Source organism: Arvicola amphibius, chromosome 7, assembly GCF_903992535.2.
Source record: "Arvicola amphibius chromosome 7, mArvAmp1.2, whole genome shotgun sequence".
Lineage (NCBI taxonomy): Eukaryota > Metazoa > Chordata > Mammalia > Rodentia > Cricetidae > Arvicola > Arvicola amphibius.
Window position 1 is genome coordinate 66,837,333 of NC_052053.1, and position 72,089 is coordinate 66,909,421.

The 72,089-nt window shown below is 40.4% G+C and overlaps 2 gene segments (V, D, J or C); both read left to right on the forward strand.

Annotated features, from left to right (window-relative positions):
* The first annotated feature begins 1,168 nt into the window (after positions 1-1,168).
* LOC119818400 lies at positions 1,169-20,248 on the forward strand. The segment is given in 4 exon segments: positions 1,169-1,214; positions 1,315-1,629; positions 7,385-7,395; positions 20,012-20,248. Coding segments are annotated over 4 exon segments (609 nt in total).
* A 3,072-nt stretch (positions 20,249-23,320) lies between these two features.
* LOC121677258 lies at positions 23,321-32,542 on the forward strand (the record flags this gene model as incomplete). The annotated part of the segment is given in 4 exon segments: positions 23,321-23,409; positions 24,237-24,419; positions 26,885-27,198; positions 32,499-32,542. Coding segments are annotated over 4 exon segments (630 nt in total), but the record flags the coding sequence as incomplete, so codon positions are not given.
* Positions 32,543-72,089: the final 39,547 nt, after the last annotated feature.

Consider the following 72,089-nt stretch of genomic DNA (forward strand, 5'->3'; position numbering starts at 1 on the left):
TTTTCTCTGACCCTTGGAACAATTTGAATGATTCTGGAAATCTTATATCACACAACATATTGAAGATAAGGAAGGACAGTTTCTGCCTTATAGAACATCTAGATTGTGTGTTTGAGACTCTATGTATGTGGTGTTCTGACTTCTGTTTGTAGGCTCAGAACTAGAATAGAAGTCAAGAAAGGAAAAAACATCTTAAGTGAGGGGCAAGAGGGAAGGAAATGACACAGGGCAAGACAGAGGTTTTAAATAAAATGTTGGGTGTAGTGAGAGAAAGGGGATGAGAGGGTAGAAAGCATGAGAATTCAGGAAAATAAAAACAGACTCTTCTGACAATACCAAACTGATGCCAAAGTTCTGTGTTTTGTTATAAAAATTTATTAAGTGCCCCCATTATGCTGACTATATAAATATGCAGAAATAAAAACTGACCTAAGATACATTGAAGACAGCCATGTGTTGCCTGGTATCAAGTTGGGGGAAAAAGGCACAGTGGTGAGTAGAAAGAGAGCTTAGGGAAAATTTCAGGATGCAAAGAGTTAAGTGCTGCAAATATAAATATATCTCCATAGCAATTACTGGTAGGAAGACAGACAACCAAAAGGAATGTCTTATTTGAAATTTTTCTGGGGTCCTATTTCTCAGAATAGAGGAAAAATCAGAAAAGTCCCATGTGTTCCTGTCAAAGAGAAGGAGTTCTACTTAGAGCCAGGTGTGATCCTACCCAAGATCCACCTCAGGAAGAAGCCATGTCTAGCAGAGACAAAGGCACCAACAGAGATAATATCTAGAAACACAGCATTGTGGAGCTTTTCAAATTCTCATTAATCCTAGAGAGACATGACAGTGTGGAAACACAACATTCTTTATGCATATGGTGAAAAGGGAACTAAGTACAGAGTAGTGAATCCTTAACAAGGAAAATGTGTACAAAGAGCTATGTTAATGCTTCAATTTCTATAATTGTCATCAGTGTGTATGATGACTTATATCTGTGCTGACTACTGCCTTCTGCCCAGGTCCAACTACAGAGCCTGCAAGAGCAGGAAGATATGCAAATAAGTCTTTTTTCTGCCCATAAAAACTAGGCCTGCCGCTCTGCAGAGGAGACCAGCCCTGAATTCTCAAATCCTCCCAGTCAGGGTTCAGCGCTGAACACAGGCCACTCAGCATGGACTTAGGGCTCATACTGTTTTTCTCTGTCCTTATTTTAAAAGGTAATTCAAAAATATGAGATGCTGTGTGTTGTATGGACATGAGAAAGAGAAAAAATGTCTTCTGTGTCAGTTTTCTAACCAGAATTCACTGTGTTTACAGGTGTTCATTGTGAGGTGCAATTGCTGGAGTCTGGGGGAGGCTTAGTGCAGCCTGGAAAGTCCCTGAAACTCTCCTGTGCAGCGTCTGGATTCACCTTTAGTAGTTATGACATGAGTTGGGTCCGGCAGGCTCCAGGGAAGGGACTGGAGGGGGTTGCATACATTAGTTTCAATGGTGATATCACCCACTATACCGACACTATGAAGGGCCGGTTCACAGTCTCCAGAGACAATGCCAAGAACACTCTGTACCTGGAAATGAGCAGTCTGAAGTCAAAGGACACAGCCATTTATTATTGTGCAAGAGACACAGTGAGTGAATGCTACTGTGAGCTCAGACAAAAACACCGCTGTGGGGAACACAGAACCAGCAGGAGGCGCTGAGCACACTTAGAGATCTTAGTCACAGAAGAGCCTGTTTCAGAGTAGCATGGAAGATTGGACTTCTCTGTGTTTGCACTGCCCCTACATATCACAGTTAGCGATTTTCTTTACATGTATAGTGTGTAGTAATCCTTGAATGTCCAAATGTTTATTTCAATTACTTTTTCCTGTTGGGTTGTTTTGTTTATTTATTACAGAGTTTCCCCTTGTTTTCCTTTAACTCTTTCTGTCTACCTGTCTCTCTCAATGTCTCATTCTCTCACTCTCCCTCTTTTTCTCTCTCTTTATTTCTCTCACACTTTCTAACTACTCTCCGTGTGTGTGTGTGTGTGTGTGTGTGTGTGTGTGTGTGCGCTCGCGCTCGCGCGCACGCGAGCAAAAATATCTGTCTGACATATGATGCTGAACAGCCTCTGTCTTTCTCTTTTCAATGTGTGACACACACTGTTACTCATATGTGTAGTCTGCTCATTTTTACCTTTCAATTCAGGTGTGTAAGTTGAACAGGAGTAGTGAGAGATTCCAGCACATGCCGTGGTTCAACTACACAGTAGTCTTGAAAAGGTCATGGAGTCCAGACTCAGAATAGGCATCTGTACCCAGATGAGGGTACAGTCTCCCTCTACTTTTCCTTTTCCTCTCCCTTCTATTTTCTTGTTTGGCTTGATTTTTCCTCCCTACCCCAACATTCTCAAGATCCATGGTCAGTAGACTGATAATTTACAGAATCAGTTATAATTGGTGGGCATCAAGGAAGAAGAATTTGTGGTTCCTGGTGTTTATATTAGTAGTGTGTAAATGCAGTCTTCAAAAAGTATTTTCTGCATATAATGTGATGTTTTAAAAGACTGATCTAGACTTGAAGCTCTGTGGTAGATGCTTATTATTTATTTTATTTTTATTATTAAAAATTTCCACCTCCTCCCCACCTCCCATTTCCCTCCCCTTCCCTGAGCTCCCCTCCCCCTCCCTTGCCAGTCCAAGGAGCAGTCAGGGTTCCCTGCCCTTCGGGAAGTCCAAGGTCCAACCCACTCTATCTGGGTCCAGGAATGTGCACATCTAACAGACTAGGCTCTCCAAAAGCCAGTACATGTGGTAGAATCAAAACCCAGTGCCATTGTTCTTGGGTTCTCAGTCAGCCGTCATTGTCTGACACATTCAGAGAATCCGGTTTGATCCCATGTTTTTCAGTCCAGGTCGCATTGGCCTTGGTGAGCTCCCATTAGACCAGCCCTGCAGTCTCAGTGGTTGGGCACACTCCTCCCGGTCCTGACTTCCTTGCTCATGTTCTCCCTCCTTCAGCTCCTCATTTGGGCCTTGGGAGCTCAGTTCTGCACTCCAGTGTGGGTCTCTGTCTCTATCTCCCTCCATCGCCAGATGAAGCTTCTATGGTGATATGCAAGATATTCATCAGTATGGCTATAGGAAATGGCCATTTCAGGCTCCCTCTCCTCAGCTGCCCAAGGAACTAGCTGTGGACATCTCCATGGATACCTGGGACCCCCTCTAGAGTGAAGTCTCTTGCTAACCCTAAAATGGCTTCCTTAATTAAGGTATCTTCTTCCCTGCACCCCTATCCACCCTTCCTCCATCCAACCATCCCATTCCCCTAGGGTCTCCCTATCCTCCCCTCCTCACTTTTCTATCCACATCTCCCATCACCTCTTACCGCCACTCCACCCCCACCCCCAAGATCCCAATTTTTGCCTGGCAATCTAGTCTACTTCCAATATCCAGAAGGATAACTATATGTTTTCCTTTGGGTTCCAGCAATACCACTCCTGGGAATATACCCAAGAGATGCCCTATCATACTACAAAAGCATTTGTTCAACTATGTTCATAGCAGCATTATTTGTAATAGCCAGAACCTGGAAACAACCTAGATGTCCTTCAATGGATGAATGGATACAGAAAGTGTGGAATATATACACATTAGAGTACTACTCAGCGGTAAAAAAAACAATGACATCTTGAATTTTGCATGCAAATGGATGGAAATAGAAAACACTATTCTGAGTGAGGTAACCCAGACCCAAAAGGATGAATTTGGTATGTACTCACTCATCAGTGGATTCTAGACAGAAATAAAGGTCAGTGAGCCTATAATTCCAGATTCTAGAAGTGCTTTTTGATCATTTGAAAGGTCTTAGTTTAAGAAACCAAACTCTCTTAAAAATAGGAATTACCACTTAGACAAATATCATATCTCACTTTCAGAGACTTAAATGAGCCACTCTCATGGCTGGAAAAGGAATGGAAGTCCCCAGAAATAGGAAGTGCAGCTGTAAAAGTTGTGAAGAAAGAACAAGTCTACAGGAGTTCATCTCTTTACTTCCGTAGCAAGTAGTTCATCCAAGGTTTGCAATATCCATGACACAATTCTAAATAACTATAAACCACGAATCCAATACAGGGTAAGGACAATGTTTGAAAATGGCTTAGAAAACCTAACTGTCTAGACTATGTGCATTGTGTATGGTTTGCAACACGTTCCTGAAGGCAAGAGTTGAGAATTGAGTGTGTTTTATTGGTTCATTCTATCTTATTTTTGAGAAAGGATCTCACAGTGAACCTGGAGCACAAATGTGAAGATAGATTCTTGGGATGGCAAGGGTTTAGAGAACCTTCCAGTCACAACCTCCAGTGAAGGGGAACCTTAGCCAATCACCTTGTTGTGTGGGGTGGCCATTCCCTGAGGCTAAGATTTACTTATAAAACTTGCTGGTGTGGCTTACTGCGCTAGCTCTCTTTGTTTTCCTGCTCTTAGCTGGAACTCTGGCTTGTAAGTTTTTCCCCTTTTCCTCCTTTTATTAAGCTGAATATTTTGTTTTAAGCTAGCCTGGGTTAATTCTGTTTGTCTTTCATTTAAGTGGCTTCATCTGGTGCCTGAACGTGTGGCTTTTTGGCTACCCTGTAGCTTCCCAGCTCCCCCAGGGCCTACCTCTCCCCCAGCCCGTGGCAGGCCCAACCGCCTGCAGGATGATAGTGGTGCAGCTCGCAGCTTGCGACTCATGTGCACAGTGCCCTTTCTGCAGCACCGCCCTTTCGCTGGACACTCACCAGGCCCAATTGACAGGCGCCCCGGGGCTGTTCAGTACACAGTCAGGACTCGGAGGCTCCAGCCCCGCCCAACCAGACTGCACACAATACTTGCCCCCCCCCCCCCCCCCCCCCCCCCCGCTTAGACCACACAACCCTGTCTGGCCCTGCCCGGCCCTGCTAGTCCACTTCAGTTTTCCCCGCCAACTGAGAAGGCACGCTTGGGCACACTAGCTTGTGCAGCCACTGCTGCCCAAGAAGTGGTTCTAGCCAGCTGCAGCGTGCCCATTCTCCCCCCCTCGATTTTACCAAGCAGGGAAGCAAGCCAACAAAAGGACTGCAGGGCGCTTGACTGGACCCCAGTGTGCTCCTGACCACTCTATCCCCTCAGGCGGAGTTCGACCTTGGCCCAGTTTCCTGGCTGGCCTGGATCCACCTTTTACCCAGCGCCTGCTTGCAACAGCCATACTCTAATTCACACAGCACACAGTTTGTGGTTTAACCTCCGGTTTTGAGTATTTATTTCAGGATTATTTTCCCAGTTCTGACTTTCTCAGCCACATGGATCCAGTTGCACCCCGCCACCTACTGGCAGGCAACAGTCATTACAGGTAAAATTTCTTTCAAATAAAACATAAATAAATAAATAAATAAATAAATAAATAAATATAAATACAAATTTGATTGAAAATGTCTGACAATATAACCGTGCAAGGCTTCTACAGCCTCTTCAACTGCACAATGGCTGAGATGTTGCAAGACTCATGTGAGGCTTCCCTCGCTTGAATATTTGTAGGATTCACCATGGTTCTTGCTTTTGGTTTTTTCTTGATAATTTGGCTTGACAAAAGAAAAATGATACAGTCTTTGCAGACTGAATCCAGGATTCTTAAGAAAGAAGTTAAAAAATTAAGAAAGGGCACAATTGTTTTGACTGACAACTTTCAGACAACCATTTCCAGTTACTGCAGAGAACATGCCTCGTCAGGAAAATTAGAAAGCCCCATGCCTACTGTTACAAGCAATAATGGCCTGAAGGATGAGTTATGTGTATTTTGGCAAACTTCTATAAGTGATCAAAGACCAAAGCTAAGAGTGTGTGTAAATGGCGTTTTTATTACTGGCCTACTGGATACAGGTGTGGATGTAAGTATCATTACTCCAGAAACTTGGCATCTGTTTTGTCCTCTTCAGGACGTAACTGTTCAGTTCCTGGGAATTGGAACCCTATCTCGAGTAAGGCTGAGCATGAGATGGGTTGAATGCATAGGGACAGAAGGACAAATAGGAAAATTAAGGCCATATGTAGCCAATATTGCAGTGAATTTATGGGTCCATGACCTATTACAGCAATGGAATACCCAAATTAACATTCCTGCTGCTTCTAGAGCCTATATTTCTGAGGAAAATATTAAAAGATATTACAGACGGTGAAAACTGGCCATTCAGGCTGTACAAGAACACAAAGAAATTGATGCCCCTTCAGAGATAACAACAGCCCTGTCTCTAAAATGGTTGACTGAGAAACCAATATGAACAAAGCAATGGCCTTTAGCTGAGGAAAAGTTGCAGGTTTTAGAAGAGCTGGTACAAGAGCAATTAGATGCTCAACATATAGAAGAATCTACCAGCCCTTAGAATTCTCCTGTATTTGTGGTTAAGAAAAAAATCTGGTAAATGGAGAATGGTGACAGATCTTAGGGCTATCAACAAAGTTATTCAACCTATGGACTCTCTGCAATCTGGAATTCCTCTGCCCTCTTTATTACCAAAAGGATGGCTAGAGACTTCGTCAACTAGCAAATCTCATTGATTTGAAGGATTGTTTCTTCACTATACCTTTATATAAAGATAGAGAAAAGTTTGCCTTCACAGTGCCTACTTATAATAACTCTCAACCTACCAGGAGATGCCAGTGGACCATCCTCCCACAGGGCATGTTGAACTCTCCCACCCTGTGCCAATACTTTGTAAATCAACCATTGCAAATAATATGCAAGCAATTTCCCAAGTCTATAGTTTATCATTACATGGATGATATTCTATTGTCTGATTCAAACATGGATACCTTACAAAGACTGTTTGAAGAAGTAAAAATACTTTTACCTAAATGGGGATTGCAGATTGCTCCTGAAACAAATACAGAGAGGAGATTCTGTTAATTATCTAGGTTATAAAATAGGTTTGCAAAAAATTAAGACACAAAAGGCACAAACTAGGAGAGATCGGGTAGGGACTCTTAATGACTTTCAAAGGATGTAAGGAGACATTTCCAGCCTACGACCAGCTTTTGGGATAACACCTGATATGATAATTCATGTAAATAAAACCTTGGATGGTGAAAAAGACTTAAACAGTCCCAGAGAATTAACAGCTGAAGCAGAAAAACAACTGACAATGGTTGAAGAAAAATTACAGGAGGCACATGTTGATAGGGTGAATCCAGAGCTCTGTTGTATTCCCTCGTCATATTGCCTTCCAAAAATTTCTCCTACAGGAATTTTAATGCAAAGATGATATATCTTAGAATGGATCTTTTTACCACATAAACCAAGTAAGAAAAATAAAAACTTATGAATAAAAAGTTTTCTGAATTAATTATAAAAGGCAAATTGAGACTTCGTCAACTAGCAGGCATAGACACAGCAGAAATTATAGTGCCTTTCACTGCTGATGAGATAAAAAAAATATGGGAAGACAATGAACCATGACAAAGAGCTTGTGCTAACTTTTTTGGAGAAATTAATGACAACTATCCAAAAAGCAAGACACTTAACTTTATAAAGAGAACTTCTTGAATTCTTCCTCCAATAACTGGAGCCCGTACATTTTATACTGATGTTAAATCAGGGAAGGCAGGCTACAAATCAGAAGACTTGAGTAAGGTGGAACAAAGTCCTTATGATTCTGTCTAGAAGGCAGAATTATATGCCATTCTTATGGTGCTAAGGGGATTTTAAAGACCTCTTAATATAGTTACTGACTCACAATATGCAGAGTTATCTTACATATTGAAAACTACTGAATTTATACCTGTATGATACAGAACTAACCTCATTGTTTATCTAGGTACAAGACATGATCAGGAACAGGCTTTGCCCTATGTATATAACACACATCTGATCCCTTATGGGTCTGCCAGGTCCTATAGCACAAGGTAATGTAGATATTGATCAATTATTGATTGGTAGTGTGCTGCAGGCCTCTGAATTTCATTAAAAAATCATATCAATAGCAAAGGCTTGAAGAAAGAGTTTTCTATTACATGGCAACAAGCTAAGGACATTGTAAAGAAATGCCCTACTTGCTCTTTCTATAACCAGACACCACTGCCTGCAGGGGCTAATCCAAAGGGCACTCAAAGGAATGAAATCTGGCAGATGGATGTGTTCTACTTTGCAGAATTTGGCAAATTAAAATATGTACACCACACCATTGGACACTGATTCAGTTTTCCAATGGGGCAACTGCTTTAAGCTCAGAAAAAAAACTGATTCAGTAATCACTCATTTATTAGAAGTTATGGCCATCATGGGTATACCTAAACAAATAAAGATAGATAATGGTCCAGCTTATGTCTCTAGGAAAATGAAATGGTTTTTGATTATTACGATATTAAGCATGTTACAGGTATACCCTACAATCCTACAGTTCAAGCCGTCATAGAAAGATCAAATTGAACTTTAAAGGATATGTTATACAAACAGAAAGGGGTGGAAAATACCCCTAGACATAGGTTACATAGTGCTTTATTAACCTTGAATTTTCTCAACACTAATGAGAAGGGAACAACGGCTGCAGAAAGACATTGTATATTGGAAAAGTCTGCTGAATTAAATCAACTAGTTTATTTCAAGGATGTGCTGACCTCGCAATGGAAGCCAGGAGATGTGCTGCATTGGGGAAGGGGTTTTTCTCTTGTCTCCACAGGAGAAAAAAAATTGTGGATACTGTCAAAATTAATAAAGGTTCAGTTTGAAGAGGAGAAGCCCCTTGGAAAAGATAAATAACAATTCATTCACAAAGATGAAGATCATACTGATGGTACGTAAAACATATAGGTTGGAAGCAGGGTTCTTTTCTTATCTCCACAGGAAAACACTCATCTTCAAAGAATTTAAGGGATCCTGGATATTTAAATACTGATGGATGGAAACTAGTTATGACCCACTGAGGATCAGCAATACAACTAAATAAGTTACATAAGTATAAAAACTTTCTTTTTAAAATGTCTTAATGAATATTTCTTTATAAATATGTAGTACTGGTTTTGGAGTTGGACTATGGCTCAGTCCCTCCTCAATTCCAAGCCTGTTGATAAGAGATATCTCAGAGTTTCTGTCTCAGGTCAGGAAGCATGATGCAGGACACAATAATAATAATAATAATAGTAAAGATACTTGATGAAATTTCTTTGCCTTTCCTCATATCTGCGTCTGTCTTTATTACACCATTCATTGGATATATATATATATATACATATATATGTATATATACATACATATATGTGTGTGTGTGTGTGTGTGTGTGTGTGTGTGTCTGCATTTGTCTTTGTAGGTAATGTTTAACTTTTCCGTAACAAACAACGAATTTTCCTTCAGTGATCTTTGAAGTTTCCAGGATGAAGATGAGGCCCCACAACATCAACTCCACCTGGTTACTATGATGTCATGTTTTTAATAGCGCTAAAATTAGACCTGTTTTTTGGTGCACATTTTTGACAACATTCTGGCCGGACCTCCTCAAAACCCTCAGAGGCTAGTTACAATTTTCTCAGACCAAATGTTAATCTGGGAATTTTCCCATCATTTGCTTTTACAGGACCCCCTAAGAAGAATGTCGCCCCCATGTCAGCCAAAAGCAATCTTAGAGGATGATGCCCCCTCTCCCAACAATGTTTGCCCACAGGTTTAGGAACACCAATTGGTGGATGATATAGGGTTGAGGGGATGGGGGAGGTATTATATGGACTCAGGGTTGTTTATTGAAAAAAACAAGGGGGATTAACTGGTTTGATGGGATGATTGGTATTTGTGAATTATTGTTTTTAGAAAATTGTATTGGTGCTGATTCTTGTATATTGATTTATTGAATATTGTATGTGAGTATGCTTTTACCTCTATTTTTGTATGAGAGTATGCTTATATCTCATATATATATATATATATATATATATATATATATATAGTATTGATATATTCACCATATTGCAATGTACGTTTCTACCTCTCATATTATTTATGTAAAGACATTGTTTACATTTGGAGATCATTGTCCTCATATATTGCACAGTTGTTTATTCTCTTAGTCTTCAAGTTAGATATGTATCGAGAATTATAAATCAATAGTCATATATGTTTGTCATATTTATATTTAGGATATTCAGGTTTTTTAGATACATAGAAATTATATTTAGTATAGATAGTATAATCTTCGACCTCTTCAAAGAGCTGTAGAAAATGGCCTTTAATCTAACCCAGAGTTTTGTACTTTTGAGACACAATCACTCCTGGCAACACAGCTCTACTCCCGAGAGAACTTTGAGCACCAAAGACACCCCACTGGGCACTTGTCTTCTTCTTGGCAGAACTGGCCTTTAGGCAAAGAAAAGCCTATACCTCAACTACTGACAAAGATACAGAATATCCATAAGTGGATAAAACAGGATTGTCTTATCTTGCCAAGACAGGGTAGGATAGTTCTACAAAAGGTTCCTTGCCTTTGAAAAATGGTATGTCAGTTGTGGTGGGTCTTATCCAAAGTTGGTTGCCTCAACATTGCAAAACAAGACTTTGGGTGATTGCCCAGGTAGTCAGTTGTCTCTGTCATTTGTTTACCTTTTTGTAGTTTCTCTTTTGTAGTTCCTGGTTGCTTAAGTAATATTTCTTCCCTTCTCAGATCTTTGATGGGTTGAAGATTAGATAATTGTAGTTACCCTCTACATTATTTAGACTCCTTGAAAAAGAATGCTTAGTAAAACTTTTGTTATATGTTCTTGCTTAATATTGTTTGTTGTTTGTAATTTATATTTATAGTTGTATTTGGTTTTGAATCTGTCTTATTTAGACAAAGGGGGAGATGAAGGGGAACCTTAGCCAATCACCTTGTTTGTGGGGTATGTTCCCCTGATGCTAAGATTTACTTATAAAACTTGCTGGTGTGCTTACTGCACTCTCTTTGTTTTCCTGCTCTTCGCTGGAACTCTGGCTTTGTAAGTTTTCCCCCTTTTCCTCCTTTTATTAAAGCTGAATATTTTGTTTTAAGCTAGCCTGGTTAGTTCTGTTTGTCATTCGTCTATGCTGCTTCACCTCCAGTGCTGGGAATATAGAATAACAATCACACCCAGCTTCTAAGCTAAGTGTTTTGAATCATGCTAAGATACTAATACTGGAAGGTAGGCATCTTAACACTGAGACCAACAGTTGATCTTTGATACTATCACTATCCCTTAATAAAAGAATTGTGGCTATGTAAAAGCAAATGCATGTATTACAAATTAATTTTATAAAAGAAAATGTATTGCCAATTATGGATTTTTAAACCATTAACTGTCTATATGAAAATGAATGACTTGAGTCCAAACTGTTATATGTGCTCATAAATATCCCTTAAAAACTGACCATTATAGAAATCTGGAAATGGTGAAATGGGTAGGATCTGTAAAAGAAGAGAGAATGAAAATAATTATCAGAAAAATACAGAATATATTGTATTGAAAATTTTTCAAAGAAATATTTTTAATATCAACAACAGTGCATTTAATAATAGGGAACATTGAAATATAGTCTTAATACAGTCAATAGAGAGACAGAAGCAAGAAAATCTCTCATAGCTTGGTCTATATGGAAATTCCCTGCCACCTAGATGACTCTGTCAAAAAATGAAAATAGTCATCCCTTCTACCAGAGAATGTGAGAGTGTTTCTTACTGTGGGTGTGTATGATGGGTATGGGACTGTATCTGGAAGTCAGAACCTCACTCTCTTTGTGTGTCTCTGTCTGTGTCTGTTGGAATGTGTGGCTGAGGTTGCAGAGAGTTGAAAATGACTGATGAAACATTTAAGAGTAAGGATCCACCTCTCAAATAGAAGATAATTGTAAATAATGTGTGACTTTAACATCAAACCATTCCCTTTGGTAAATGACTTTGGGTTTTTACTTCCTATTCCCTTTGCAAATGACTTTTACTTAGTTACTTCCTTCTAGACAGGGTCACAGAAAACCAAGAAATCAAGAAGTACAAAATCCAGATGCAAACTCTCTCTGCAGTAAACAATGTTAAAAATATGTGAATAATATAAGTTGACATATACTATGTTCTCAAATGTAGTATCAGAAATGTGTCTTTATTTCTCTGATATTCTTTCCCTGATTTTATAACCACAATGAGAATATCAGACAAACCCAAGATGAGACATACACATGTCTGAAAAATATTTGTCTAACTTACTGAACAACATGAATAAGGAGAACAGAGCACTCATAGTGTGTGTTCCCCATCAGTATTTGCAAGGATGACTGTCTCACCTGTATTAAGTTCTAGCTCCACCACTGCCACTCACAGTAAATATATTGTGCACAACAAATTGTTGGACAAATGTGGGATTCCAATAAAGAAAGTGATGAATGTTCTTTGGGATTTGAGAGGGCAGGTTGGTTAGAACTCATTTTCCTTCCCTGGTGATTTACATTATTGAGGCAGGGGACAAAGCATTCAGTCCCCTGTCCTCTATAGTTTATCCTTACCACAAGGCAAGCAGTTCTGTTGTTCCCAGTATACCCTGCTTCCATGTCTTGTCATCACATAGGTTTCTCTGTCTTGTTATTACTTCAGATCACATACTCTCAACCTGGCTGGATGCTACTTTCTTTTCTTGAGATGTTATGAATTGATGGCTTTCCATCATCCATCAGCAATGCAATAATAATAAAACCTGGGTTCTTACATGCTGCAACCTGAGGACAGAGATAGAGAAATATAAAAATACAGAGAAAAAAAAAGACTGACTTAAATGAGATGTTTAAGGATAAGTGCCCATATATGGTGTCCCTAATTAAAAAGATAAATAGTCTGAGCCCATTAAAAATCAGATCCATGTCAGTCACTTGTGTTTTATTTCCCAATGAACACATGAGATCACACATATTAAATGTTAGTAATCACAAGTTATCTTCTAGATGAGGATAAGAATAAGATGACTTTACAAATACCAAAAGAATAAATTCTAAGTTTTCATAAGTATGATTTCTGATAACTATGAGCCCCAATTCCATTCTAAATCCAATTTATTAATTTTCAGAGACATTCAAATACATCAAGTAAGGGATACCCTGTTCTACCATCATTGATTGAATGGTGGATTCATCCTAAACATTTCCATCTTTTGCCTGGCAGATCTGGCACAATGTAATCTTGTTTGTCAGGTATTGGAAACCCAGACCAGCCAGAACCAGGAATTGTTCCTGAGTAAGAAGCAGAAAACAAATGTCAGTCACCTGAAAAGGAAATGGAAACCTCCTGTGTTTCCTTTTACACTCAGGAACCTCTCCCAATTCAAAGAAGCTTCAGGCTCAGGATGAAAGCCAAGGCCTAGCTGAGAAGCCTAGAGCCTCCAGCAGAGCATTGGCTGTCCTGGTGCCTGCTCCTCTGCCTCATGACCTTTCCTACATCTAAGTGTTTCAGTGTTTAAGGAGAGAGAACCAGGTTCAATCATCTATGGATTTTATGACTAATGATGCTGTTGCATTGTCCTTAGGTGACCTATCGCAGGTCCAGGTGAAGGAGTCAGGACCTAACCTGGTGCAGCCATTACGGACCCATATCCTGTCTCTCAATTGCAACTGTCTCTGTGCTCACTTTAAACGCAGCTTTTGTGTACACCTAGGTCCACCAGCCTCCAGGATAGGGTCTGAAGTTAATGTGAATAATATGGTATAATGAAAACACTGATTATAATTCAGTTCTCACACCTAGGACACCATCAGCAGGGACACCTCCAAGAGCCAAATCTCCTTAAACACTGAACAGTCCTGAAACTGGAGACACAGCCATATATTACTCCAACAGAGACACAGTGATGGAACTCAAATGTGAATCTGTACAAACATTCCTACAGAGATCTCAGGGCCAGCAGTTGGTACAGAAGGCCCAACTGAGGATGGCCAGCACTAACACAAGACATTTCAGTGTGCTGAATCACAGCAGGTGCACAAGCCAATGAAGAGTTGGATTCTCTGTTCCTTGGCTTGCTATTTGCATCAAAGTCATGTTTCATCATTGCACTCTACTAGAATTTAGTCTATACTGATCTATAATGCATCTGAATATTTTTTAAGTCCTGTTTGTCCACTGTAATATTTATTTTTCTATGTAATTTGTTAATCTTTCTGAACAAGATTAGATACCATCACACAGGGCAGACCTGGCTGGGCTGCAGGCACAAGGATGAATCTTGAAGAGACTCTAGGATCATTGGGAGTTGGGGGCAGGGTCCTTCGATTCACACAGAGCTTCATTTAAATTCTCCAGTTAGATTAGAATTTACATTTCTGTTGGAGACAATGGGATCATGCTGAAATAACCTGGCAGGGGACCTATACACACTGACCTTGATTTCTTCCACTCTCTACATCATCCTTACATAAAACAGGAACATGAATTTCATCATTGACCTTGGCTTTGTTCTGGTATTCAGACCATAGAGGCAATGCAGCTAGAGACAGCTGGTGCGGGAGATTTTTCTGCTCTTTCAGCCAATAGCGTTTAAGATACCAGTCCCACTTGGGCATGGTCTCATTTGCTTTAAAAAACAGTCATAGCTGTGTACTCACTCTCTTGCTTCTGACTCTGTTTCTGACTACTAGACTCCTTTCCTGGTCATGCAGAGGGCTATTGTTTGGGACAGTGATATGTATGTTTTTTCCTTTTTCAATAAATAACTATTTTATTAATCATAATTCCAAACTTGTATGGGATTGTTTGTGACTTACGCGTTCATCTGGTGGCCAGGTGGGGGCTCGAACCCATGACCCTGAGATTAAGAGCCTCATGCTCTACCGACTGAAATTTTTGGGGGGGGAACTAAAACAGCTGGGGTACCATGCAGGCCAGAAACCCCAACAAGCTGGCTGCAGCCTGCTCCTCTTACTACAGGATGGCACCCATGTGGACAACTGTATCCATATTTTAAAGCCTGACAGAGCTTGGAAGTAATTCTAGACAGAAAAGAATAGAGTAAAGAGCATGGCTTCTTAGTAGCAGCAATTTCTCGAGTCTGCTCTGCTTGCTAGAAGCAAGAAAACACTCGCACTTAAGAGAGGCTTCCTCACTCAATTTAAGCTGCAAAACCGTGCAGCTCTTTTAAGAGGTTCTGCCAAGAAACATTTAAATAGTGTTTGATAAATAAGCTAACTCTATGCTTTTCAGTTTTCAACCTAGGAGAAAATGTTTTAAAATGTCATTTTAAAATGCCAGTTGTCTGGGCCATCCTGCCAGAGCAAACTCTGACGTCTTTCAGGCAGGCAATCCAAAGACAAAGCAGTTGAGTGTGGTTTCTGAGCATACTACTGCAGTTTGCTTTCTGGCAGGGACATTGAAACTTCATAGAGTTGTGACAGTGAACAGGGATATGGTTGGTACCTCAGCCTTGAGGCTGGAATCACAGAAAGCTAAGGAAGGGGCTGGATCCAGCTGTCCAAAGCCACAGCTTAATTCTACCATATTGCTGGGTAAATTAAATACTCATGCAGTCAAAAAAAGAGATATACAATAAAGAGAATATCAAAGAAAATAAAAAACCTCTAAGATGGTTTAATGTATGTTAAAAATATTTACTGGCTTGGGAGAAGAAAGCAAAAGGGTTAAAGTCCTTACAATATAAAAAAGGGGAGTATTGGGTGTGATGGTAAACACTTTTAATCCCAACACTTGGAGGAAAGGTAGATGGACCTCTGTGAGTTCAAAGTGTGGTAGCATACGCCTTTAATCCAAAGCTTGGGAGGCAGAGGCAGACAGATCTCTATCAATTCAAGGTGGTGGTAGCAGACATCTTTAATCCCAGCACCTGGGAGCAGAGGCAAGTGGATCTCTGTGAGTTCAAGGACAGCTTGGTCTACAGAGTGAGTTCCAGCACAAAGATATACAGAAACCCTAATCTCAAAAAAGCAAAAAAGTAAAGATATAATATTAAACATTAAAATAAAGCCACATAAAGATGGAAAACACAGAGAAATCTTGATACTGTATGTTATTATGCTCTCTTTGAATTGTTTGAATGCTGAAGGAGCAACAGCTACTAAAGATATTTGCTTATAAATGCTGCTGAATTAATCCCAGATAAGTATTTTGAAAATACCTTTTGACTTCAAAACTGATGTTACTTTGGAGAAGAGATTTTGGTTTTGTTTCAACAGGAAATGAGAGGCTGTGGATTCATTCTGAGTTAAGAAAATCAGGTTAGATCAAGGAAGACCACCTGAGAAATCTCCGACAGGAACAGATGGCCCAGACGTCTGAGTTCTTCATCCAGAACAGGTCCCATAAGATTATCAGTGCCTCCCAACCAGTTTGAAGTAGACTGGAATACTATGCCCACATTACCAAAAAATGGACGATGGATATTTTCTTTTGTTTAAAAAAATGAGGGGAAATGGTGGCAGGAGAATTGTCTGTATTCTGTCAATCATGGCTTTAAGTAATGTTGATTGGCCAGGCAGGAAGTATAGGTGGGTCAACAAGACACAGGAAGTAGAGGTGGGAACCATGAGAACAGGTAATTCTGGGAGGAGGAAGCCCATTCCTCTGACTCCTGCCCAGATCACTGAAGAAGCAGGATGTGACTTACCCTGAATTTAAGAATGTACTGAGGCATGTGAATAACACAGATAAGAATAATGGGTTAAGCCGGGCGATGGTGGCGCCTCATTTATCCCAGCACTCGGAAGGCAGAGGCAGGCGGATCTCTGTGACTTCAAGACCAGCCTGGTCTACAGAGCTAGTTCCAGGACAGGCTCCAAAGCCACAGAGAAACCCTGTCTTGAAAAACACAAAAGAAGAATAATGGGTTAAGCCTGAGCTAATGGGCCAATCAGTTTATAATCTTATGGAGACCTCTGTGTAATTTCTTTGGGACATGCCTGCTGTGGGAACTGGGCAGGATGGAAACTGCAACAAGGAGACCCCCATGTTACACACAGCATTTGAGATTCAGGAGGCCTTCAGGAGGTTCCTGGCTAACACACTGCTTAAGATGTTCCTGAGCCTCAAGTCCCTTTCTGAAAATGCTGTCAAATTACAATGTAGTTTCTATGTCTTAGGGTCTATTCTGGTCTTGTCAGATTCCTGGTGTGTAAACAATTTTGGTTTTTGGCTAAAATAAAATACCCTACCCACACTGAGGTATTTAAACACATTTTAAAAGCTTACGGGATTTTACTTTCATCATGTAGATGCATTTCTAGATCCATCCATGGCTTCCCCCACAGAGTACTTACTTAAACTGATTTACTTGCAAATAACTTTTGGTGGTCTCTGCAAAGATATCTGAGTCACAGATCCTTGATCTGAATATCAGAAGTCCCAGCCTGTGGCACCTGTAGGATTGGGGAAATTGGTTGTGTGTTTGTGGTCTATCCTCCATCACATTCTTGGAACCTTCTGATGGTTCTCAATGGAGACGACCAGTGGGGTATTCAAAGCAAAGAGATACATTTGTCAACTCAAATGTGATTGAAATAAGGATCTGTTGTTGATCTGCTCACATTGTAATGGAGATCTACAGGCATAGCAGTCTTCCTCATTCTCTGGGTCTTACATGTTCTCCACTCTCTCTACTGAGGTATTCTTTTGGCCATGGAGGAGTTGATATAGATGCCCAATAGACCAGAGCACATTCACTGAATGTGAAAAGTTATATGTCTCAGAATTAAGCATTACTCCACTGCAAAATAAGCTTATCTAAGAAAGGCTGAGATCAGCACTATGTATTTAAACATAAATATTTAAAATATATTTTCTAATATGTCCAGTTAGCAAAATGACTATAGTAGGTTCTTCTCTAAGAACTGTGACCTCACCAAGCCTGAGGGTTTAGAGTATCAGCCATGAGTACATTCCTGTATATTAGGCCATCTTCAGCTTGTTTCCTCAAACTTCCTGTAATGATGTCTCAGCAATATTATCTTTTATCTATTTCTGGTAGGAAACTAGAGTCAATGTTAATAACTTGTTTTGTTTGAGAAGCCTTGTGCCTTTCCTTATGAATAAATTCCCATCCCTTACACAGAGCACAAAATAATGCACAGGTCTTGAAGTTCATTTAAAGGTAAGGAATATAAGTAGACAAGTTTCATCTCTATTAGTGACTGTTAGCCAAACTTGAGGAAATTGGATTGGAGACTTGATATATGGAAAAAAGTGATACTTGAATCTTGAACTAGATCCCACCTCTCCTGAGACACATCTTCATTTCCACACACACAAGAAGAAACTGAAGAAACAGTTTATTCCATAATTTAATTTGTGAAGATGGAGTACATGACCATATAGTAGTTTGGTTAAGAGAGAGAGAGAGAGAGAGAGAGAGAGAGAGAGAGAGAGAGAGAAGCCATCAAAGTGAGCCCTAATACAATATGCCATGACTGGTTCCCAGTACCAGTAATGGGTGATTGGTTGAAACAAAAAGGTAGTAAATTCCATATACTATTCCCCATAACCTGATGTGAGGAGTGAATTCCTTTCCTGACCTCCAATGCTTTTCCTGACGCTAGTGCCTTCCATTTTTTTATACTACCAATCACAATCTGAAGCTTGGTTTTTATGCTGAACCCTGAGAAGCAGAATCAAAACCAGAAATTCACTGGAGAAGGCATTCTTTAGACTTGACTCCAAGTCAAGCTGTCAAATAGGGAAGTAGAGATGTATGATGTTAAGGATATCACTTCTGCCAAATACACATGGCTGTATAGGTGATCTTAGGCTCCTCACCCTGAGTCGTTGCAGTTGGCCCATCACAAACCTCTTCCCATCATGTAGTCACACACATGCCCAGTGTAGGCTGTCAGCTAGGTCACTGTATAAAGAATGAATTGGCTCCATTAGAGAAGTGGTATGGGATGTTTGGAGTCTATCTAGTTTCACCAGCATCACTCAGTGAAATTGGAGCAGTGTGGGTGTGGACTTCCTACAAAAAGAAGCACTAAGGGAAATGTGAACACAAGATAGGATTTTTTTCTCATTTTTTATTAAAAATTTCCATCTCCTCCCCTCCTCCTCTCCCTTCCCTCCCCTCCCTTCCACCCATATCCCCACTCCCTCCCTCTCCAAGCCAAAGAGCCATCAGGGTTCCCTTCACTATGATAAGACCAAAGTCCTCCCAACTCCCCCTAAGTCCAGGAAGGTGAGCAACCAAACTGACAAGGCTCACAGTGAGTTCAAGCTCATTGCCATTGTCCTTGGTTTCTCAGTATAGGAAGGGTGGATATGGGAACAGGAATTATATATCTTAATTAAGGGAGCCATTCTAGGGGTTGACAGAGACTTAACTCTAGAGGGTTCCCAGGTGTCCAGGAAGACGCCCCAGCTAGTTCCTTAGGCAGCTGAGGAGATGGTGCCAGAAATGTCCAGATCCTATTGCCATACTCATGAATATCTTGCATATCACCATAGACCCTTCACCTGGCGTTGGATGGAGAAAATGACAAGATAGGATTTTTAACGTACAAAAAAATCAGGAATTCTGTAGGGGTCAGTCAAATTAGTAATATCAAAACTACAAGAGAAACCAGGGCACTGCCCTAGAGCATATTCAGACTAACTACCAGATTGTGGGTCTTTAAATAGGAAAATAAGTACAGTCATAGATGTATAGTAACACTAAAGTGTTACTTTATAATAACACAAAAGAGCACATGATCTTTTCTAGACTCATACATCAATAATGTTGGGACAATTATTTCATCTTGAAAGGAATGTGGGGAGTCAATTTTCACCCCCTGACTTTTAAGAAAAAGGCTGGCATTCTGCATGGACATTTATCTTCCAGTTCTGTTATATCTTTTCCTGGGCTGTGGGATCTCATAGCTGTCTCACACACATTCCTGACCTCGGTGTAAAAAGGAGTGTTGTCTATCAATGAGGCTTTTGCATCTTCCCCTGTGACTGGTGATAACACCCTAAGGTGAGTGTTACCATTATACACATATGCCATTATAGAGGTTTTATCACGAGGTAATTGATAGTGGCTATATTTTTTTATACTCAGGTGTGTTGTCCCAGGTGAAGCTTCAGGAGACAAGACCTAGGCTGATTAAGCTCTCACACTCATCTTCCCTCAGCTGCATTGTCGATGATTACTCCATCACCAGCCTGGGCCTGGATTTGACAGCTCCAAGGAAAGGTCCTAGAGTGTGTGAGTTATGTAAGTCGTGGTTGGTAGTTGTGGCACCATTTATAGTCCTTCCTACAAGAGCCACATTTCATACTAGTGAAACATCTGAGAACCAGTTCTTCTGATCCTATACTTTGTGACCATTGAGGACACTGCTATGTATTTCTGTGAAAGATAAGCAATGAGGGAACTTCTGTGTGAGCCCAGGCACAAACCTTCTTGCAGAGGAACTTATGAACAGAAGGGCACAATCAACAGACAACAAACCCAAGGATTCAAATTCAGAACAGACAACAAGAAAACACTGGGTATTTTCTCTAGTCTTTATTTTCATATCGTTTGGGACCTGTTCACACAGAATATATTTGCAGGTAATGGCTCTGTGTAATCTCTATGAGATAGGATGAACTTAGCAGAATGTGTGCACATAAAGATACACCAGAGTGTGCAGTCATATTTGCCACTGATGCTTGAGATGTGATTACTTACTGACATTATGAAGTCAGTTTAATTTCAAGCAAATATTTAGTAAAATAATTACTACGTGCACCCAATCTTAAGGGAAATGTGGAAAGTTGAGCATGATTCCACATCATGATCAGAAAGAAAAGATTCCCAAGTCTATGCCTGTGTACTGATTTATACAAATATCATCTATTCACACATTCCTCATATATAATTGACATCTATGATTCAACTATGTATATATCATTCACAAATATTTAGTAATATAGTCATCCACAAATCAATAGCTACACCTGCAAATAAAATGAATCTCCATCCACCAGCAGCTGTCATTGAATGCAGAGAGTCCATGACTGTTCACTGCTAAGAATAGGCAACTGTGTGAGTGGTTGTCCCCAAATAGAATGTCTATATCAAAACTCCCACATCCCCCATTTCCCTGTTTCTCCATATTACCCCCAAAAGGCACAAGGAAGATCACTGAAAAGTGGGTTGAAAGAATGACAGTACCATAAAATTGGGAAAAGTTCTGTGATATGGTTAATTCTGGACATCACATGGTTATTACACACATAAACTGTTATGTGTTCCTGTACAAAATATGTACAAAGCCAAGACAGTTAAATGGTCCAGCATGTAGAGGATAAGGACTGTAAATGCCACACAAAACTGAGATTCTCAATATTTTTACTGAGATAATCATATTTCAAAATTAAATCATTTTAAATAACTAAAACACAAAAATGTTCAAAAATCAAAGTACAAAGGTCACAATACTATGAGGAAATATACTATTGGTGTTTGTTCAGGGAGCATATACTAAAATTGTCTTCTATACGTGAACCAATATATTAATGCTTCTCTCAGCCTTGGTCAGTGAAGCCTCTTTCTGGAGTGTGTGACATGTAAAGCATGGACCCATGTCTGCCCTAATACTGAAAAAGAGTGACTGCTGAATACTCACCCCAAACAAACATATTATGTATGTTCTGAAGCCCAAGAAAGGTAGCAAGAGACTGTTGGAGGAATGTGATAGAGTTGGGTGCTGCCTTTTAGATCCACTGTAGCCATAACAATTATGCAGATATAGAAGAAACAACATGCTGCAGAAAAATAAAATAAAAGGAAGTGATTAAAGAAAGGATGTGGGAGAGAGCAAGAAGGTATAGGAGAGAGGAAATGAGGAAGCAGAAGTTTAGCAGGAAAGCAGGGAGGGAGGGGAGGAAGGAAAGGAAACGAAAGTTTTGAGAGTAGGAGGGGCCAGAAAGGGTCATCAGAAGTGAGTAGCAGAGGAAAGAGGGTAGTAGGAATGACTGATTCATAGATTAGCTTAAATAAGTTTTTTTTCTGTCTAAATTATCATAAAATTTCTGCTTATGCAGTAAATTCTTGAGTAAGAAGTCACATAACAGCTCTCTAGAATAATATGAAATATATGCAATTATTCCTGTGATCTTTCTCAAGATCCAAATGCACAATGAAAAGTCAGACAAACCAAGATGAGACACGCTGAACATAAATGTCTGAAAATGTTCTTCGAACAAAGAGTGCATCTGAACAAGGGACAAACCACTTACAGGGATTGATGCCCTTCATAGCTGAAACAGGATGGCGAGCTCCCCACTGTTAAGACCTGTCCTCCACCACTGCTACTCACATACAGAGTATGCTCAGAGGAAAAGGAACACAACATGGTGGGGTGCTCTATGTGAAAGAATTGATAGATATTATCTGGGATTTACTAAACAGATTGTTTTGAGCTATTCTCTGCCATTTTCTGATGATTTATGTTACCAAGTCATGGAGAAATGCCCTAAATCCCTTTTCTCTATGGTGATCTCCACAGCAAACAAACAGTTACCATTGTTTAAGCACATCCTCCTCTCCATTACTTGTCATCACTTAGGGTTCTCTGTCTTTTTATTGCTTGAGGTAACATAACTCTGAAGACTGGTTCCATGCTACTGCTTTTTATGAGCTGTCATCAAGAGTTGACCCTCCATCCCTCACCAACACAACAATCATATTTTTGAATCTGCTTTTGCAATGTGCTTCAAGTGGTAAAGAGACAATGAAGGAAATATAAAATACATAGTGACAGAGACATAGACAAATAAAAAATGGTACTAGGAAATATCCAAGTGTGGTATCCCTGAGTGGGCAGGTGAATACTCTGAGACAAACCACTTATGTGTATGAAAACCAATCCCATGAATCTCCTCTCAGATAAAAAATTAAAATCACATGAACTAAATGTTTGTGAGTTGCCCGCTAACAAGTTGGATTTTCAAGGTGAGTGATAAAAAAAATTAACTTCAATGATAACGGAAAGGATTTGAAGTAGTTCCTTAATCCTGATTTCACATAGGAAGAGCCTGAAGTACCTCTTATGACTAAATTCCATCTAAACACTCTGCTGGGATTTACAGGGATATGTACTGAGAATGTGGTATCTTTTGTTGTCTTTACAGCATGAATGTGGAGTCACTTAATGCTTTCCATCCAAGATCTTCACAGTGTGAATCATACAATTTCCTATTTATATGCAAGTGGGAATCCGGTGTCAGAAAAATGTTATTCATTTTCCATCACCAGGTCCTCTAAGAAACACAAGGGCGACTCTCAGAAACCTGAGGGACTAGTGTTAACCTTGCCCTGTGCTTTTTTCATCCTCTCGGAAACTCCCTCAGTGAAAAAGAAGCCCTCCTGCTCAGGCTAAAATTCAGGCCTAAATGAGTGGCCCCATCTTTTGCTCACTGCAGCATCCAGTAGAGCATGTTTGTTCTGGTACTGCTCTGCTGCATGGTGCCCTTTCCAAGCTGTGAGTGTTTCAGTGTTTCAGGAAAGAGACCCAGGCATGTCATCTGTGGGATGACTATACCATAATTATTGTACCTGTTCCCAGGCTCCCTGTCTCAGTAGCAGTGGAAGGAGTAAGCACCTTGTCTAGTACAGCCCTCACAGACCCAGTCCCTCACCTAAACTGTCAGTGGATTGTCATTAACCAGTTATGGTGTAAGCTGGGTCTGTCATCCTCCAGGAAAGTGTCTGAAGTGGATGTGAAGAATCTGGAGTGGTGGAAGCACACATTATAGTTCTGATCTCAAATCCTAAGTTAACATCAGTAGAGAAAACTCCTGTTTCATGAATTCTAATTGTTCTTAATGCTAAAAAGCCCAAGTCAGCTACCAGGGGCAAAAACTGAAGGATCAGAAAAGCAGAGTATTCAGCCACTAGAGAGTTCTTGCCTCTCCCAATGCTCAGAACAAATGGGGAAGATCCTGTCTCTACAAAGTCTCTGATTTTGTCTCTCTAAAACCTCAGACTGCCTCCCAGAGTGAATCCTCGGACTGCATCTGAGTTCTTGTTTTCTCCTCTCTAATATTCCTCTCTCTGCCCATCCATGTCACTCCTGTGTCTGTTTCTCTGGTGCTGAAATTAAAGGTATATGATCTTAGGTGCTGGTATCAACTTTGTGTGAGCTGTGCTTCTAATTTGCACAGATTAATCTCTTATAGTACAGGATAGGTTTGCACTCACAGTGATCCGTCAACCTCTGTCTTCCTAGTGCTCAGATTAAAGGTTTGTGCCACAATTGCCAAGCTTCTGTGCCTAACACATGTCTTAGCTCTGCACTCTGAAATTCAGGATGCTTGTTAGATCACAAACAAAATATCACTACACGTCCAAGATCTATGTTTTCATTAAACCGAACAATCTTCAAACTTTGGACATGTATTACTGTGCCAGGGACAAAGTGAGAGAACTCCAGTGTGAGCTTGGACAGAAACCTCTCTACTCAGACCAGCATGGGATGTGGAGGATGAACAGGTACTACCAGATACAGTGGTCATCTGTAATATGCAGCATTTGCAACTGTTTGATGTCCAACCTACGTTTTTTGCCTTTTAAACAATTTAATCCTTTAGAGTACACTTTACTTTTAATCTTACTTTTAATAATATGCTAATCATCTGTGTTCCCACACAATCTTCTGAGATGTCTAATTTCTCCTTGTCAAACAATTCAGCACATTTTTATATCTATATCTATATTTATATCTGTAACTCTATAGATAGAGCTATATAGACAGACAGATAGATGATAGATAGATAGATAGATAGATAGATAGATAGATAGAGAGATAGAAAGATGATAGATAGATAGATAGATAGATAGATAGATAGATAGATAGATAGATAGATAAATAGATGATAGATAGATAGGAGTCTAAAACTTTGAAACTTTGTAAGACAGCTTTGTAAGAATTTTGAATAATCTTTAATTCATCCTTTTTATTTTTAAACTTGTGATAAACCACAACTTCCTTGAATTGATCTTACTTTTCAAAGTTAGCTTTAAAAATGAACCATCCACAGTTTCCTACCTCTAAACTAATAACTTGTAAAAGGGTACAGTTGTTATAATTGTTGCATGATTGTATTTTTGAACATTTGCATTTTGTTAAAAATTGGCTTTCATGTCAAAGTCCAAGCTAATGATTCCTCTATAGGCATATTGTGCAATCAGACCACCAAATTCTCATCAACAAATATGCACATACCAGCAAAAATCAGCTCTGGTCCCTCTTCAGCCCTTCCCATAAACAACTAAATTCTATGATTTTCACAGATTGTGCTTTTGTGGGTACTTTTGTAGCATACAAAGTCTCCCAGAATTATTCTTCTGCATGCTTTGTTGTTGCTAACTGAAAGAGACTGGTGTCTTATGTGTGAGCTAGAAAAGTGTCCTCAGAGAAGCCATGTTGGCTAGCGACTCCATGTTAATAGGCCATAGGCTTGGGGCAGGTTTATAAAGGAAAAGAGAATCTATTCATCTGAGGCTGAGGATTCTCTGGAATATCAGGCTCTGACACTAAGAGTATATAATGAAACTTTGGAGACCACATTCTTAGAATACTGACAGAAGAACATGTAACAGTGAATTAAATAACTGCACACAATTTTGAACACAAAGGTTCCAATGTCATATTTTACAGGGTCAGTGTGAGGACCAGCTTACATAGTTGCTCCTAAAATGGATGGACAGGTTGAAATTTTAATGAGTTTTTAGACCAAGTCTATATCAGAACCAATAACTCTATTCTCATCCTAAGGATTTTACTTTTGACCAAGAATACCTAGAACTTTCTGGGGGAGCTTACCAATATAAATGAAAATGCTTCACATATTCACATCATGGAAAATAAATTATTGAACAAATAACACAGGTAAAGTTTTCCCTCTGTCGTAAAAGAAGCAGCAAGTGTTTATACTGGAAACCTTATATCACACAACATATTGAAGATTGGGAAAGACGGTTTCTGCCATATGGAGAGAATCCAGATTGTATGTTCGAGACTCTTTGAGTTTGGTGCTCTGGCTTCTGTTTTGTAGGCTTAGAACTAGAATGGAAGTCAAGACAGGAAAAGACATCTTAAGTGAAGGGTAAGAGGCACAGGGTAATACAGAGGTTTTAAAGGAAAAGTTGGGTGTAATGAGAGAAAGGGACTGTGTGGGTAGAAAGCATAAAAATTTGGGAAAATATAAACAATGTCTTCTGAAAATACAAAATTGATTCAAAAGTTTTGTGTTTTCTTACAAAAATGCATTAAATTCTCCATTGTACTGAATATATAAATATGCAGGAATAAACACTGACCTAAGACAGCATGAACACAGCCATGTGTTGCCTGGTATCGAGGTGGGAAAGGGAAAGGCAGGGTGGGTAGTAAAAAGTGATCATAGGAAGAATTTCAGGATGCAAACAATTAACTGCTGCAAATATAAATATGTCCCCACAGCAATCACTGAGAGGAAGACAAACAGCAACAAGAACATTTTCCATGAAAAAAAAAAAAACTAAAGTGTGTTGAATCCCTAACAAGGAAAATGTGTACACAAGCTACATTAATGATTCATTTCTAAAACTGTTATCAGTGTGTATGATGTTGTATATCTGCTCTGAGTACTGCCTTCTGCCCAGGTCCAACTATAGAGCCTGTTATGGCAGGAAGATATACAAATAAGGCTTCTTTGTGCCCATAAAATCCAGCCCTGACCTGACCCTGCACCTCTGGCAGAGGAGACTTGCTCTGGATTTCCAAGTCCTCCCAGGCAGGGTTCAGCACTGAACACAGGACACTCACCATGGACTTATGGCTCATATTGGTTTCCTTTGTTCTTATTTTAAAAGGTAATTCATAAAGATGAGACACTGTGTGTTGTGTGGACATGAGAAAGAGAAAAAATATCTTCTCTGTCAGTTTTCTAACCAGCATTCTCTGTGTTTACAAGTGGACAGTGTGAGGTGCAATTGCTGGAGTCTGGCGGAGGCTTAGTGCAGCCTGGAAAGTCCCTGAAACTCTCCTGTGAAGCCTCTGGATTCACCTTCAGTAGCTACTGGATGGACTGGGTCCACCAGGCTCCAGGGAAGGGGCTGGAGTGGGTTGCACGTATTAATGGAAATGGCGGTAGCACCTGGTATACTGAAGCTGCGAAGGACCGGTTCACAATCTCCAGAGACAATGCCAAGAACACTCTGCACCTGGAAATGAACAGTCTGAAGTCTGAGGACACAGCCATGTATTACTGTGCAAGAGACACAGTGAGTGAATGTTACTGTGAGCTCAGACAAAAACACCGCTGTGGGGAACACAGAACCAGCAGGGGGCACTGAGAGCACTTAGAGATCTTAGTCCCAGAAGAGCCTGCTCAGAGAAGCATGGACTTCTCTGTCTGCACTGCCTCTCCATATCACACTTAGGGATTTTCTCTACAGGTATAGTGTGTAGTAGTCCTTGACTGTCCAAATTATTATTTGAATTTCTGGTTCCAGTTGTGTTGTGTGTGTTTATTTATTATAGTGTTTCTCCTTGTTTCCCTTTATCTCTCCCTGTTTCCCTATCTCTATGTTTCAGTCTCTCTCCCTCTCCTTCTTTACTCTCTCCCTCTATCTCTCTCAGTCCTCTCAGTCTCTGTGAGTGTGTGTGTGTGTGTTTGTGTATAATGACATATAATGCATTTCTTTAAAAATCTGCACCACTTGCCTTAAGACAGATTCTATCACAGTGTAGAATGAATTGCAAGCTGCGTTCCTGCTGCCTGCCTGGCTCCCCAACGCTAGCTTTACCCAAAATAATTACATGGAAACTGTATTCATTTAAACACTGCCTGACCTATTAGCTCTAGCCTCTTTCTGGCTAATTCTCACATCTTGCTTAACCCATTTCTAATACTCTGTGTCGCCCCACAAGGTGGTGGCTTAACGGGAAAGATTCAGCATATCTGACCTGGTGGCTGGCTTCATGGCATCTGTCTCAGCGAGGAGAGGCATGGTGTCTGCTTCATGGCGGTTGCCTCACTTCCCTTCTTCCCAGCATTCTGTTCTGTCTACTCCACCCACCTATGTTCTGACCTATCAGGCCAAGCAGTTGCTTTATTAAATAACCAATGAAACAGCAGATAGATAGAAACATTCCTACATCATCACAGAACCTGGATCTCAATGACTGGGTAGTCTGTTTGTTTACTGAAACCCAGTGATGGTTCTGACTCCACATTCTGTAAATGGTATATTGCTTGGCTGCTACACCCATTTATTTTTTTCGTAGAGGATTCTGAATTCTGTGTTCAGAACCCACTGAAGGGTTCTTGTGTGGCAAAATCTTGTTTTTCAACAGCCCCATTATAGTTGCTTTTAAAATTTAGGATGTGCTTTTACCTAAACAAAATGCAGATCATCACACAGAGAAAAATAATCCTGTTCAGTGACCAGCATAATTTCCCAAAAAAGACAAATAAGATTGTTAACCCTAGAAGATGAAGGAAGCTCAGAGCCACATGTGAGTCTAGTAGACCCTGTGGTATTTATTTATCTTCATGAGCACTACACTACCCACACAGAAACAACTACCCCTAATTAAAATAGTGTATTTTTTAACTTTTTAATTTTATTTATTTTTTTTATTAAAAATTTCCACCTCATCCCCGCCTCCCATTTACCTCACTGTCCCCCCTCCACTCCCCCTCCCTATCCTGTCCAGAGAGCAGTAAGTGTTCCCTACCCTGTGAGAAGTCCAAGTTCCTCCCCCGTCCATCGAGGTCTAGGAAGGTGAGTATCCAAACAGGCTAGCCCCCACCCCAAAGCCAGTATGTGTAGTAGGATCCAAATCCAGTGCCATTGTCCTTGAATTCTCAGCAGCCCTCATTGTCTGCCATGTACAGAAAGTCTGGTTTTATCCCGTGATTTTTCAGTCACAGTCCAGCTGGCCTTGGTGAGCTCCTATCAGATCAGCCCCACCATCTCTGTGGGTGGGAGCACCTCTCGCAGTCCTAACTTCCTTGCTCATGAGCTCCCTCCTTCTGCTCCTCCTTTGGACCTTGGGTGCTCAGTCCAGTGCACCAATGTGTGGCTCTGTCTCTATTTCCATCCATCGCCGGATGAAGGTTCTATAGTGATACGCAAGATATTCATCAGTATGTCTATAGGATCTGGCCTTTTCCGGCCTCCTCTACTCAGCTGCCCAAGGAACTAGCTGGGGGCATCTCCCTGGATACATGGGAACCCCTCTATAATCAAGTCTCTTACCAACCCTAAAATGGCTCCCTTAAGTAAGATATATACTTTCCTGCCCCATATCTACACTTCCTATATCCCAACCATCCCATTCACCCAAGCTCTCCCCATCTTTCCCTTCATAATTTTTCACCCCATCTCTCCTTAACCCCATCCCACCCCACCCCCAAGTTCCCAATATTTGCCCCGGAATCTTGACTACTTACAATATGCAGGAGGATAACTATCGGTTTTGTTTGGGTTCACCTTCTTATTTATCTTCTCTAGGATCACAAATTATAGGCTGGATGTCCTTTATATATGGCTAGAAAACAATTATGTGTGAGTACATCCCATGTTCATCTTTTTGGGTCTGGGTTACCTCACTCAGAATAGTATTTTCTATTTCCATCCATTTGCATGGAAAATTCAAGATGTCACTGTTTTTTACCGCTGAGTAGTACTCTAATATGTATATATTCCACAGTTTCTTCATCCATTCTTTCATTGAAGGGCATCTAGATTGTTTCCAGGTTCTGGCTATTACAAATAATGCTGCTATGAACATAGTTGAACAAATGCTTTTGTAATATGTTAGGGCATCTCTTGGGTATATTCCCAAGAGTGGAATTGCTAGCTCCTGGGGTAGGTTTATCCCGAATTTCCTGAGAAACTGCCACATTGATATCCAAAGTGGTTGCACAAGTTTGCAATCCCACCAGCAATGGATGAGTGTACCCCTTACTCCACATCCTCTCCAGCAAAGGCTATCATTGGTGTTTTTATTTTAGCCAATCTGACAGGTGTAAGATGGTATCTCAAAGTTGTTTTGATTTGCATTTCCCTGATCGCTAAGGAGGTTGAGCATGACCATAAGTATCTTTTGGCCATTCGAACTTCTTTTGTTGAGAACTCTCTGTTCAGTTCAGCGCTCCATTTTTTAATTGGGTTAATTAGTATTTTAAAGTCTAGTCTCTTGAGTTCCTTATATATTTTGGAGATCAGACCTTTTTCTGTTGCGGGGTTGGTGAAGATCTTTTCCCAGTCAGTAGGATGCCTTTTTGTCTTAGTGACAGTGTCCTTTGCTTTACAGAAGCTTCTCAGCTTCAGGAGGTCCCATTTATTCATTGTTGCCCTTAATGTCTGTGCTGCTGGGGCTATACGTAGGAAGCGGTCTCCTGTGCCCAAATGTTGTAGAGTACTTCCCACTTTCTCCTCTAACAGGTTCAGTGTGTTCAGATTGATATTGAGGTCTTTAATCCATTTGGACTTGAGTTTTGTTCATGGTGATAGATCTACTTTTATTCTTCTACAGGTTGACATCCAGTTATGCCAGCACCATTTGTTGAAGATGCTTGATTTCTTCCATTGTGTACTTTTAGCTCCTTTATCAAAACTCAGGTGTTCATAGGTTTGTGGGTTAATATCCGGGTCTTCTATTCAAATCCATTTGTCGACTTCTCTGTTTTTATGCCAGTACCAAGCTGTTTTCAATACTGTAGGTGTGTAATAGAGTTTGAAGTCAGAGATGGTAATGCCTGCAGAAGTTCCTCTATTATATAAGATTGTTTTGGCTTTCCTGGGTTTCTTGTTTTTCTATATAAAGTTGATTATTGTCCTCTCCAGATCTGAGAAGAATTTTGATGGGCCCTTAATGGGGATTTCATTGAATCTATAGATTGTTTTCGGTAGAATTGCCATTTTTACTGTGTTGATCCTCCCAATCTAAGAGCAAGGGAGATCCTTCCATTTTCTGGTATCCTCTTCAATTTCTTTCTTCAAAGACTTAAACTTCTTGTCAAATAGATCCTTCACTTCATTGTTTAGAGTTACCCCAAGATATTTTATGCTATTTGTGGCTATCGTGAAAGGTGATACTTCTCTGATTTCCCTCTCTGATTCCTTATCCTTTGTGTATAGGATGACAACTGATTTTTTTGGAGTTGATCTTGTATCCTGCCACATTACTAAAGGAGTTTATCACCTGTAGGAGTTCTTTGGTAGAGTTTTTAGGGTCACTTATGTACACTATCATATCATCTGCAAATAAAGAAGGTTTAACTCCTTCCTTTCCATTTCGAATCCGCTCGATCCCCTTATGTTGTCTTATTGCTATTGCTAGAACTTCAAGCACTATATTGAAGAGATAATGACAGAGTGGACAGCCTTGTCGTTTTCCTGAATTTAATGGGATGGCCTTGAGTTTCTCTCCGTTTAATTTGGTGTTAGTTGTTGGCTTGCTGTAAATAGCCTTTATTATATTTAGAAATGACCTTTGTATCCCTAATCTCTCCAAGACCTTTATCATGAAGGGATGTTGAATATTGTCAAATGCTTTTTCAGCATCTAATGAGATGATCGTATGGTTTTTTTTCTTTCAGTTTATTTATATGATGGATTACATTGATAGATTATCGTATGTTGAACCAGCCCTGCATCTCTGGGATGAAGCCTACTTGACCGTAGTGGATAATTTTTCTTATGTGTTCTTGGATTCGGTTTGCCAGTATTTTATTGAGAATTTTTGGTCAATGTTCATGAGTGAGTTTGGCCTATAATTACTAGAACTCAGTAGTTGACTGTTCAATTTCCATGAGTTTGATGGCTTTCTGGGGGTAGCATTGTTGTTGAATTCTAAATTTAATCCATGGTGATCTGATAAGACACAGGTGGTTACTAATATTTTTTTGTAACTGTGGAAGTTTGCTTTGTTACCGAGTATGTGATCAATTTTTGAAAAGGTTCCATGAGTAGCAGAAAAGAAGGTATATTCTTTCCTCTTTGGGTGGAATGTTCTATAGATGTCTGTTAAGTCCATTGGGTTCATTACCTCCATTAAGTCTTTTAATTCTCTGTTAGGTTTCTGTCTGATTGACCTGTCTATTGGTGAGAGAGGTGTGTTGAAGTCTCCTACTATTAGTGTGTGTGGTTTGATGGCTGCCTTGAGTTCCAGTAATTTTTCTTTTACATAAGTGGGTGCTTTTATATTAGGGGCATAGATATTCAGGATTGAGACTTCATTCTGAAGAATTTTTCCTATTATGTGTATAAAGTGTTCCTTTCCATCTCTTCTGATTGATTTTAGTTTGAAGTCAACTTTGTTAGAAATTAATGTGACCACACTTGCTTTTTTCTTATGTCCATTTGCTTGATAAACCTTTTCCCCACCCTTTACTCTGAGTAGATGTCTGTATTTGTGGTTGAGGTGTGTTTCTTGTAAACAGCAGAATGTTGGATCCTGTTTTTGTATCCAACCTGTTAGCCTGTGCCTTTTTATAGGTGAATTGAGTCCATTGGTATTCAGTGATATTAGTGACCAGTGGTTGTTAACTCAGTTAATATTTTTTGTAGTAGAGTTTGTGTGTTTCTTTTCTTCTAGTTTTGCTGGTGAAGGGTCACTAGATGTCTGAGTTATTGTGGGCATTGTTGGACTCCTTGGTTTGTGATTTTTCTTCTATTACTTTCTGCAAGGCTAGATTTGTGGCTACATATTGTTTAAATCTGTTTTTGTCCTGGAATATCTTGTTTTCTCCATCAATGGTGAATGCAAGCTTTGCTGGGTATAGTAGTCTGGGCTTGAATCCATGTTCCCTTAGTGTCTGTAGCACATTTATCCAAGACCTTCTGGCTTTCATGGTTTCCATTGAGAAGTCAAGTGTAATTCTGATAGGTTTCCCTTTATATGTTACTTGACCTTTTTCCTTTGCAGCTCTTAATATCTGTTCTTTATTCTGTATGTTTTGTGTTTTGATTATTATATGGCATGGGTATGCTTTCTTTTGATCCAGTCTATTTGGTGTTCTGTAGGCTCCTTGTACCTTCATAGGAATATCCTTCTTTAGGTTGGGGAAATTTTCTTCTATAATTTTGTTGAATGCATTTTCTGGGCCTTTGAGTTGTATTTCTTCTCCTTCTTCTACCCCAATTATTCTTAGGTTTGGTCTTTTCATGGTGTCCCGAATTTCCTGGATGTTTTGTGTTAAGAATTTGTTTGATTTTTTTCTTTATTCTGTGAGTTTATTTCCTCTATAGTGTAGCGGCGGTCGGAGGAATTTGGAAATAACCGAAAATAGTCCTTTTAGAATAAATCAGTTTTAATAAAAGGTGAATAAGGGAACTTACAAAGCCAAGGGTCCAGCGAGGCAGAGGGTGACGCAGGGAAAAAAGAGGGGCCTCCCTCCCGGACCCGGTTCTTTTTAAATGTACCTTTCTCCCCTGGGGCAGCCATGACCCTGAACACAGGGATTGGGCCAGCTGCCCCAACATTCCCCCTTTTGTCTCAATAAGGCAGATTCAGAAACCAAATACAACTATATACAATAGGATTAGATCATATAAAATTACAAGAAGTAAACAATATTAGGTGAGGAACATATAACAAAAATTTTACTAATCATTCTACTTCAGGAAGTCTAAATAATGTAAAAGGTAGCTACAATTATCTAATCTTCAACCCCATCAAAGATCTGAGAAGGGAAGTAATATTACTAAAGCAACCAGGAAGCACCAACGAGAAACTTCCAAAATGTGCAACAGAAGACAGAGACAATTGACTACCTGGGCAACCACATGAAATCTTGTTAGCAGTGTTGAGGCAACCAACTTTGGCTGAGGCCTGATATAACCTGACATACCATTATACAATGGCAAGGAACCTTTAGTAGAACTATCCTATCCTGTCTTGGCAAGATAAGACAATTTTGTTTTATCCACTTATGGATATCTTGTAGCTTAGTCAGTAGTGGAGGTATGCGCTTTTCTTTGCCCAAAGGCCAGTTCTGCCAAGAAGAGGACAAACTCCCAGTGGAGTGTTTTTGGTGCTCAACGTTCTCTCGGGAGTAGAGCATTGTTGCCAGGAGTGATTGTGTCTCATAATTACAAAACTCTAGATTAGATTAAAGGCCATGTTCTACAGCTCTTCAAAGAGGTCGAAGATTATGCTATCTATACTAAATAGAACCTCTATGTGTCTAAAAAACCTGATTATCCTAAATATAAATATGACAAACACATAATTCTCAACACTTATCTAACTGTATGACTAATAGAATAGACAACTGTGCAATAAATGAAGACAATGATTTCCAAATGTAAACAGGGTCATTACATAAATAATATCTGAGGTAGAAATGTACATTGCAATATAGTAAACAATGTCATTACATAAATAATATCAGAGGTAGAGATGTACATTGCAATATGGTATACAATGTCAATATAATAATTGTTTCAAACAGAGGTAGGATCATACTCTCATACGATGTTCAATATATCAATATACAAGAATCAACACTCATATAGTTTTCAAAAAACGATAACTCACAAAAATCAATTATTCCTTCAGACCACCAGTTAATCCCTCCCCCCTTTTTGAGATATATATATATATATATATATATATATATATATATATATATATATATAGTTTATACCCCTGAGTCCATATAAAGCCAGCTGCCCCAACACTATAGTATCTTCAGAGTCTGAGATTCTTTCTTCCATCTCTTGTATTCTGTTGGTAATACTTGTCTCTCTAGTTTCTTTTCATTTACTCTGAATTTCTATTTCCAGTCTTCCTCTGGGTTGTGTTTTCTTCATTACCTCCATTTCATTTTTCAGGTCTTCACCTGTTTCCCTTACCTGTTTGATTGCTTTTTCTTGTTTTTCATGGGTATCTTTGAGAGACTTATTTATTTTGTCTACCTTTTTGTTTGTCATCTCCATTTCTTTATGGCAGTTTTTTACCTCCTGTTTAAGGTCTTCTATTATTTTCATAAAGTACTGTTTAAGGTAGATTTCTTCTATATCTTCTGGAGTAGGGTGTTCACTTCTTGTTGTTTTGGGATTCCTGGATTCTGGTGATGTTATGTTGCCTTTCAGGTTGTTGGAGGAGTTCTTGTATTGGCACCTGCCCATCTCTTCCCTCAAATGGAGCCAGGAGAGCCTTGGTGTCTTGGTCCAATCTTTGCTGTGACTGACTCTGGGTGGATCTCCTCAGTGCAGGAGCAGGAGCTATTCCTGACTGGATGGAACTCCTCATCACTGAATCAGTGATGCTGGTATCCCCAGGACACCAAAGACAAAAGGGCAAATGCGGTGGCAGGGCAGGGTCCAGTATCACACAGGGAATCTTGCAGCACAAGCTGAAGATTCCCACACTCCCTTGCAGGAATCCTCAGACCTGCCTGGAGGGCAGCCTCTCACCCCTCTGGATCGATGGCCTTGGTGCAGGAGCAGGACACTGGTCCTGTGCCAAGGACCTTGAATACACTAGGGAAGGCTTGGGAGAGGCAGGGACATGTGTAACAAAGACACTCCTGCACCAGGAGCTGGGGGAGGGGGACTGTGCTCTCTTCTGGGGCAGGTCTCCCCAGGATAGCACACACTCACCCATCCAGATGGAACTCCACAGCACTTAATCAGGGATTCCTGGTAGCTCAAGGATGCCACAGGGACAAAAGGGCAAAGGTGGGGGTAGGGTTGGGTCGAGTATTTCACAGCGAACCTTGCAGCACAATCTGAAGGTACCTGCACTCCCTTGTGGGGATCCTCAGATCCGCCTGGAGGGCAGCCTCTCACCCCTCTGGGTGGATGGCTTTGGTGCAGGAGCAAGACACTGTTCCTGTGCCAAGGACCTTGAATACACTAAGGAAGGCTTGGGAGAGGCAGAGACATGTGTAACAAAGACACTCCTGCACCAGAAACTGGGGGAGGGGGACTGTGCTCTCTTCTGGGGCAGGTCTCCCCAGGATAGTACATACTCACCCATCCAAATGGAACTCCACAGCACTGAATCCAAAACAGTGTATTTTTTAAAAAGTTCTCGTTCAATGTTGCGATTTGGCCCAATGGTCTAGTTTATATGAGACCTTGATTCAAATGATAATATTTCAAAATATATCTATCATTTTTATTAAAGAATACTGAGTAGAAACATCAGTACTCCCATTAAAGGTTATAATAAGATTTCTGTCATCCAAGAGAACAGTTTAAATTTTCTTTCCAAGAAAAACTCCTTTCTATCTCTTCTCTAAGATATGAGTCAGGAGGTTAACAGATAGCTCTGGGAACCCAGGTTCGACAGGTGAGTCCTCATGAACACACATTGTTCTGCCCTCCATCCTCTGATAGGGATTATTCACCTTGACCAGTGTAAGTGGTCAGAAGTAGTTATGTAAACCTAACATTTTTCACAACAACAGAAATGGATCTTAAGGAATTAGTTGTCTGTAACCAATAATATGAGTGCTATTTATCCAAGGAAAGAATAAGACCAGGTGTTATGGGAATGGAGGAGAAGGGATGCTGTGGAAATGGGAATGTGGTTCAACCAAAACATTATGAAAACTGTGGGGTCCCTCAGAGAATTATACAAAGCTATGTGACCCTGAAACCTACATCTGGATGAGCAGGAAAAGAAGTAGACTTGGTATAAAAATAAGGAAAGGAGGGAGGAGATAAAAAAGAGACATGAGAGTAGGAGAGGACAGAAGAGTCAAAGGAGTAAGAGAAAGAGGACAGAGGATAGAGGGATTAATATTTTAATCACAATAATTTATTAATGAGCATATGGATTTGTTATTAAGCAGAATGAATGACACAGGTGAGAAAAGAAAATTTTCCAATAGCATAGGATGTTAATATACATATACTCATCTGCTCTTGTGTGTTTCTGAAAAGGCTTGTCTCTGTTGTTTTCTATGTGTCTGTTTGTAAATGTCTACATGTCTGAGTACTTGCTCAGTGATGCATACTTTCTCATCATCTATAAATACTTTACATGACAGAGGTTACCACAACATCTTTTAACCTCAGAAACCTGATTTGAGTTCAGGTGAGCAACAACACTGGCATTCAAGGTTTGACTTCAGGCTCAGGGCCTCCCTTACCCTGAGCAAGCCTCTGAAGACATTCCAGCTCCCTTTCTTCTTTAAGATTCCAGTGATTCCCAAAGCACCAGAGTCAGAGAACACAGCTCAACAGGCCCCCTTCCTCTTCACTGTCTGTGGAAGACACTCTTACTCATGTGCAGTCTGCTCTCATGTTTACCTTTTCATTCAAGTGTGTGGTGTTGAGCACGAGTAGTGAGATTCCAGCACATGCTGTGGTTCAACTACAAAGTAGTCTTGAAAAGGTCATGGAGTCCAGACTCAGAATAGGAGTCAGCAGATGAGGGAGAAGTTTTCCTCTACTTCTCCTTGTCCTCTTCCTTCTGTTTTCTTCATTTGGCTTCATTTATTGTAGTGATTGGGGCTGCGGGCAGGTCTGCTTTTCATCCCGTCCAGCTCCCAGCTGCCTGCTAGATTATGCCCCAAAATAACAGCACACAAACTATATTCATTTAAACACTGCATGGCCCATTAGTTTCAGCCTCTTACTCACATTTTACTAACCCATATCTAATAATCTGTGTAACACCATGAGCGGTGTCTTATGGGGAAAGATTCAGCATGTCTGACCTGGTGGCTGACTTCATGGCAACTGTCTCTCTGAGGAGAGGCATGGCGGTCTGCCCCAGAGAGCAGAGGCATGGCTATTTATCTCACTTAGGGGAGGCGTGGCATCTGACTGAGCGATCTACCTCACTTCCTTCTTCCTGTTCTGTCTACTCCACCCACCTAAGGGCTAGCCAAGGCAGTTTGTTTATTAGCCAATGAGAATCCTCCATCATTTCCCCCTTTTCTGTTTAAACAAAAAAGGCTTTAACTTTAACATAGCAAGATTATATATAGCAAGACAGTTATCGTGTAAGAATTACAGTTACAATAATTATATCTGCTTTATCTTTTATCATAACTAAGGAAAACTATAACTATCTATCTATTCTTCAAATCCATCAAAGACTCCAGAAGGATATAATATTACATATATAAACAAGAAGTAAGCAACTTCCAAAACTCAAGAAATCACAGAGACATCTCACTGCCTGGACAGTCACCCAAAGTTCCTCTGTACCGTTGGGGCATGCATCTCCGGCCTACAAGCCCATAGTATCCAGCAGACTTTTCCATGAAGCAGGAAATTTCAAAGACAGTTCAGTCACTATCTGCTGTGTCCTGCAGAATGTCTCCCAGACTCTTTCATGAATCAGGAACCCCGAAAGACCATCTCACCTTTAGGCAAGTTCAGCAGTCCTCTCTCTGCAGGTTCTTTGTGTCCAGTTTCTGCAACAGTCCAGGCAAGAGCAGTTTCTTGCTCAAATTTCTATCAAACTCCATAAGGATCCTCTTTGATGCCCATCATCTTTTTGAAGTAGATTGGTGCTGCCAGGAGCAGATGTGTCTCATTGTCATGAAAAGTCCTAAGTTATAAAAACATTTAAAAAGCCATATTCTGTAGTCTTTGAAAGATATGAAGAATGCCTATCTAACTGAAATATATCTCTATATATCTAGAAAATCTAACTAACATGACTATAAGCTTTACTATTATCGATGATTATCCATTAACAACCTATATTTCCTAATTATACATTACATTCTTAAAAGAACTACACGATCACAATACCTTAATCAAGATCAGAAATACATATAACAAGATTGACCTTAAATTAATATCAGTAACCAAGATTCACAACAATCCAATTTATTTATATCTATATCATCTCCCCCTTTAAATGTAAAAGAATATTGATAAACAATATTTGGGAATATGGGCACAGTTATTTCTCTCCAAACTGCTTGCTGCTGAACGGGGACGCTGTTAATCAGATCTTTCATGGTGTAACCTGTGTGACAGGTTCATCTCAGTCATCAGTTGGGTGAAGTAATTTTCTTAAAGTGTTCGCAGCAACCTTTCAGGAGGGCATGGGCTATCATACCATATTGGGATAGAAGCAATCCACAGGGTCTCATTTTCTGTAAAAACAAAAGAATCTCTTTTCCAAAGTATCATATCCTTAGATCCAAATCCTGAAGTCAAAGTATTTTTAAAATATCTATCTTGGATTAGTTCAGCAGCATTTGTAAACAAATATCTTTTAGCAGTTGTTGTTCCTTCCTCAGCATTCAAACTATTCAAAGAGAGCATAATAGCATACAGTATCAAGATTCCCTGTATATTTTCCATCTTTGTGTGGCTTTATTTTAACCTCTATTTCGTTTATTTTTACTTTTAACTTTTTGCTTTTTAAGACAGGTTCTCTGTATATCTTTGACCTGGAATAACTCTGTAGACCAAGCTGTTCTTGAACTCTCAGAGATCTGTCTGTCTCTGCCTCCCCAGTGCAGGGATTAAAGTTGTGTGCTATAACACCTTGAATCAGAGAGATCTGTCTGTCTCTGTCTCCCAGGCACTGGGATTAAAGGTGTATGCTGCCATACCTTGAACTCATAGAGGTCAATCTACCTCTGCCTCCCATGTGTTGGGATTAAAGGTGTGTACTACCACACCAAACTACTTCCCTTTTTACTTTTTTTACTTTTAAGAAGTTTAACCTTTAGCCTGCATATATTTTAACACATAGTAAATCATTTAGACATTTTATTTGACTTTGAATCTTTCGTTTACTGTATATCTCTCTTTTTGTGACCACGTGAGTCTTTAATTTACCAAGCACTATCAGTAGGTCTAAAGCCATGGCTTTGGCATCTGGGTACAGCCCATTCCTTAGTTTTCCAGCCTCATGGCAGAGGTACCAGCTGTAGCCATGTTTATCACCACAACTCCATGGTGGTTCAAGGTCCCTGTCAGCAAGCAAGCTACAACAGTGTTAAACAACAATCAAAAGCTCCATAGTCAGGACCACCTGCTTGAAAGAGTCAGAGTTTGCCCTGGCAGGATGGCCCAGAAAGCTGGCATTTTAAAATGGCACAGCTATTTTCCTGCTATGGTTGAAAACCAAAAGCATGCGTTCAGCTTTTCATCAACACCATTTAAGTGTTTCATTGCAGAACCCCTTAAAAGAGCTGCAGGGTTTTGCAGCTAAAGCTGAGTCAGGAAGCCTCTCTTAGATGAGAGCGCTTGCCTCTAGTGAGCAGAGCAGACCCGAGAAAATTGCTGCGACCAAGAAAACATGCTTTACTCTATTCTTTCCCAAGCTTTCTCAAGCTTTTTGTGGATTCAGTTATCCATATGGGTGCCATTCTGTAGTGAGGGGCTGCGGGCAGGCTGCTTTCCGCTGCCCAGCTCCCAGCTGTCTGGCTCCTGCACAGCTAGCTTTTCCCCAGAAATAACAACACACAAACTATATTCATTTAAACACTGCATGGCCCATTAGTTTCAGCCTCTTACTCACATTTTACTAACCCATATCTAATAATCTGTGTAACACCATGAGCGGTGTCTTATGGGGAAAGATTCAGCATGTCTGACCTGGTGGCTGGCTTCATGGCATCTGTCTCCCTGAGGAGAGGCATGGCGGTCTGCCCCACAGAGCAGAGGCATGCCTATTTATCTCACTTAGGAGAGGCATGGCATCTGACTGAGCAATCTGCCTCACTTCCTTCTTCCTGTTCTGTCTACTCCACCGACCTAAGGACTGGCCAAGGCAGTTTGTTTATTAGCCAATGAGAATCCTCCATCAATTTATCTTCTATATCCAACATTCTCAAAATCTATGCTCAGTAAATTGATTTTTTTGTTTGGTAGTGGTTTTTTGTGTATTTGAGATAGGGTTTCTCTGAGCCTATCCTGGAACTAGCTCATTGTACACCATGCTGGCTTCAAACTCACAGAGATCTGCCTGCCTTTGCCTCCTGAGTGCTGGGATTTTAAGTTTGTGCCACCACTCCCCAGATGTAAATTGATCCTTCACAGAATCAGTTATATAAGTGCAGGGTGTCAAGGAAGAAGTAATTGTGTTTCCTGGTGTTTGTTTTAGTAGTACATAAATACAGTCATCAAAAATTATTTTCTGTAGAAAAAATGTGATTTTTAAAATAATGAACTAGGCTTGATGCTCTGTGTTAGAGTGCTTTGTGCCAATATGAAAGATCTTAAGTTTAAGAACCAAATTCATTTAAAAATAGGAATTAAGCAATTAAAAATTAAACTCAATTAAAAATAAGATCAGACAAATATCATTTTTACTTTCATAATCTTAAATGTGCCACTCTAAGACTGGAAAAGGAATGGAAGTACCCACAGTAAGAAGTGCAGTTAGAAAGCTGTGGAGAGAAAACAAGTCTACAGGAATTCATCTCTTGGCTTCCATAGCAAGCAGTTCATCCAAGGTCTACAGCATCCATGGGACAGTTTTGAATAACTACCAGCCATGAATCCAATTCCAAGTAAGGACAAAGTTAGTATGGATAGAAATGCTAATTGTCTAGACTGTGTGTACATAGTACATGGTTTGCACATGTGTCAGGAGGCTAGAGAGGAGTTTGAGTATGTTCACCAGTTGAATTTTATCTTATTTTTGAGGAAGGATATCACAGTGAATCTGGAGCACAAATGCTCAGACAGTATCTTTGGCTGGCAAGACTTAGAGTACCTCCAGTCACACTGCCTCCACTGCTAGGAATATAGGATAAACAATTACACCTAGCTTCTAAGCTAACTGTTGTGAGTCAAGCTGATATTTTAATACTGGGAGGCAGGTGCCTTACCACCGAGCCAATTTTTGAGCCCTGAATATCACTGTACATTGATAAAAGAATTGCAATCTGTAAAAGAAAATATTTTTAAAAAGAGAAAATATATTGCCAGTTATGGATTTTTAAACCATTAACTGTCTATATGGAAATGAATACCTCATGTCCAAACACTTATATGTCTGTTGGCGACTTAGGTTACTATGATAAGTAACCAGGCTAGCTCAAGAGTAACAGGAATACTTTAATGGTTAAAAAGGGGAAACTTACACTATAAGAATGGGAGTTCCGAAATCCGGTAGGTCTGGCAGGCACAACACAGAGAGAGCATGCTCCTGCATCTCCTGGTTTTTCTACCTGGGCTCCAGGCAGTGACACCTTAACCAGATGTGATTGGTTGAGTTTCCCCATCATCTCCTCCTTTTGTCTAAACAAGATTGGTCCAAACCCAATACAACTATATACAATAGAAACAGATACCAAATATAAAATTACAAACAATAAATGATATTAAGCAAGGAATGCATAGCAAAAGTTTTACTAAACATTCTATTTCAAGGAGTCTAAATAATGTATTGAAATTAAGTTTAGCTAAATCATGAGGAGGGTAACTACAATTATCTAATCTTCAACTCCATCAAAGGTCTGAGAGGGAAGTAATATTATTTGAGTAAACAGGAAGTACAATCAAGAAACTTCTAAAATATGCAACAAATGACAGAGACAACTGACAACCTGGGCAATCACCCAAAGTCTCATTTTCAATGTTGAAGCAACCAACTTTGGCTAAGGCCTGACGTAACTGACATACCATTTTCAAAGGCAAGAAACTTCTCAAAACTATTTTACCCTGGCTTGGCAGGATATGACAGTCCTGTTTTATCCATTTACGGATACTCAGTATCTCTGTCAGTGGTTGAGGTATGGGCATTTTTTTTGCCCAAAGGCCAGTTCTGCCAAGAAGAAAGGTTCCAGGTGGAGTGTCTTTGGTGTTCAACATTCTCTCAGGAATAGATTGGTGTTGCCAGGAGCGACTGTGTCTCATTACCATAGAACTTTAAGTTAGATTAAATGCCATTTTGACAGCTCTTTGAAGAGGCTGAAGACTATCTATCTATACTTAATATAATCTCAATGTATCTAAAGAACCTGATTAGCCTAAATATAAATATGACAAACATAGATGACTATTGATCTATAATTCTCGATACATATCTAACTTGAAGACTGAGAGAATAAACAACTGTGCAATAAATAAGAACAATGACCTTCAAATGTAAACAATGTATAAGTATCTTGATCAGAGGTAGTAGTGTACACTGCCATATGGTAAATATATATGTCAATACATAAACAATGTTTCAAACAGAGGAAGAAGCATACATGCATACAATATTCAATATAATTTAATTTTGTATCAATATACAGGAATCGATACCAATATAATTGTCTAAAAACAATAACTCACAAATACCAATATGTTATCCCATCATCCCATTATCCCTCTTTTTTGTTTCAAGAATAAGAGGAATACTTTAAGGGTTAAAGAGGGAAAACTTACACTATAAGAATGAGAGTTCCAAAATCCGGTAGGTCCAGCAAGCACCGTGCAGAGAGATCATGCACCTGCATCTCCCTTTTTTTCTACCTGGGTTCCAGGTGGCCACACCTTAACCAGATGTGATTGGTTGAGCTTCTCCTTCACAGATCCTCATAAATGACTCTTAAAACTCTGATGTTTTTGAAAATTTGGAATTGGGGAAATGGGCAGGATATGCAAAAGAAGATAGAAAGTAAATAATTATCAGAATATGCTGAAATCACAGTGGAGACCTCCAATTGCCGCGCACCGCGCCCGTGTGTCTGCGTTCTGTGCGCTGGCACCTAGTTCACGAGATTCAGGCAAGGGGCAGGAGGTTAAAATACACAAACACAGACAGACAGGACGACAATGACATGGATCATCCTTGAATTTCCCAAGAATGCCCCCTTTATTGTGTTCAGGGGCAGATTATATAGAGATAGCCACACCCCAGCCAAACCCACCAGAAACCACTCTTCTGCCACCAGGAACTCCTGAAGGTCTCGTGCTCAGAGCAGCTGTAGGCACTCAGATCAGGGGATTACAAGAAATTCAGGATCTGGGGTCTCACTGCTCCCAACATCTCCCCCCCTAAATTTTTTTATAAAACAGTGTCTGATCTTAAGTATTCGGGGGTATGAGGGGACAGTATCTCCAGGTAACATGTACTTCTGGCACTGCTGTGGCATCGGCCAGGCTAGGCACCGACTGGGCTGAGGCAATGTGCCTTCCACCACAGCCACCTAGCAAAGCTCTGCTCCAGCTGCCTTCCAGCCCCAGCTGCATTGGTTCTGGGTCCAAACTGGTGCATGAAGTGGAGCAGAGCTCAGGGAAGCATGCTTGCTTCTCTGCAACCACTGAAGGGGCCCCACTTAGGGAATTTGGGCGTTGTCAATCTGTCTGGCTACTTCCTGCTGACAGTGGGGACACTGCATTCTTGGGGGTATTTACTGCAATTCACTGACATTTTCCAGTCGCACTGGGACGCAAGTTGTGGTCGTGCTGCGCTTCTGCACCCTGAGGCCCACGCTGGAAGTGGGCCTAGCGTTCTTGCATCGTTGGTCCTCGAGGAAGGTCCTGGGGTTTGCACATGTCGCAGCCCCTCAACACTGGCTGCCTGGAGCCACCGCCACTAACACTTCACTGCAACATTTCAGGAGGACTTGGGTATTCAAACTACATGAATATCGAATAAATCCTTAGGCTCTCATCATCTGTGGAGACAAAAACAGAATCTCCTTTCCAAAACATCAAATTCTTAAGCCCATATTTTAAAGTCAAGATACCTTTCTTAGCAGTTCCTAGAATCAAATGTCTTTCTCCAGTCCAGAACACAAAAGACAACACAATCAACGTATCATACATTTACACACATTTATCTTTTTTTAAGCTATATACATTCTATCTTTTCTCAATATATGTCCCCTCCAACCGGGGACAACCCTGTTCATTTACCCCTCTTTCTCGGTTGACTTCCACTTGCTGTCAAACCTAGCGAAGGACATCAGGATTAACATATATACCCCAGTCCACCATCACCTTCTGAGGGCAACCTCTCAGCGTTCCCTAGTTCCCGATACCTCGGTGGCACCTCCAATTGCCAAAATCTCGGTGGAGACCTCCAATTGCCGCGCACTGCCCCCGCCCCCCGTGTCTGCATTCTGTGCACTGGCACCCAATTCGTGAGATTCAGGCAAGTGGCAGGAGGTTAAAATACACAAACACAGACAGTCAGAAAGACAACGACACGTGTCATCCTTGAATTCCCCAAGAATGCCCCCTTTATTGTGTTCAGGGGCAGATTATATAGAGATAGCCATGCCCCATCCAAACCACTCTCCTGCTATCAGGAACTCCTGAAGGTCTCGTGCTCAGAGCAGCTGTAGGCACTCAGATCAGGGGATTACAAGAAATTCAGGATCTGGGGTCTCACTGCTCCCAACAAGAATATATTATGTTGAAAGTTTCTTAAAATAAATTCATTAATTATTTACAAAACTGCATTTGATGGTTGGCATGGTGAAATATAGTTTTAATCCATTCACTTGGGAAACAGAAGCAAAAGTCAGTCACCTGAAAAAAAAAACAGAAGGACACCTCCTGAGATTCCTTTATCCTTCCAGGAACCTCCCCCAATGCAAAGTATCACTCAGGCTCAGAATGAAAGCCAAGGCCTAGCTGTGAAGCCTTATCTCCTTCTCACTGGAGCCTCTGTCAAAGTGTGGCTGTCCTCGTGCTGTTCTTCTGCCTCTTGACCTGCCCAACCTGTAAGTATTTCAGAGTTTCAGGAGAGAGAACCAGGTAGATCATGTATGGAATATTTAACTGATGGTGATGTTTCTTTTCCACAGGTGCATTGTCCCAGTTCCAGGTGAAGGAGGCAGTACCTGACCTGGTACAGGCATCACAGCAGAACAAGACCCTGTCTCTCACCTGCACTGTCTCTGTGTTCTCATTAACCAGCTGTCATGAACACTAGTACACCAGTCTCCAGGAAAGGGTCTGGAGTTAATGAGAATAATATGGTATAATGAAAACACTGATTATAATTCAGCTTTCAAATCCTAGATCATCATCAGCAGGACATCTCCAAAAGCCAAGTTTTCTTAAAACTGAACAGTCTGAAAACTGAGAACAAAACCATATACTACTCTACCAGAGACACTGTGATGGAACTCCAGTGTGAACCTGTATAAAACCTTCTTACGGATAGCTCAGGGCAAGCAGGCAGTACTAAGGGCTGACAGAGATTCACCATTGCAATAGTATAGAACTTAGTTTTTACTAATTTTTAATGCATCTGATATTTTTGAAGTCCTGTTTTCCACTGTAATGTTTATTTTTCTACACAATTTGTGATCTCGTCTGAAGAAGATAGAGAGCAACAAACAGGGCAGACATGGCTATGCTGTGGGTACCAGGATCAATTTGGAAGAGATTCAGAGATCAATGGGACTGAGGTCCCTAGATCTGTAACAGAACTTCAGTTAATTCTCCAGTTAGAGTAGAATTTGGGATTTTAATAAGAACCAACAGATCATGCTGGAATATCCTGGTAGGACCTATAAACCATTAACCTTGATTTCCTCCATCTCTCTATCCATCCTCACATGAAACATGAACATCTATTTCAATGTTGATCTTGGCTATACTCTGCTACTTATACCATGGAAATAAAGCAGTTAGAAATAGCAGCCTAGCTTCAGGAGCCTGCAGGATGTTCTTGACTAGCATCCTTATTAAGGTGTCCTTGAGCCTCAAGTCCCTGTCTGAAATGCTGTCAAATCGCATTGGAATTTGTCGGTCTTAGGATCTATTCTGGTCTTCTCAGGTACCTAGTGTGTAATCAATTTGTTTTTTGCTAAAATAAAATACCCTACCTCTATGAATGTATTCAAACACATTTTAAAAGTTAACAGGATTTTAATTTTATCATGTAGATACATTTTTCTCTCTATTGTTTCCTCCACAGATTTCTTACTTACACTGATTTACTTGAAAATAAGTTTTGTGGTCTCTGAAATGATATCTGAGTCACAGATCCTTGATCTGAAATTCAGATACCCCAGGTTGTGGCATTCAGGGAGTCCGGAAAAGGCTTGTATGTTGTAGGTTATCCTCCATCACATTATGGTGTAGGAGTTCCTTCTTTTATGTATTGCTTTCATTGGTTAATCAATAAATAAACTACTTAGCCTGATAGGACAGAACTTAGGTAGGTGAAAAGACACAACTGAATTCTGGGAGGAAGAAAGCAGACAGAAAGCCACCATGGAGATGCCAGGTCAGACATATTAATCCAGTAAGCCATGACCTTGTGGTGAACACAGATTAATAGAAATGGGTTAAATCAAGATGTGAGAGTTACCCAATAGGAGACTAGAGCTAATGGCCAAACAGTGTTTTTTTTTCTTAAATTTTTTTGTGTTTTTGTAGAAGGAACAGCGGGCTGTGTTCCTGCCGCCCAGGACCTGGCCGACTGGCTAGCTTATGCCCTGAAATAATTACAAGGAAATTGTATTCATTTAAACACTGCCTGGCCCATTAGTTTCAGCCTTTTATTGTCTAATTCTCACATCTTGCTTTAACCCATATTTAATAATCTGTGTAGCACCACGAAGTGCTGGCTTACCGGGAAAGATTCTAACCTGCGTCTGTCTTGGAGAGGAGAGTCATGGCTTCTGCCTCACTGCCTCCTTCCTCCCAGCATTGTGTTCTCTCTTCCCACCTACCTATATTCTGACCTATCAGGCCAAGCAGTTTTCTTTATTAATTAACCAATGAAAGCAACAGATAGATAGGAAACCTATCTACATCATTTCCCTTTTTTTCTGTTTAAACAAAAAAGAAAGACTTTTACTTTAACATAGTAAAATTACATATAACAAAACAGTTATCAAGCAAGAATTACAATTACAATATTTGTATCTACTTTATCTTTTATTATAACTAAGGAAAACAATAACTATCTATCTATTCTTCAACTCCATCAAAGACTCCAGAAGGATATAATATTACATATATAAACAAGAAATAAGCAACTTCCAAACTCTAGAAATGACAGAGATATCTCGCTGTGTGGAAAGTCACCCAAAGTTCCTCTGTACCATTGGGGCATCCATCTTTGGCCTACAGGCCCATGGTTTCCAGCAGACATTACCATGAAGCAGGACATTCCAAAGACAGTTCAGTCACTTTCTGCTGTGTCCTGCAGAATGTCTCGCAGACTATTTCATGAATCAGGAACCCCAAAAGATCATCTCACCTTTAGGCAAGTTCAGCAGTCCTCTTTCTGTGGGTTCTTTGTGTCCAGTTTATGCAATAGTCCAATCAAGAGCAGTTTCTTGTCCAAATGGCTAACCAAATCCATAAAGAGCCTCTTCGAGGCCCATCTTCTTCTTGAAGTAGATTGGTGCTGCCAGGAGCAGACATGTCTCATTGTCATGAAAAGCCCTAAATTATTAAAACATTAAATGCCATATTCTGTAGTCTTTGAAAGATATGAAGAATGCCTACTCAACTGAAATATATCACTATATATCTAGAAAATCTAACATGAATACAAGATTAACTATTATCGATGATTAGCCATTAACAACCTATGTTTCCTAATTAAACATTACATTTTTAAATGAACTACACAATCACAATACCTTAATCAAGACCAGAAATACATAATCTTATAACTAAATTGACCTTAAAATCCACACCAATGCAAATTATTCATATCTATATCATATCCCCCTTTAAATGTAAAAGAATATTTATAAACAATATTTGGGAACATGGGCACAGTTTTTTTCTCTCCAAACTGCTCTGCTATATGGGGGCACTGTTAATCAGGTCTTTTATGGGATAACCTGTGTGCCAGGTTTATCTCAATCAGCAGTTGAGGGAAGTAAATTTTTGAGGGAGTTCACAGCAACCTTTCAGGAGGACATGGTCTATCATACCATATTGGGATAAAAGCAATCCACAGGGTCTCATCCTCTGTGAAAACAAAAGAAGACCCTCTTTTCCAAAGCATCATAACCTTAGATGCAAATTTTGAAGTCAAGGTATTTTCAAAAATATCTGTCTTGGATTATTATTGTCATCTGCTTTCTCTAGATATCCTACAATTGTCACATAGGCCTGGGAGGCCCAGTAACATACCTCCTCCTCTTAAGCAGTGTTACAGATGGGAATCCCAAATGCCCATCTACTGTTCAACCAGTATCTTGTATTTCTCTTCCTGGTACATCTTTATTGAGCAGTGCCCAAATAATAATCACAGATTATCAAGGGTCCTCCATTTGTGTCACTAAGCCAGCACAACAATACAATGTATAATCATGTACATTTTATTCTGTTTACATTTCCACTAAGGAATTCTCTCTCTCTCTCTCTCTCTCTCTCTCTCTCTCTCTCTGTCTCTCTCTCTGTCTCTTTGTCTGTCTGTCTGTCTCTATCTTTCTCTCTCTGTCTGTCTGGTTTTGTTCTGGTAACAAGCTGAATTTATTATTATGGTACTGCAGTGTAGCACCTATAAAAATGTGTATTAGCCATCATTAGCATTATTTTTAAGGGTTTCCTTGACTACCCCCTGTATATCACATCTAGCAAAAGCTTACTTAAGCATTTTTTAGAGATTTGTTTTGTCTTTAAACCATTCAGTTATTCAGTAGGTACTATTTTTCTTTATTTTAAAGAATTCTGTACTCTTCTTATATACAATTAAATATGATCACACCTCTATGCTATTTCCCCTTCAAATCTCTTCCACATCTTCACCAATGTAAGTTTCTCACAACTTAATGACATGTACAAGGTCAGTTAATGTTGGCGATATGTGCATGTGTGTGGAGACAAACATTGCTGCCTAGGAAACTACCAATCACTAGAGTCTCAAAAAAGAAGAATTCTTCTTCTCCAGGAACTGTCTACATCCAACAGCTCCTCAGTAAGTGGTAAGGTAAGGGAATAATCTCCACTAGGGTTTTAACTAGCTTGGTCTTATGTAGGGCTTAAACATGAAACAGCAGCCATTATGATTCATAAATGTGATTACCATGTCCAGTAGACAGGATTTCCCAGCTCTGTTCCCCATGGTCTACCTCTTACATTTTTTCTGCCTCCTCTTTCTCTATGTTCTCTGAGCATAGGAGAAATATGAATGGGACTAGAAAATTTACATATCAAACAATGTAATAAATATTTGGGGAACAAACACTGCCTTTTTGGCCAAATTCAGAACCTAGATTATGTGTGTTTGGTGTTATCACTTCAGTTTTTAGGATTTTCGAACTAGAATGGAAACCCTAGGAAGGGAAAACACCTTAAGTTAAAAACAGAGGGGATAAATGGCAGAGGAATATAGATGATGTGAAAGCAAAAGTGAGTTGTGCTGAAAGAAAGGGGATGAGTAGGTAGGAAACAACAGACTTAAAAAATGTTAAAAACTTTAAAAAAATGGTCATCCGAATTCTTATTCAAAAGTCCAGTTAAGCTAATATATTAATTGGAGAAAGGAAAACGCAGCTAACACAACATAAAAAAGTCATGAGTTGTCTTGTGTAAACAAGGCAGAAGATAATGGCAGAGAGTTTAAAAGAATCAAAGAGACAACATCAGGAAGCAGAAAAGTGAGTTTGATGAAAACAGAAATATGTCTACACAGTAACCACAAAGTGGTAGAGAGACAGTGACAAGACATGTCTTATTGTAAGTGTCCTGTTGCCTAAGGACAGCATTGTCTCAGAAGTGAGAGAATTCAGAAAATTCCAAACTGTTCCCATCACAGTCATGGAGTTCTGCAAACATTACCTCGAGAATCAGACCCTATCCAGAATACACACCAGGGAGAAGCCATGTCCAGACCACACAGAGGGACAAACTGAGCTCATATCACACAGACATGAGTGGAACTACTTAATTATACATTTATACAAAGAAGACATTACATCATGGAAAGAAAGCAAATTCTGTGCATATGCACAAAAGAGAACAAAACAAAGGGTTATGAATCCTTAAGCATGAAAATAAGATCATCAAACTATAACAGTGTGTTGATTTCTATAAATGCCATCATTGACTTGGAATACATTTATCTGTTATGAGAAATGCCTTCGCCTGAGATCCAACTCCAGGGCTTAGTATAGCAGGATGACATGCAAATAAAGCTTCTCTGTGACCATGAAAACCAGGCCTGCTGACCCTACAGCTCTAACAGTGGAGAGCAGTCCTGGATTCCCAAGTCCCCACATTCAGTGATCACCACTGAACACAGAACACTCACCAAGGGCTTGATGCTCAGTTAATTTTTCTTTGTCATTATGTTAAAAGGTAATTCATAGAGATAAGATGCTGTGTTTTGTTTGGCCATGAGAAGAAATGGCTCCTGGACAGTTTCATCACCATATTTTTCTTTGCTTTCAGGTGTCCAGTGTCAGGTGCCCCATTGAGGTCTGGGGGAGATTTACAAACAGCCTTGAAAGTCCTTGAGACTCTCCTATGCAGACTCTAGATTCACCTTCAGTGACTACTGAATTAATGGGTCGGCCAGGCCACAGGGATGGGACTGGAGTGGTTAGTATGTATTAATGGTGGTAGTAGTTCAATCTACTATGTTGATGCCATGAAGAGCTAATTCACCCTCTTCAGAGACAATTTCCAGATCACTCTGTACCTGTTAATGAGCACTCTGGGGTCTGAGAACACTACCATATAGTACTCTGCAAAGCACACCGTGAGTGAATACTACTATGAGCTCAAACACAAATCTCACTGCAGAATCCTAAGAACCAGGAGGGGGCGCTAAAAGCTCACAGAACTTGAGTTCACAGAAGAAGCTCTACGGAGAGACAAAATCTGGACACCTCTGTGTCTTGGCTTCCACTTCACATAACATTCAGGATTCTCTCTACTACAGTGTGTAGTAATTCTTGAAATGTCTAAATGTTTATTCAAATTTCAGTTTTCTAGTGTGATATGTATTTTTTAATTTATCAAACTGTTTTCTTCCCGTCTCTCTACCTTCCTTCCTCTTTCCCCTCTGTGTATGTATTTGTGTACATGTTTATATGTGGTTCATTCATCTATCAGCCTGCACCATATTTATAAAGACAACTTCTATCACCTGGCCTGGATCTAACAAATGGCTACACCGGTGGACCAGTGAGCCCCAGTGATTATTCCGTCTCTACATCCCTCAGATTGGGTAACTTGCTGGTTGCCATACAGCTCTTCTTGCAGTCTTGGAGACCTGAAATCATAGTTTAGATCTGAATCAACAGTTCTGCTGTGGAATAATTTGAAGTGCAGAGCTATTTTCACAGTTCCATCAAAGTGGCTTTTTAAATTTAGGATATGCTCTGATATCAACAAAATGCAGATAATCACACAAGGTAGAAGTGATTCTGTGGTGACCAGTATAATATCTGGGACAAGCTAAAGAACCTGGAGACTATAAAACCTCTACTCAAGGCATCTCATAACCACACGTGAGTCCCGAGGACCCTGTGACCTCTGTTTTTCTCCACAATCACTACAGCATTCACACAGAAGCATATATAAATAATGTAAAATGAAGCATTTATTTAAATGTTTCTCATTTATTGCTGGGTGATAGCTCAATGGGAGAGTTCTGGTGTAGTATATATGAAGCTTTTATTCAAAAGTACCATTGATCCAGAAGGGTAAGTGTGTGCTCGACTGGCCCGCTTGTTCCAGGAATGGAGTACAGGACCCCTTCAGCTCCTGTTGCAGGGACTTCCTTGTTCCACACCACCCTGCCTCCCCCAAGTCCACCTTTTTGTATGTGAGGTCCTTGGCCCAGGAAGACTCCCTTCTCCTGCACTGAGGAGATCCATCCAGAGGATTAAATTTGTGCCCAACCAGCCAGAAGGTTTCAGGAATAGAGTACAGGGCCCCTCCAGCTCCTGCTCCAGGGGCTTCTTTGTTCCACACAACCCTGACTCCCCAAGTCTGCTCTTATGTATCTGAGGTCCTTGGCCCGGCAAGAGTTCCTGCTCCTGTACAGAGCAGATCAATTCAGAGGGGTAAGTGTGTGGCCAACTGGCCGGAAAGTCCTGGGAACAGAGTAGAGGGCCCTTCCAGCTACTGATCCAGGGGCTTCTTTGTTCCACAAGACACTGCCTCCCCCAAGCCTGCCATTTTGTCTGCAAGGTCCTTGGCCCAGCACGAGTCCTTGCTCTTGCACTAAGGAGATCCATCCAGAGAGGTTGTTATTTCTGGACCTGGGAGACTACACTTCCCAGATGCACATGCACTGCCTAATGGCACCTTTGATCCCGACGTTTTACGGGAATTATCAGATTACTGCCACCATACAGGCAAATGGAAAGAATTCCCCTATATCCACACTTTCTTCTATATAGCCACTAAGGTTGACCCCTCTGTCCTTGCTCACTGTTCACCTGCACATATGTTTCTAGCTATGCCATATGCTCCTGTAAAACCCTCTGCTCCTGTTATGGACCCAGCCAACGAACCTACACCTTTCTGTCCTTGGAAATCTACCTCCTCCCACTCCACCAGGTCCAACAGAACCTCATCTAAGCATTCTCCTTCTAGGTCTCTGGAAACCCCACCTAAATCTTCTTCTAGGTCTAAGAAAACCTCACCTAAACACTATTCTTCCTCCTCCTCCTCCAGAAGGTCTCTGTCCAGCTCTACTTCCTCCCCCTCCACCTCTTCTTCTCGCAGGTCCCCAAAAACATCTCCGGATTCATCTCCCTCCTACCCTATTCCACGTCCTTGGTCTTCCAAAGCCCTGTTGACTTTCCCTTCCTCTACAGTGCCTGTCCGTGCCAGTCGTCTTGTGCCGGCACCTTCCTTCACTCCTCTGCTTATGCATTCACGTGTTGCTATGGAGCCTAATCCTAACCAAACCAAGCCTGCCACCATTCTGCTGTTGTGAGAGGTGGCTGGCATGGAGGGATTGGTTAGGGTACATGTTCCATTTTCTTTATTGGAACTCTCCCTTATAGCAAAATTGCTTGGGTCCTATACATCTAATCCTACCACTTTCATAAAAGAATTCCAATATATTACTCAATCTTATAATCTCAATTTCCATGCCATCTTTATGATTCTGTCTAATAACCTACTTCCTGAGGAGCACAGGCAGGTTTGGGAGCAGGCCAGACAACATGCAGATGAAGTTCACCAGACTCTTGCCTCTCACCCTCCTGGGGCAGAGGAGGTCCCAGACCAAGAACCACACTGGGATTACAACAGTCCAGGTAGGATTTTGGCCAGAGGCCGATTTTTAACTTGTCTCCTGTCAGGCCTCCGTAAGGCTGCCCTCAAGCCAGTAAATTATTCTAAACTCTCAGAGATTATTCAGGATATGAAGGAAAATCCTTCTGCATTTTTTGAATGCCTTACAAAGGCTCTGTTACAGTTCACGAACCTCGACCTGGGGACCCCCGAGGGCAGACAATTATTAATGACTCACTTTTTAAATCAGTGTTATTCAGACATCAGAGCCAAGCTGAGGCATTTGGAGAAAGATCCCTTAACCCCACAGGCAGAAGTACTGGAGGAGGCTTTTAAAGTGTACCATGCGAGAAATGACAAAGCCTGCAATCATTGCTATGTGGTAGCTAGGGCCACCTGAGCAGCAGAGGTGACAGACAACCCAATCCGTGCTGTTCGTGCTGTTCCCCCACCTCTTGGGGTGCGTGAACCACCAGGTCCATGTTTCAAGTGTGGTAAGACGGGTCACTGGGCCCGAGGATGTCCTAATCGTCATTGTAGTCGTAGGAGACCTTGTATAAGGTGTCACAGGGAAGGTCTGTAGATTGACCTCGTGTGCATGGTGTCATGGAGGCATCGGACCCAGAGAATTCCCAAGTTGACCTATTGAGCTTGGCCCTGGATGACTGAAGGTGCCCGGGCTCCTCCCTTAATGACCCAACTGCCACTGTCATCTGTAATCAGAAGCCACTGGTATTTATCACTGTGTATTTATCACTGGTATTTATCACAGCTCATTTCCTTCCTCTTAGATACCGGGCAATGTATTTGATTCTGAGGGAATTTGGGGGGCATACCTCTCCTTCACGCTCCCCTATTGTCAGGGTAGAGGGGCAGCCTTATTTACCTCAACAAACTCCACCAATAAATTGTGCATTTAGAGGCATTTATCTCACTCATTCATTTTCAGTTATGCCAACTTGTCCAGTACCTCTCATGGGAACAGTTTTTTTAACCAAGGTAGGAGCCTCCATTTCTTTAGCTCTTCTGATTTGTCTTATTCCAGACTTGCTGGTGACACTGTGCCTCCTTCTCCTAGCTCCCCAACTTTCTGACAGTAACGTATCTTTTCCTCTACCAGCCTCCCAGGTGGATCCCCAAATCTGGGACACCCAAAACCCTACCGTTGCTAAACACCATTTCCCCATTGTTATTTAGTTACAGGACCCCACCAAGTATATTGCCCAAGCTCAGTACCCTCTCTCTTCACAGAGCCTCAAGGGACTTAAGCCTATTATTTCTGACCTATTAAGAAAGAAGCTGCTCTGTCCCACCTCCTCTCTTTTTAATACCCCTATCTATACTTGCTGTTAAAAAATCTAATGGGACTTATCGTCTGGTTCAGGACCTCCGGCTCATTAACTCTCCTGTTATTCCTCTTCATCCAGCCATCCCTAATCCCCTCATTCTTCTGTCTAATATTCCTCCAGGAACCTCCCACTTCTCAGTTCTAGACCTCAAGGACACTCTTTTCTCTATTCCTCTGAGCCCTCAATCCCAAAACATCTTTGCCTTCACCTGGACAGATTCTGACACTAATTTTTCCACACAGCTTACCTGGACCGTCCTTCCCCAGGGATTTTGGGACAGCCCATACCTCTTTGGCCAGGCTTTAGCTTCTGATCTGCTCTCACTGTCTATCCATAAATCCAAGCTAATTTAATATGTAGATGATATTTTATTATGCAGCCCATCTTTGGAGATCAACAAGACAGATACCACTACTCTCTTATATTTCTGATCTAAAAGGGGCTATAGAGTCTCACCTTCTAAGGCTCAATTGTCTACCATTCAGGTAACGTATTTGGGATTAACTATAACCCCAACCCAAAAGGCCATCACTCTAGACAAGAAAACACTAATTCAATCTCTTGCAGTTCCTTCCACCAAAGAAGAGGTTTTATCATTCCTGGGAGTAGCCAGTTTCCTGCATTCCTGGATTCCCCTCCTTTTCTCTCCTCACCCACCCCCCATACAAAGCAGCTCTCAGCTCTCTGCATGAGCCCCTTCTCCATCCTGTTACCAAACCCTTCCAGAGACTCCAACGGGCCCTTATGCAGGCTCCAGCTCTTCATCTTCTGGATTTAACTCACCCTTTTTCTCTTTATGTAGCAGAGAAGGAGGGATATGCCCTTGGGGTCTTAGGACATCAATTGGGACCTTCTTTTGCTCCTGTAGCATACCTGTCAAAGAAAATGGACCTCACCACTCAGGGCTGGGCACCCTGCATACGTGCTTTGGTGGCTGCTGAGCTTCTTATTCATGAGTCAAAGAAACTAAACTTAGGGGTACCCACCACAGTCTTCTCTCACCATCATCTGTCCAACCTCTTAACTTACAAAGACTTACAAACCCTACCCCCTTCCCAAGTTCTTTCTCTCCAGGTGGCACTGGTAGAAGATGCCACACTCAATTTTCAATGCTGCCCACCCCTTAATATCTCAAATCTTCTACCTCAACCTAATGCTAATGATTCCCCATCCCACTCCTGCATAGAGACCTTAGAGGATCTACTGCCCCACCCCTCACATATACAGGTGGGCAAACTGTCCCAGGCCACTTATACCTGGTACACAGATGGCAGCTCCTTTTTCTGTGATGGGACCCGTAGAGCAGGCTATGCCATAGTATCAGATATGGAGACAGTTGAGGCAGGGGCACTCCTCACCCATACCACTAACCAGCAGGCTGAGCTGATAGCTCTCACTCGTGCCTTTCAGTTAGCAGAAGGACAATCTTTAAATGTTTACACAGACTCTAAATATGCCTTTCATGTCCTCCTGTCCCAAGCAGCTATCTGGAAGGAGCACGGGCTTCTTACAAAAAAAAAAGAGGATCCATAACTAACTCAGGTTATGTTATGGAACTGTTAAAAGCCTCCCACCTCCCAAAGCTATGGGGATTATTCGTTGTTGGTCTCATCAGACCGACAGTTCCATTATTTCCAAGGGAAATAATCGGGCTGAGGGAGCAGCTAAGACAGCAGCACTCTAAAGCCCAGATCTACCTCAGACCTCAGTCACCTCAAGGAGTTCTTACAGTACAGCCCACACTCTTACAGACACCCCCTGACACCCACGAGATCCTGTCCTACCTACATCAACTCTTTCATCCTAATAACAAAGCTCTACTTCATTTTGTTAAGGCTCACCTCCAACCCACCTCTGAGGATATAAAGTTCCTAAGGGCTATCACTGCCTCCTGCCAGATATGCCAAAAGTCAGATCCCAAGACCAAATACCATAACTTGACTTTTCCTACATACCAGGCCAGGGGCTCCCTTCCAGGAACTGACTGGCAGCTGGATTTTACTCATATGCCCACAGTCAAAAGAGTTAAATATCTCCTGGTTTTGGTAGATACAATGTCTGGGTGGGTTGAAGCATTCCCCACCACTAAAAAGAGAGCCCAGACAGTCTCTGATGTTCTTCTCTGAGAAATCATTCCCCAGTTAGAAATTCCAACCTCTCTTCAGTCAGATAATGGCCCTGAGTTCACTTCCTAGATTTTCTAAAACTTGTCTAAGGCTCTTAACATTCCCTGGCGTTTCCATATCCCATACCACCCTCAGTCTTCAGGTAAGCTAGAATGCACCAACAGCTCTCTAAAAGATGCCCTTGCTAATATATCACAGGAACTTCACCTTGACTGGGTAAAACTCTGGCCCTCCTTAGGCTTAGGGCCCTCCCCAAAAGCCTCCTTTTCATCGAACTAATGTATGGGCGGCCGGTTAAAACCCCGGCCTCTCACCTGAAACCTCTCCCCTTTCTGATCACCTGATTACTCCACTACTAACCCACCTACACTCTCTACTGTGGGATTTTACTGACCACTCATTACCTCAACCATGTGCTAACCCATGCCCACTGTCAATTAAAATAGTAGATCACCCAGGTCAACGTCCCTCACCCCTTTCCCTTAAATGGCAGGGTCCCCTCAGAGTAATTCTTTTGACTCCCACAGCTGCCAAGCTCGGGGGAATTCCCCCACTGGATTCACCTATCACATCTTAAACTGTTTACTCCTCCAGCTCAAGACAATCCCTTATACACAGTAACTCAAGCAGGACCTTGTTCCCTTAGGTTCCAGAGGACACCAAGATCAGCTCCCCTTGCTCCAGTCCAAGGAAAATACAGGTCCCATTCTTCATTCAACTCTCTTGTGCCAACATACTCTCCCTTCTCTTCTTTTTCCTGCATGTGACTTCTCCAAATTCCTCTAATGTCATGTTTAAATTTCCAAATAACTACTCAGCTGTTGTTACAGGAATCATCATCAGACATGGAGCCAAAGGTCTAGGTGGTAAGTAAAATCTTAACAAGTACCTTGACATAACAGGTTCGCCACCGACTGCAGCAGTGTACACTGGATGTTGAGGTAATGCCCCAAATACACTCCATTATACTGATCATGCACAGTTAATATATCTAAAATTTATTTCTTTTAAGACATCTTTTTTAAGATCCTTAGGGGCCAGCTTGACCCACTAAACGGACCAGACTCAAATGGAATAAGTATCATTTATTTTTTTTTTTTTTATTATTCCTGGTGTTTGGGATCGCTAAATCCCCCATTCACCAATTAATTCTTTCTCTGTCATCACCCCCATCCACTATTTAATTCTTTCTCTGTCATCCCTGGTCTCAGTAACCCTTAACCCCCATCTCAAATCTCTCCTTTATTAATTTAATTTTTTCCTCACCTAAATGTGACTTTTGTTTTTCCAGCATCTTACAAGGTCCAAGCCATAAGATGACTCAGTTCTTCAAGACCCGAAGAGATGCAGTCTCAATCAGCCATTCCAGGATGCCAGCGGACAGGAAGCTATCACCAGGACACATCAGACACCCCAAACCCTTTGGTGCACACAAAGTCAGCAGGAAGCAGTTATGAGAGACCTGGCTATGCCCCCATTCCCTACCCATTAAGATCCTTAACCCTCCATTGTTTTTAAATAAATCAAGAAGTGTGGAATGTTATTCCTGGACTCGGGAGACTGTACCTCCCAGATGCACACGTGTGCGACGCTTGACATCTATGTCACCAGCGTCTGATGCAGGAGCCCCTGTGCGCAGGTGCAGAGCATAGCATTGCTCGCCTGACCCAGGAGACTACACTTCCCAGGTGATCACCAGCATCTGACGTGGATACGTCTTTTCCCTCACACGCATGTGCTGGGACCCCTTTTAAAAGCTAAGGATGCCATTCCTGGGCCCTCTTTTCTGTTACTCCCCTCACTGTCAGTCATGTTCCCGTCTTCTTCTTAATAAACTTATAAACATGGGTTCCTTTGTGTCCCGTGTTCTCTTTCGTCTCCACAGGAACATCAGGGGTAAGTGTGTGCTTGCCTGACCCACCAGTCCCAGAAATGGAGTACAGGGCCCCTCCAGCTCCTGATGCAGGGGCTTCTTTATTCCACCCGACCCTGACACCCTAAGTCAGACATTTTGTTTGTGAGGTCCGTGGCCCAGCAAGATATACTTCTCCTGTACTAAAGAGATCCATCCAGAAGGGTAAGTGTGTGCCCATCCAGATGAATGGTCCCAGGAATGGAGTAAAGGACCCCCCCTCCACATCCCTAAAAGTTTCTGGCCATTCAGCTGGGTGTCTCTATGGCTACTGGCTTTCTCTAGTTTCCCTATTACATCTTTCCCCCAAACACTCATTTTATTTGCAGGGTCCTTAGATCCACCAGCACAGCCTGCTTCAGGGCAGAAGGGGTCTGAGAGCCAGATCCAATGCTGAGGGGTCCTGAGAGAGCACAGACCAAGAAAATCCCCCAAGTACACAGTCACTAACAGCAAAGATTTGACCACGATACCAAGACTCTCCTGGATGCATTTCAAGGAAGAGATGGGCAGGCACCTATGCAAGAATTCCTCCAACAACCCGAAAAGCAACATGACAACACCAGAATCTAGTGAACACGCAACAGGAAGACTTGAATACCCTAATCGAGAAGATTAGGAAAAGAAATTGACTTTAAACATAACATTATGAAAATAATAGAGGCCCTTGAACAGGATGTGAAAAAGTCCTTTAAAAAATGGAAGAGAAGGCTAACAAAAAATTAAGAAATTAATAAATCCATCAAAGATACCGAATAAAACCAAGAAAAAGCAGTCAAACAGGTAATGGAAACAGTTCAAGACTTGAAGACCTAAATGGAGGCAATAAAGAAAACACAAACTGCGGGATGGCTGGATAAGGAAAATCTGGGTAAACAACAGGAACTACAGAGAAAAGTATAACCAACAGAATAAAAGAGATACAAGAAAGAATCTCAGACACTGAAGATGCTATAGAGGAAATAACTCATTGATCAAAGAAAACAGCATATCCAACAAATTCTTAGCACAAAAGATCCAGGAAATCTGGGACACCATGAAAAGACCAAACCAAAGAATAATGGGGTAGAAAAAAAAAGAATTACAGCTCAAAGGCCCAGAAAATATATTCAACAAAATTATAAAATAAAACTTTCCCAACCTAAAGAAGGATATCCCTATGAAGGCAAAAGAAGCATACAGAATACCAAATAGAATAGACTGGATCAAAAAAAATTCCCTCACCATATAATAATCAAAACACAAAACATACAGAATAAAGAAAGAATATTAAGAGCTCCAAAGGAAAAGGGTCAAGCAACATATAAAGGTAAACCTATCAGAATTGCACCTTTCTTTTCTATGGAAACCGTGAAAGCCATAATGTCTTGGATAGATGTGCTGCAGACAAGAAGAGACCATGGATGCAAGCTCAGACTGCTATACCCAGAAAAACTTTCTTTCAAAATAGATTGAGAAAGCAAGATATTTCAGAACAAAAACAATATAAACAATACATAGTCAAAAACCCAGCCTTACAGACAGTACTAGATGGAAAACCACAACCCAAAGAAGCCAGCAACACCAATAGTAACACAGACATCTGACAACCCTCCACCAGCACACTCAAAAAACTGAAACACACAACTATTACCACCAAAAAAAAAAACCTGGAGTTAACAACCACTGGTCATTAATATCACTTAATATCAATGGACGCAATTCACCTATAAAAAGGCACAGGTTAGGAGAATGGATACGAAAACAGGATCCAACATTCTGCAATTTACAAGAAACACACCTTAACCTCAAAGACAAACACTACCTCAGAGTAAAGGGTTGGGAAAAGGTTTTCCAATTAAATGGACCTAAGAAACAAATGGGTGTGGGTATACTAATATAAAACAAAATTGATTTCAAAATAAAATCAAACAGAAGAGATGGAAAAAAACAGTTTATACTCATAACAGGAACAATTTATTGGGAGGAAATCTCAATCCTGAATACCTACGCCCCTAATATAAAAGCACCCACCTATGTAATAGAAACATTACTAGAACTCAAAGCATACATCAAACACCACACTCTAATATTAGGACATTTCAACATTCCTCTCTCACCAGTGGACAGGTCACCCAGACAGAAACTTAACAGAGAAATAAGAGAAATATCAGATGTAATGAACCAAATGGACTTAACAGATATCTATAAAACATTCCACCCAAACAGTAAAGAATATACCTTCTTCTCAGCATCTCATGGAACCTACTCAAAAATTGATCACATAATCGGCAACAAAGGAAACTTCCACAGATACAAAGAAATTGTAGTAACCACCTGTGTACTATCGGATCACCATGGAATAAAGTTAGAATTCAGTAAGAATTCTACTCCCAGAAAGCCTACAAACTCATGGAAGCTGAACAGTTAACTACTGAACCACCCCTGTGTCAAGAAAGAAATAAAGAAAGAAATTAAAGTCTTCCTTGAATTCAATAAAAATAAAGATACACAACATACCCAAAACTTTGGAACAGTGCTAAGAGGAAAATTCATAGCACTAAGTGCCCACATAATGAAAAGAGAGAAAGCTCACATCACAGATTAACAGCATACCAGAAAGCTCTAGAAAAAAAAGAAGCAGACTCACCCAGGAGGAGCAAAAGACTGGAAATAATCAAACTGAGGGCTGAAATCGACAAAATAGACACACAGAAAACAAACCAAAGAATCAATGAAACAAAAAGCTGGTTCTTGGAGAAAATCAACAAGACTGAAAAAATTTATCCAAACTAATCAAATGGCAGAGAGAACATGCAAATTAACAAGATCAGAAACGAAAAGGGGGAAATAACCACAGACACAGAGGAAATTCGGAGAATCATTATATCTTACTACAAAAGCCTGTATGCCACAAAAATGGAAAATGTGAAGGAAATGGACATTTTTTTAGATAAGTACCATATGCCAAAATTAAATCAAGACCAGGTGAACAATTTAAATAGTCCTGTAAGTTTTGAGGAATTAGAAGCAGTCATCAAAAACCTCCCTACCAAAAAACAGCCAGGACCAGATAGTTTGAATGCAGAATTCTACTAGAACTTCCAAGAAGAGCTAATACCCATATTCCTTAATGTGTCTCACAAAATCGAAACAGAAGACTCATTGCCAAATTCCTTTTATGAAGCTACAGTTTCCCTGATACCAAAACTACACAAAGACCCAACCAAGAAAGTTAATTACAGACTAATTTCACTCATGAACATTGACACAAAAATTCTCATTAAAATATTGGCAAACTGAATCCAAGAACACATTAGAAAAATTATCCAATATGATCAAGTAGGCCTCACCCCAGAGATGCAGGGCTGGTTCAACATACAAAAATCTATCAATGTAATCCATCATATAAATAAACTGAAAGAAAAAACATATGATCATTTCATTAGATGATGAAAAAGCATTTAACAAAATTCAACACCCTTTATGATAAAGGTCTTGAGAGATTAAGGATACAAGTTCATACCTAAGTATAATAAATGAAATATACAGCAAGCCGACAGCTAACATCAAATTAAAAAGAGAGAAACTTAAATCCATTCCACTAAAATCAGGAACAAGACAAAGCTGTCTACTATCTTTATACCTCTTCAATATAGTGCTTGAAGTTCTAGCAATAACAATAAGACAGCACAAAGAGATCAAGGGGATTCGAATTGGAAAGAAAGAAGTTAAACTTTCATTATTTGCAGATGATATGATAGTGCATGTTAGTGACCCTCAAACCTCTACCAAAGAACTCCTACAGCTGATAAATAACTTCAGTGAAGTGGCAGGATACAAGATCCACACCAAGCCGGGCAGTGGTGGCGCACGCCTTTAATCCCAGCACTCGGGAGGCAGAGGCAGGCGGATCTCTGTGAGTTCGAGACCAGCCTGGTCTACAAGAGCTAGTTCCAGGACAGGCTCCAAAGCCTCAGAGAAACCCTGTCTCGAAAAACCAAAAAAAAAAAAAAGATCCACACCAAAAAAATCAGTTGCCCTCCTATACACAAAGAAAAAAAGAAGCAGAGAGGGAAATCAGAGAAACATCACCTTTCACAGTAGCCACAAATAGCATAAAATATCTTGGGGTAACTCTAACCAAGGAAGTGAAAGATCTATTTTACAAGAACTTTAAGTCTTTGAAGAAAGAAATTGAAGAGGATACCAGAAAATGGAAGGATCTCCCATGCTCTTGGATTGGGAGGATAAACATAGTAATAATGGTAATTCTACCAAAAGCTATCTATAGATTCAACACAATCCCCATCAAATTCCCAACAAAATTCTTCACAGACCTTGAGGGTACAATAATCAACCCTAAATGGAAAAAAAAAACCCAGGATAGCCAAAACAATCCTGTACAATAAAATCTACTATTTGTTTTTAGCCAAGGAACATATACTAACACTGTCTTCTATACTTGTACCAATATGTTAGTGTTTCTCTCAGCCTTGATCAGTGAAGCCTTTCTAAAGTGTGTGAGACATGTAAAGCATGGACCCATGACTGCCCTAATACTGAAAATAATTGGCTGCTGAATACCCCAAACAAACATATTATGTATGTTCTAAAGCCAAAGAAAGGTAGCAAGAGACTGCTGGAGAAATGTGATACAGTCTGGTAATTTCTTGAGATACAGTGTAGCCGTAACAATTATGCACATATAGCAGAAACAACTTGCTGCATGTAGCAAGAAACAAAGAAACTGAAGGAAATAATGGAAGAAAGGATGTGGGAGAGAGTGAGAGGGAAGAGGGGAGAATAAATGAAGGAGCAGAAGTTTAACATTGAGGCAGGGAAGAGAGGGTGAAAAACTAGAAAGAAAAAACACATAATAATAGGTGTGGCCATGAAAGGACATTAGAAGTTAGTAGCAGAGGAAAGAGGGAAGTAGGAATGTCTGATTCATAGATCAGCTTGAATAAGATTTATTCTGTCTAAATCTACATAAAATTTCTGCTTGTGCAACAAATTTCCTTTTCCTGTTTCAAATTAAATATTCTCCAGTTACTTCCTCAATAATATAAAGGTAATTGTATTGTTCCAATGTTGCTAAAATGACACTAGAGGTTTGCCTACAGAACAATCTGGTGGGAGCATTTTCTTACACCTGAGGTTTGCAGTTCCCAGATGACCAGATTTTTCTACAAAGACCATACAAACATAACATCATGTGTTGTCATTGTAAAAGGAGCCATTAATTCAATGTCCATGAATCCAGGAGACAGGAGTGAATAAATGACTGGATAAAGTCAAGTATAAGAATGCAGCTCTCAAATAGAATATAATTGTAAGTTATGTGCAGCTTTACTCTGAAGGCATTTTCTTAAACACTTATTTTGATGATTCCTCTTAGAGAGTTTCATGGAGATGGGAATTCCTAGAAGCATGAGAGAACAAAATGTGGACACAAACTCTGTCTGATGTAACAAAAGAAAAAATTCTTGAGTAAGAGGTCACATACCACTCCTCCAAAATGGTATGAAAAATATTCTTGTGATCTTTTGCAAGATCCAAAAAACACAATGAAAAATCAGACAAAGCAAAGATGAGACATAGTGGACATAATGTCTTAAAATGCTCTAGCAAACAGTGCATCCTGAACAAGGTTGACAAAGCACTTACAGGGGTGGATGTCCAACAGAGCTGGGACAGTATGGCAGGCTCCCCATGGTTAAGACCTGTTTCCACTATGACTACTCACAGTACAGAATATGCTCAGAGGAATAAGAGATACAACATGTGGGGTGTCCAATGTGAAAGAATTGGTGGATATTCTCTGGGATTTACTGAACAGTTTGTTTTGAGCCATTCTTTGCCATTCCCTGATGATTTACATTTCCAAAGCATGGAGAAAAGCCCTGAATTCCTTTTCTCTATGGTGATCTTCACCACAAGACAAACAGTTCCCATTGTTCAAGCATGTGTTCCTCTTCTTCTTGTCATCACTTAGGGTTCTCTGTCTTTTTCTTGATTCAGATAACACAACCATGAAGACTGGTTCCATGCAACTGCTTTTTATGAAGTGTCACGAGGAGGTGACCCTGCATTCCTCACCAATGCAGCAATCATATTTAGGAACCTGCTTTTGCAATGTGCTTCAAGTGGTAAAAAGACAAAGAAGGAAATGCAAAAGTACATATGACAGAGACACAGACAAACAGAAGACAGTAACTAGAAAATATGCAGGTGTGATGTCCCTGAGTGGGCAGGTAAGTACTCTGAGACCACTTATGTGTATGAAAATCAATCCTTTGAATCTCCTCTCAGGTAAAAAGTTAAAATCACATGCCCCTAGGGAGTTCTTATCTCTACCAATGCTCAGACAAAATGGGGGAAGATCCTGTCTCTACAAGTGTTCTTACTGAATGCTTTCTCTCCAAAACCTCAGACAGCCTCTCTTACTGAGTCCCCAGACTACATCTGAGCTCTTGTCTCTTACTGTCTTATATTCCTTCCTCTGCCCATCCATGTCACTCCTGTCTCTGCCTCCCTATTGCTAGGACTAAAGGCATATGATCCCAGGTGCTGATGCTAATTTTCACAGTTAGCTTAGAAAACGAACCATCCACAGTTTTCTACTTCTAAAATAATAGGAATTTATAAAAGTGTACAGTTGTTAAAATTGTTCTGAGATTCTATTTTTGAGACTTTGGAGTTTTGTAAAAATTGGCTTGCACCTTGAGTCCAAGCTAATGATTTCTAATATTATGGAACTCAGACCACAAAATTCTCAGCCACAAATATGCACGTCCCAGCAGACAACAACTCCAGTCCCTGGTTCATCTCTCTTCAATCATTCCCATAGACAACTGAGTTCTATGATTTTCACAGTTTGTGTTTTTGTTGATACTTTTATTGCTCCCGGAATTATTCCTCTGCACTCTCTGATACTGGTGACAGGAAGAGCCTGGTTTCTCATGTGTGAGCCACAAATGTGTCCTTCAGAGAAGCCGTGTTGCCTGTGGGCTCCATGTTAATGGATCATAGGCTTGGGGCAGTTTTAAAAAGAAAAAAAAAGAATTTTTTCATCTGAGGCTAGGGCTTCTCCAGAAATTTACGCATAGACACCAATACTATGTGACAAAGCTTTGGAGACCTCATTGACTACATTCTAACAATCCTGACAGAAGAACAAATAACCTTGAATTGAATAACTCCACACTATGTTGAACTCAAAGGTTCCTCTGTCATATTTTCCAGGGTCAATGTGAGAATCAGCTTATATGGTTGCTCCTGAAATGGATGAACAGGGTAAAATTTTAATGAGTTTGTTGGGCATAAAAGATATTAGAACCATTCCTGCAAGGGAGTGCAGGCTCCTTCAGATTGTGCTGCGAGATTCACTGTGTGATATTCCATCCCGCCCTGCCCCCACCTGACTGTCAGGAATCCCTGATCCGGTGCAGTGGAGTTCCATCTGGACTGGTGAGTGCGTGCGCCCCTGGTGAAACCTGCCCTGGAAGAGAGACCCTCTTTCCCAGTGCCTGCTTCAGGCTTGTCTTTGTTTATCACATCCCTGCCTCTCCCAAGCCTTCCCGAGAGTATTCAAGTGTCCTGCTCCTGTACTAAGGCCATCCACTCAGAGGGGTCAGACTCTGTGCTCCAGGCAGGTCTGAGGATTCCTGCAAGGGAGTGTGGGATCCTTCAGATTGTGCTGCAAGGAATAGCTCCTGCTCTGGCACTGATGAGATCCAACCAGATTCAATCACAGCAAAGATTGGTCTAAGACACCAAGCACCTCCTGGCTCCATTGGAAGGAAGAGAAGGGCAGACGCCAATGAAAGAACTCCTCCAACAACCCGAAAGGCAACATGACATCACCAGAATCCAGACACCCCAAAACAACAAAAATTGAACACCCTACTCCAGAAGATATAGAAGAAATCTACCTTAAACAGTACTTTATGAAAATAATAGAGGACCTTAAACAGGAGGTAAAAAACTGCCATAAAGAAATGGAGATGACAAACAAAAAGGTAGATGAAATAAATAAATCTCTCAGAGATACCCAAGAAAAACAAGAAAAACAAGAAAAAGCAATCAAACAGGTAAGGGAAACAATACAAGACCTGATAAATGAAATGGAGGTAATGAAGAAAACACAATCCAAGGGAAGACTGGAAATGGAAATTCTGAGTAAATGAACAGAAACTTCAGAGACAAGTATTTCCAACCAAATACAAGAGATTGAAGAAAGAATCTCAGACTCTGAAGATACTATAGAGGAAATAAATTCACAGATTAAAGAACAAAACAAATCTAACAAATTCTTAACACACAACATCCAGGAAATCTGGGACACCATGAAAAGACCAAACCTAAGAATAATTGGGGTAGAAGAAGGAGAAGAAGTACAATTCAAAAGCCCAGAAAACATATTCAACAAAATTATAGAAGAAAACTTCCCAAACTAAAGAAGGATGTTACTATGAAGGTACAAGAAGCCTATAGAACACTGAATAGACTAGATCAAAAGAAAGCATCCCCACGCCATATAATAATCAAAACACAAAACATACAAAATAAAGAACAGATATTAAGAGCTGCAAAGAATAAATGTCAAGTAACATATAAAGGGAAACCTATCAGAATTACACCTGATTTCTCAAAGGGAACCATGAAAGCCAGAAGGTCTTGGATAGATATGCTACAGACACAAAGGGAACATGGATACAAGCCGAGACTACTATACCCAACAAAGCTTGCATTCACCATCGATGGAGAAAACAAGATATTCCAGGACAAAAACAGATTTAAACAATACGTAGCCACAAATCCAAACTTGCAGAAAGGAATAGAAGGAAAATAACAAACCAAGGAGTCCAACAATGCCCACAATAACTCAGACATCTAGTGACCTTTCACCAGCACAAATCAAAGAAGGGTAACACACAGACTCTACTACCAGAAAAAAAATGACCGGAGTTAACAACCACTGGTCATTAATATCACTGAATATCAATGGACTCAATTCACCTATAAAAAGGCACAGGCTAAGAGATTGGATACAAAAACAGGATCCGACATTCTGCTGTTTACAAGAAACACAGCCCAACCACAAAGACAGACATCTACTCAGAGTAAAGGGATGGGAAAAAGTTTATCAAGCAAATGGACCTAAGAAACAAGCAGGAGTGGTCATACTAATTTCTAACAAAGTTGACTTCAAACTAAAATCAATCAGAAGAGATGGAAAGGGACACTTTATACTCATAACAGGAAAAATCTATCAGAATGAAGTCTCAATCCTGAATATCTATGCCCCTAATATAAAAGCACCCACTTATGTAAAAGAAAAATTACTAGAACTCAAGGCAGCCATAAAACCACACACACTAATAGTTGGAGACTTCAACACTCCTCTCTCGCCAATGGACAGGTCAATCAGACAGAAACCTAACAGAGAATTAAAAGACTTAATGGAGGTAATGAACCAAATGGAATTAACAGACATCTATAGAACATTCCACCCAAAGAGGAAGGAATATACATTCTTCTCTGCAGCTCACGGAACCTTTATTAAATTGACCAAATACTCGGTAACAAAGCAAACTTCCACAGTTATAAAAATATAATAGTAACCACCTGTGTCTTCTTGGATCACCATGGATTAAAATTAGAATTCAACAACAATGCTACCCCCAGAAAGCCATCAAACTCATGGAAACTGAACAGTCAACTACTGAACCACACCTGGGTCAAGGAAGAAATAAAGAAAGAAATTAAAGTCTTTCTTGAATTTAATGAAAACAAAGACACAACATACTCAAACCTATGGGACACAATGAAAGCAGTGCTAAGAGGAAAGTTTAGAGCACTAAGTGCCCACTTAAAGAAAATGGAGAAAGCACTCATTGGAGACTTAACAACACACCTAAAAGCTCTAGAAAAAAAGAAGCAGATTCACCTAGGAGGAGTAGAAGACTGGAAATAATCAAACTGAGGGCAGAAATCAACAAAATAGAAACACAGAAAACAATCCAAAGAATCAATGAAACAAGAAGCTGGTTCTTGGAGAAAATCAACAAGATTGACAAACCCATAGCCAAACTAATCAAACAGCAGAGAGAGAACAAGCAAATTAATAAGATCAGAAATGAAAAGGGGGACATAACCACAGACACAGAGGAAATTCAGAGAATCATTAGATCTTACTACAAAAGCCTTTATGCCACAAAATTGGAAAATGTAAAAGAAATGGATATTTTTTAGATAAGTACCTCATACCAAAGTTAAACCAGGACCAGGTGAACAATCTAAATAATCCTGGCGGTCACAAAGAATTAGAAACTGTTATCAGAAACCTCCCTACCAAATAAAGCCCAGGACCAAATGGTTTCAATGCAGAATTCTACCAAAACTTCGAAGAAGACCTAATACCTATACTCTTTAAGGTATTTCATAATATAGAAACAGAACAGTCATTGCCATATTCCTTTTATGAAGCTACAGTTACCCTGATACCTAAGCCACACAAAGACTCAACCAAGAAAGAGAATTACAGGCCAATCTCACTCATGAACATTGATGCAAAAATTCTCAATAAAATACTGGCAAACCGAATCCAAGAACACATTAGAAAAATTATCCACTAGGATCATGTAGGCTTCATCTCAAAGATGCAGGGCTGGTTCAACATACAAAAATCTATCAATGTAATCCATCATATAAATAAGCTGAAGAAAAAAAACATATGATCATCTCATTAGATGCTGAAAAAGCATTTGACAAAATTCAACTCCACTTTATGATAAAGGTCTTAGAGAGATTAGGGATACAAAGGTCATTCCTAAATATAATAAATGCTATTTACAGCAAGCCGACAGCTAACATCAAATTAAATGGAGAGAAACTCAAGGCCAAACCACTAAATTCAGGAACACGACAAGGCTGTCCACTCTCTCCTTATCTCTTCAATATGGTGCTTGAGGTTCGAGCAATAGCAATAAGACACCATAAGGGGATTGAGCAGATTCGAATTGGAAAGGAAGAGGTTAAACTTTCATTATTTGCAGATGATATGATAGTGTACATAAGCGACCCCAAAAACTCCACCAAAGAACTCCTACAGCTGATAAACTTCTTCAGTAATGTGGCAGGATACAAGATCAACTCCAAAAAATCAGTTGCCCTCCTATACACAAAGGATAAGGAAGCAGAGAGGGAAATCAGAGAAGTATCACCTTTCACGATAGCCATAAATGGCATAAAATATCTTGAGGTAACTCTAACCAAGGAAGTGAAGGATCTATTTGACGAAACTTTAATTCTCTGAAGAAAGAAATTATAGAGGATACAAGAAAATGGAAGCATCACCCTTGCTCATGGATTGGGAGGATCAACATAGTAAAAATGGCAATTGTACCAAAAGCAATCTATAGATTCAATGCAATCCCCATCAAGGTCCCAACAAAATTCTTCACAGTCCTTGAGAGAACAATAATCAACTTTATATTGAAAAACAAAAAACCCAGGATAGCCAAAACAATCTTATACAATAATGGAACTTCTGGAGGCATTACCATCCCTGACTTTAAACTCTATTACAGAGCTACAGTATTGAAAACAGCTTGATATTGGCATAAAAACAGAGAAATCGACCAATGGAATGGAATTGAAGACCCGGATCTTAACCCACAAACCTATGAACACCTGATTTTTGATAAAGGAGCTAAAAGTACGCAATGAAAGAAAGAAATCATCTTCAACAAATGGTGCTGGCATAACTGGATGTCAACCTGTAGAAGAATGAAAGTAGATCCATATCTATCACCATGCATAAAACTCAAGTCCAAATGGATTAAGGACCTCAATATTAATCAGAACACACTGAGCCTGATAGAGGAGAAAGTGGGAAGTGCTGTACAACGTATAGGTACAGGAGACTGTTTCCTATGTATAACCCCAGCAACACAGACATTAAGGGCAACATTGAATAAATGGGACCTCCTGAAGCTGAGAGCTTCTGTAAAGCAAAGGACACTGTCACTAAGACACAAAGGCAGCCCACTGACTGGGAAAAGATCTTCACCAACCCTGCAACTGACAAAGGTCTGATCTCTAAAATATATAAGGAACTCAAGAGACTAGACTTCAAATTGCTACTTAACCCATTTAAAAAATGGGGCTCTGAATTGAACACAGAATTCTCAACAGAAGAAATCCAAATGGCCAAAAGACACTTAAGGTCATGCTCAACCTCCCTAGCTATCAGGGAAATGCAAATCAAAACAACTTTGAGATATCATCTTACACCTGTCAGATTGGCAAAAATCAAAAACACCAATAATAACCTTTGCTGGAGAGGTTGTGGGGTAATGGGTACACTCATCCATTGCTGGTGGGAATGCAAACTTGTGCAACCACTTTGGAAAGCAGTGTGGCGGTTTCTCAGGAAATTCGGGATCAACCTACCCCAGGACCCAGCAATTCCACTATTGGGAATCTACCCAAGAGATGCCCAATCACACTACAAAAGCATTTGCTCATCTATGTTCGTAGCAGCATTATTTGTAATAGCCAGATCCTGGAAAAAACCTAGATGCCCTTCAGTGGAAGAATGGATGAAGAAACTGTGGAATATATACATGCTAGAATACTACTCAGCGGTAAAAAACAATGACATCTTGAATTTTGCATGCAAATGGATGGAAATAGAAAACACTATTCTGAGTGAGGTAACCCAGACCCA